At 32.2% G+C, this 61,318-nt stretch overlaps 2 protein-coding genes across 2 annotated transcripts; both read right to left on the bottom strand.

Moving 5' to 3' along the window:
- Window positions 1-33,731: 33,731 nt before the first annotated feature.
- On the bottom strand, window positions 33,732-36,421 carry LOC122579841 (abscisic acid 8'-hydroxylase CYP707A2-like). The gene is made up of 7 exons (XM_043752091.1): window positions 36,162-36,421; window positions 35,750-36,068; window positions 35,240-35,632; window positions 34,954-35,119; window positions 34,738-34,844; window positions 34,450-34,568; window positions 33,732-34,291 (listed from the first exon to the last, which is right to left on the bottom strand). Exons 1-7 carry the CDS (start codon window positions 36,353-36,355, stop codon window positions 34,192-34,194), a joined length of 1,398 nt encoding a protein of 465 aa, XP_043608026.1. The 5' UTR covers window positions 36,356-36,421; the 3' UTR covers window positions 33,732-34,191.
- Window positions 36,422-55,206: 18,785 nt separating this feature from the next.
- Window positions 55,207-56,962, bottom strand: LOC122610990 (cell division cycle-associated protein 7-like). Its single transcript, XM_043783942.1, has 6 exons — window positions 56,843-56,962; window positions 56,569-56,666; window positions 56,384-56,470; window positions 56,130-56,298; window positions 55,505-55,569; window positions 55,207-55,398 (listed from the first exon to the last, which is right to left on the bottom strand). Exons 1-5 carry the CDS (start codon window positions 56,960-56,962, stop codon window positions 55,564-55,566), a joined length of 480 nt encoding a protein of 159 aa, XP_043639877.1. The 3' UTR covers window positions 55,207-55,398; window positions 55,505-55,563.
- Window positions 56,963-61,318: the final 4,356 nt, after the last annotated feature.

Here is a 61,318-nt window from a genome sequence, read left to right as displayed (position 1 = left end):
TACAGAAACTTTATATGCATATAAAAACTGGCCAGCTATACGTGACCGAAAGAATTACGTACGTACTACTCTTCAGGCTTTACATGCATCTCCCAAGTCGGTCTTATTCGTATACTCTATATATCTCTTTTAATCCAGATCGAGTTTTAAAAAAATAATCTATCCACCATGAAGAACATTATGCTAAGTCTTTTTGTGCTTCTTTTACTAATTGTATCATCATACGAAATAGATGCATCATCGTCGTCATCAGTAAAAGCGGCATCAAGAGCGCGAAAGATCCTTCCTCCAGCCATGCCTATCAAGACAGCACCAACACCACCCACGCCTTCATTTGTACGCTGGCGGTTTAAGTATGGTCGTCGTTTCCGAAAGTATGAAAAGAAAGGTTTTAGGCCAACATGTCCAGGACCAAGCCCTGGTGTTGGCCACGATGAACCTCCAGGATCGTGCAAAGGCTGATTTCAAGGCGCATGCATCGTGTGCGTGGCTGGCCGCATGCAAATTTTATGTAGTGATGAAGAAAAAGAAGTGCTTTAATTATGATTTATTCAAAATTTTGCAAAATGTAAGTTACTAATAAACATTTTTTAAGTATGAATAAATTAAAAGGTATGAAGCTATCTTTAATTTACGAGGTCATGAAAAAAATAAGCATCAATATGAGGTATTCTTATTGTAGTGATTATATATTAATTAGTTAAGTTTTATTCAAGCTTCTATAAATCTAGCTACTATCCTCTCACTGCACACAAAATTATTACCCAGCTATTTAACTATATATATATATATATATATATATAGGGGTGAGATATTTTAAGATCACCTCTTATTTTAGGACCAATTAGGACCATTGATTTTTGTACACCGTCATCATCTACTACGATATACAAGACTTTTTTGTAAAAACACTAAGACTTTCCAGCTACGGGCCCACCAGAAAATCATGTGTAAGTTTCCGTGGGTCCGTCGCTGAAAATCTTAGTGTTTTTACAAAAAAGTCTTGTATATCGTAGCAGATGATGATGGTGGTGTGTAAGTTACGAAAATCAATGGTCCTTTTTTGGACTTTTTTTAGTTGGTCTCAAATTATCTTTCCCCTGTATATATATATATATATAATGTTTTATATACCGAGTCATATATATGCCTGCAAAAAACAAGGACGATGGTAGTATATAGTAGCACGAGGTGGTGGTGACGGAGGTGGCGGCGATGGGTGGTGGCGTTGGTGACGGATGGCGGGGGCGACAATGGTGGTGAATGTAAAAGTAATTGATATTAAAAAATGTAGTGTCGTTATTTTAAGGATTAATTATGTTGTAAATTATTCCATTAAAGAAATTCTAGGTATATTAGGTAGATTTGTTTAAATCAATAAATAAAGGATATGATGAGTATTTTAGATACTTTTATTCCTTAATTGAGATTTTATAAAAAGGGTCGCTCCTTTATTATGTAATTATAGATCGATAGTTGATGAGAATTATATATCAATAAAAATATATCTAAACTCGATCAGTTAACTGATAGTATAAATTTTATCAAAAATATTATGTAATACAAGCAAAATGTTATAAAACTGTAAAATAACAAACAATATAGAAGACAAGAGATAGAGGAGAGAATAGAGAAATTCTATTATTCATCTCATAAAGAGACTTATATTTATAATACAATAGTGGATTCATCTCCAAGTAATAAATCTCCTAACATAACAAAAAGATCTCCGAAAGATATGGACATCCATTCCATAATTATATATAACACTCCCCCTTGGATGTCCATTATTAAAAGATATTATGCCTCGTTAAAACCTTACTAAATAAAACCCAATGAGACAAAAATCTAGTGAAGGGAAAAGAGTACATAACTCTTTCGATACACTTGGGGATGTTGCCTCGTTAAAAACCTTGACAGGAAAACCCAGCGGGACAAAGCCTTGCTTAAGGGAAAAAGAGTGCAACACGTATCTTCTCCCCCTCATGATCACATCACTTGAAAATTCTCATTATTACCAAATGTTTTCAATGCCTAACATATGAAGTGTCTTAACAATATAACTTTCATTGAATCTCGTATAAATGAAATCCTCAAATATTATTTTATTCACATATATTCACATTCCATGTTTGAGGATTAGTAATACATCATGCATCTCATCTAAGTACATCCTTGTATTTCACAAGTTACACATTGCCAATAAACTCAAGGTAAATGATGTATAATTCATGTTTGAACTGCGAGAATAATTAATGTTTCAATGACACTTCCAAACCAATAATGTGATCATTATCTAAAAAGTCATAAGAGGGGCATTTTAAACTTCATGTTAACTCATAATCATGAGCATCATTTATTATTAATATCAAGTATATTTATTATTTTTCTCTCTTATTTGTCATGATGCACATTGATTCATTCTTAAGATATTAAATTCATACATCAAGACAAACCTTGTCTTTCATCTCTCATTTATTAATTCAATCACTATTGGACACTCCCTCAGAGTTCCATCGATATTTAAATCATCAAAATTGCATGAAATTTATAACATATTCAAATCCGGATAAATTTCAACCATAATAATTTCAACGACAAACAATATTCTCGAGAATTTTCACACGTGTTTCAATCATTTTTAATCAGGAGACAGGCTTCATGCATTTTATATCCTTCATGGAATCTCAATTTCAAATGAGCTCTATTTTTATATACTAGACGCGAATCAATACTTTCTCATTTTGCCAGACTTTTAATTTAGTTGCTTCCACCATATAATTTCTGCACTTTCAAGTGCTTGGACTTCATGTCCCAAACTACTAGCGTCTTTTCATCTTGGCCAATAATCTATATCATATCAAATTATGTGCATGCATGCTTTCAAGATCCTCACCATTATACATACTCTTAGCGCTTTCATATTCAATCAATCACGACGTCGTTTTTTATTTTTCGATTCCATAAGTCTCTAGACATGTCACAAATCATTGAGATCTCATTATTTCCAGGTACCCGGGGTTTCTCACAAACCTCCATGTCTAGGATCTTATCATCAATCTCTTTTGGGGTCTTTGTACCTCGACTTTGACCATCTTAATTTAATGCTCCTTTTCATTCGAGGCTTTTTATTTGGAATCGACTTTTTCTACCACTTTCAAATAGGAGCATTAGCAGCTTATTGGTCAGTTAACATTGCTGGCAATTACAACATACTAAATAAATTATCTCACAAAGTTTAAGCTTATATTCATTGATGTGAGGATCTTTGATAATTCATTCTTATTTCTTTAGCTGCTTTCCACTTTCCCTAATGTTGGGAACATCTCCCCCTAATGTTGGGAAAAATTAAATCATGTCAATGATAAACTTTAGCCATATACAAATCTACCAATGATGGCTTGATATACGTACACCTTTTCATGTTTTAACTCATACCCAAAACAGTCATACTAATGTCTATTTAAATCAGACTGTTTCAAACTGAATCAAAGCATGAGCCTACACACTTTCAAGGTACGCCTATTTTCCCAACATTATTTCTAACATTCTTTGAAGTCTCATCTTTGTGCATCGTGGTGGAGCAACTTAATTATATATTGTACATTCAAAACTCTTATTAGACATATGTGGTTTCTGACCATAAACCAATTTCAATGGGGAGGAACACTATTGGCATGATGCGAGTTCATATTATTACATGTTAAATAACATGGCCCCAAATTATATTCATTTTGCTCTAAATAATCATTACCAAATTAATCATTATTGCGCACTAATACAATATGGAACATGCTCTCAATCTCTCAATCTTACAAGATGAGCAATTAATTATGCAAACATCATGTTGCGACTTTAGTGATCCATTTAGACGATGCATCGATTTAAAACACTAAATGGTCAATATGGACGATGTGTAGGACTACTTACATCTCCTTTGTATATGTTCCATTAAATTAAAAGGATTCAATCCTTATCTTTCTTATAGAGCAAATGACCGCAATATAATAATCACTTTGAATAAGCTCTTCACTCTCAAATATATTTCGCATAATTATTGACCCGGGATGGTCCAACCGGTCATGCCAAGTAATCAAAGTCTATAAACCTTCATTAGACTCAGTGTGCTTCGTACAAGCTACATGTATTATCATATCTCAAAACATTTCTCATAATAAATTTATGGGAAAATGATCTGTACTGCAAACTTTACCTAAGCTTAGGTACTGCCACTTTAAAAAAAGTTACAAATTAAACCTTTGAATTTGATAAACATACATAGCCCCCCCTGAATTTTACATAACCTCCCCATGAATTTTACATAATCCCCCCCTGTTTTACCTAAGATAGGTACTGTATGTTTTACCTAACATTTCCCCTAAATTTATAGTAAGTTACTCAAGAGATTTCACATAATTTAATAAACTCAAAAGTACAATATAAAATGAACATACAATTCAAGTTCCATATATATTTATCATTGTTCAATTATCAAAGTATCTCAAATATAAACAAATAAATTATGTCTAAACCATGCTCATTACATTGATCATTATACTATAAACTTTAATTTGCATATGTATTCATCAACCACAAACCAAACAAGATGCTATATCATTAATTTACGATATATATACTTATTTATGATTTGCATACCAGCTTATTATATCGCATACACAATATTTATCAAGCTAAAAGTTATAGCCAAGTTGTAAAATATATATATATATATATATTAAATTAATCATGTGTACAAAGTGTTAGTACACGTACATAATAAGCATAGTAAATTTTTAATGCATTCATATATATAACAACTAATAAGCCAGAGCCAATTAAAGTTAAATAGTCTGTATAAATGTATAATTTTACCAGATTAAAATTTATCTATGGACCAAATATATGTACATAAGTCAATCACAATAGATTGCAAATTAGTTAGAATGGGCTATAATATACTTTAGTTACGCCAGTTAATTATAACTATAAGATTCCAAAATCAATTAATTCTTCATACACAAAAGATTAAAATATAATTTATAAGAACTATACATGCAGAGGATCGATACATATAATGCGCTTACCTAAGTTATCTATAATAATAATAATAATAATTTATTATTATTATTTTTTAATCAAAGTTTCGTCATTAATTAAACGCATAGATACAAAGTTAATAACTCTTTGATAATTAGAACATTGACTACCATCTAATACAATGTATTGTTTTATCTTAATTAGCATATGAATAACTAGTATCATATCAAATAAAAAATTTGATACATAGATTTCAAACTTTTCATAATGATAGTCCATATATCAAATAACCGACATTAAAGAAATCCAGGATTGAATATACACACTTATCAAGATTCGCATGATTTATAGAAAGTAAAAGTTAAAGATTTACCTCAAAGTTTGATAACCACATCTAAACATTCTTCAATTTGTAACCATAATCCTTGACCACAAATAGCTCGAAGTTGACAATAGATGGCAAGTAAAAAAAATAGCTAGATCTCTCTCAATACAATTAATGTCACTAAAATTGTAACAACCGCCTTAGAAATAATTTAAATAAATCCATAATATGTTCTAGTTTCGAACATGTGCTCACGTGAAGGTCTATTCACTCTTAAATCTTAAATTATAAGACGCGTCTATGGTCTATTGTGATAAGAATGTTAGGTTTCAAGACGTAAGCGATTGTGTTCAAGAAATTCTAGTCTGAAAATGTTTCATTTAGACCCTACAATTATTAGAATCATAAATTAAGGGAAAACTATAAAAGGGTTAGAAAACCCAATTTCTCCACTTCTTCTCCATTTTCATCTCATCTCACCTCTCTCTCTCTAAAAACACACACATACCTTCACCATCTTCACCCACAAAAATTCATCATTTGATTTTGAGTTGTTAAACCAAGATTTCTTGCATTTTTAGCTTCCTTGTGATAATCAAAACATATTTCTAGTATCGATTTTCAGGTAATGACAACAAGTTTTGAGATTTTCATCAAAATAAAAGCTTACTTTTCAAGTGTATGTTCTTGATGATTTGGTCCATTTTGGTGTAAAAATCGTGTTAAAAGTTAGTGGGTTTGTGTCTAAAAGTGTTTAGTAACCTTTTCGTGATCAAATTTGGGTCGTAAACATGTTTTAATCTTCAAAACCCTCGTTTTTGTTTGAACAGTCCCAAATTCGTCCTAAAAACACTTAAAACGAATTTAGTATCCTGGAAACGAATTTAAGTCTTCCAAAACGAAGTTAAGCTTCAAAACGAACTTAGCAAACTTAAGTCCTCAAACGAATTTAAGGTCTATCTTCGTTCAGATACACCTTACGAACTTAAGGTCTATCTTCGTTCAGATACACCTTACGAATTTAATCTTCGTTCAGATACACCTTACGAATTTAATCTTCGTTCAGCTACACCTTACGAATTTAAACCCTATTTTCGTTAGTTGTAGAAATCAGGTTTTATACTTAGTTGTAATCCAAGTCTATCATGTACAAGGAAACCCTAATTAAGGTAAAATCAAGACATATTCGATCTTGTTTATCAAAGTGCGAGTTCAAAGACGTTCATTACGAGTCTAGTGTATGAAAAACACTGTTGAGTCAAACGTTTAAAGATCTTTAGTGATCCAAATCATCAGTACATCAAGGACACTTAGTGAATAAATAATCACGAGAACTAATACATGTATCCATCTATACTCAATGGTTTGTGATTAGGTTGACATCAAGACATACTTGGATTCGAGTAGATATATTTTACTGTATCAGTGCTTATACCCTGTGCTTGTAGAAACTACGTTTGTAGCAGATCACTGTGAGTCTTCGTAGCCCCTTTTTCTTTACTTATTTCGGGGTGAAAGGAATACTACTTAAGCTTTTATACATGCCGTAACTACTTTTACTACTCTTTGGCTATTTGACTACTTGATACTATTAGCCGGTCCTATTGAGGATTGTGTGTGCTCTATTGATACTATTAGCCGGTCCTATTGAGGATTGTGTGTGCTCTATTGATACTATTAGCCGGTCCTATTGAGGATTGTGTGTGCTCTATTGATACTATTAGCCGGTCCTATCGAGGATTGTGTGTGCTCTATTGATACTATTAGCCGGTCCTATTGAGGATTGTGTGTGCTCTATTGATACTATTAGCCGGTCCTATTGAGGATTGTGTGTGCTCTATTGATACTATTAGCCGGTCCTATCGAGGATTGTGTGTGCTCGCTTACTTATGTGCAAGTTGGTCACTAGCCACTACATACTACTTAATACTTGAGATCTATTGGCGGTATAAAATGTTTTTATACTACTTGTTTATACTCAAACCTACGAACTCACCAACCTTTGTGTTGACTCTTTTAAGTATTCCTTTCAGGTAACCAGGCTAATCGTGGCTAGGAATGGTAGCATGGGACTATTAGCAGACTTCAGGATTTAGGGTTGGAGTTTGCATGCTTGTTATTTGGGGTTGGTGGCAATATGCCCAATCGTATCCCCTGCGTGGGACTTTTCATACTTGATTTGGTCACCTTTGTTGAACTTATGTGTAATAGCCACTACTATGCTTGTTTGGTTGTGAAATTGACTATTTATGTTTATTCTAAGCACTCATTTAGTATTCCTATGTAACATCCATGTGCGCGTGTGCTTTATCTTACATCCCGAGTTTTCCGCCGCTGTCGGGGTGTTACAGATTGGTATCAGAGCCGTGGTTATAGTGAATTAGGTGGTTTTGCCTAGACTATAACTTAGGAACCGCACGTAGCATGCATGATAGGAATTATGTGTGCATTCAAACTCTATGGATTTTATCTATATCTGCGATATTCATGTTATTATACTCATTCATGCGCAGATCCTAGAACCATGCTACCTTGCCACGTGTACTCATGCTATTGGTATTCGATCTATGAGATGTGTTAAATTTAAATAATAATAATAATAAGTTAGCGATATGAAGTGTTGTTAGCAAGGAAGTATGGCGATATATCATCACAGAAAAGCCTGATCAACTTTTCGCGTGTGGTATATTTACTATGGACTTGATGGCAACATGGATCGTGCCTTAGATGGTTAGAGTGTGGTAGCAACTCTGGCATGTTCAATAGGTATTGGTCGGGTGGAGGGTTAGCCGCTGGTACACCCTGTATACATACCTTTGCCAATATCTAGGGAGCATGTCAGTACCGTGAGCCGACCTTGCATTAGATGTACTAGAGGTGTGGAGGGTTAGCCGCTGGTACACCCTGTATACATACACCGCTAGTGCGACGGATGTAGGTGTTAGATCCGGACCACACTTTGGCTGTCGGAAAGTAATCGGAACTAAAAATTTTCATTTAAGTTGAAATGGTTGTAGTATCCATCTTGCAAACTATCTTTCATGAAACGAAGATTCTATTGTAATATTACTCTGTGCTGCATGATTGATATTGATGATAATGTTCACTTTTCAGACATAATGCTCAATCTTTTGAATTACATGCGATATTGAAAATAAAATGTTTAGGATTCTAGAAAACTAACACGAGTGTGTTGAGAGTGCGTAATTGACGTCACGAATGACTATTCCTTCATTCTAACGCCGAACCCGTCTTTTCCTAATATAGGGAAAATGGTGCGCACGAGAGCAAACCCGAATGTCGAAGCACAAGATAATGGTGTTGGTCGTGGTAACCCTGGAGGTGGTCGTGGCAACCCGAGAGGAGGTCGTGGAGGGCAGCAAGGAAGAGGCCGTGGTAGAGGCCGTGGTGGTCGTGGTGATGGCATGGGTCATGGCGAGAACCCTGATTTAGCTACTATCATTGCAGAGCAGTTGGCAGCTTCAATGCCCACTATCATCGAACAAGTGACTGCTGCATTGGGTGTTGTCCCGAACCAGAACCGAAGAGCACCTGAAGTTGAAGCTGAATCTGTAAGAGTTGCACCGCAACAAGTGAATCAAGCACCAGAGAACTCTGACCCTGAAGTGGAGTTTGTTGATGATGGTGTGTATGTGGGCCCTGGACCCAGAAGAATTCCTAGAAATGATGAGTATGCTATGGGGAGAAGAGGTTGCGGTTACCTCGAGTTTAAGAAGTGTGGTCCCCCAGATTATAACGGGAAAGGAGGAGCTGGTGTGTTTATGAAGTGGTTGGAGAAGTTGGAAGCAGTCATGGACATAAGTGAATGTCCATCTCATCAGAAGGTAAGATTCACAGGAGGTTCATTCACCGATGATGCACTGTCATGGTGGAATACTTTGTTAAGAACCCGTGGAAGAACTACTACTTTCGAGACACCATGGGATCAGTTTAAAGAGATGATGAAGGACCGATTTTGTCCACTAAATGAGATGCAGAAGATTGAGCAAGAGTTTTGGCACCACACCATGGTGGGATCTGGCCATGCAGAGTATACTAGCAAGTTTCAAGAGTTGGCTAGATTGGTACCACATTTGGTGACCCCTGAGTCAAAGTTGATTGAGAGATACATCTATGGTCTCATTCCTCAGATCCGTAACACCCTGACTGGCATTCCTCCTTACTCGATTGAAGAAGCAATTCGAAGAACCAGTGCCATGACTGATGACTTGGTTAGGGCTGGGACATTGACAAGGTCTACAGAGAAGAAGAGAGACTTTGGTGAACCCAGTAAAAGAAGGGACTTCAGAGCTGACAAGAGGGTCAGAGTTGGGAAGGTGTTTGCAGCAGTTGAGCCGGGGCAGAAGGCGTATGTTGGCCAATTTCCACAGTGTGCTACTTGTACTTATCATCATTCAACAGCAGTGCCATGCCGATTCTGTCAGAATTGTCAAAGTTTGGACATTTGGCTAGAGATTGCAGGATTGCCAGAGCTTCAGCAGCACCACCTCATGTAGCACCGTTGAACGCTAGAAACCCACCAGTCAATCGCGGAGGATGCTATGAGTGCGGTAGCACTGATCACTACCGGAATGTTTGCCCAAGAGTTGCTAGACGACCCATTCCAACCGCAGCTAAACAGAATCCATTGCAGATTGCAGCACCAAATCCTCCCAGAGTTAACCAAGCCCAGCAGGCCAGGGGCCGAGTCTTTGCCTTGAACGCAGTAGAAGCTGCTAACGATCCTAACGTTGTCACGGGTACATTTCTCTTAAATAATCATCTAGCTACTGTGTTATTTGATACGGGTGCCGACTATAGTTTTATCTCCACTAACTTCGTGTGTATTATTAACGTGAAACCCATCCGTACCCATGCTTGCTATGAAATAGAGGTAGCTAGTGGAGAAACCTCTAAACTTGACAAATTTGTGCCTAAATGTGTGTTAACACTAGATACTCATTCATACTATATAGATCTAATCCCGTTTGAAATGGGCAGCTTTGATGTAATAGTGGGGATGGATTGGTTATCTCGGGTAGATGCAACCATTGTATGTCATGCAAAAATTCTTAGAATCCCCTTGAGTGGGGGAGAGGTATTAGAAATTCAAGGCGAGAAACCCGAGTCACACAAACAGATCCTAATGAGCACTACAACTGAAGTAACCAAACTAGCTGATATACAAATAGTTCGTGAATTTCCCGATGTCTTTCCTGACGACATCCAGGGATTACCCCCGTCTCGCCAAGTCGAATTCCGAATCGATCTCATTCCTGACGCTATGCCGGTAGCAAAGACACCATATCGTTTAGCACCTTCTGAAATGCAAGAACTCGAGTCACAGTTGCAAGAGTTACAAGATAAGGGATTCATTCGACCAAGTTCATCGCCATGGGGCGCACCGATACTATTTGTAAAGAAGAAGGACGGATCTTTTCGCATGTGCATTGATTATCGTGGGCTCAACAAGTTAACCATTAAGAATCGATATCCTTTACCGCGCATCGATGATTTGTTTGATCAATTGCAAGGCGCAAAGTACTTCTCAAAAATCGATCTTCGATCGGGCTATCATCAGTTAAGAGTTCGTGAAGAAGACGTACCGAAAACGGCGTTTAGCACGAGATATGGGCACTTTGAGTTCTTAGTGATGCCTTTTGGTTTGACGAACGCGCCCGCCGTTTTCATGGATCTCATGAACCGTGTATGTAGACCCTACCTTGATAAATTCATCATCGTATTCATCGACGACATCCTCATTTATTCCAAGACGAAACAGGAGCATGAAGTGCACTTGAGGAAAGCATTAGAACTTCTGAGAGCTGAAAAGTTGTACGGGAAGTTTTCAAAATGTGAATTTTGGTTGGAGGAAGTAAAGTTTTTGGGCCATGTAGTTGACAAAGATGGAATCAAGGTCGACCCCAGTAAAATAGAAGCAGTAGAGAATTGGAGAAGGCCAGAGACACCGACAGAGATCAGACAGTTTCTCGGTTTAGCAGGCTACTACCGACGATTTATCGAGAACTTCTCAAAGATCGCACAACCTCTTACACTGTTGACGCATAAAGATAGGAGTTTCGAATGGGGAGAGAAACAAGAAGAAGCTTTCAGAATCTTGAAAGAGAAGTTATGTAATGCCCCAGTCTTAAGTCTTCCTGAAGGGACCGATGATTTTATCGTTTATTGCGACGCGTCGGGTCAAGGCTTAGGATGTGTGCTGATGCAGCGAGGCAAGGTCATCGCATATGCCTCACGTCAACTGAAGATTCACGAAAAGAACTATACGACACACGATTTGGAGTTGGGAGCTATCGTTTTTGCACTCAAGTGTTGGAGACATTATCTATACGGGACAAAGAGTGTGATCTACACTGACCATAAGAGCCTTCAGCATATCTTCACTCAGAAAGACCTTAATATGCGCCAGAGACGATGGCTAGAGTTGTTTAGCGACTACGATTGTGAGATTCGATATCATCCCGGAAAGGCAAATGTAGTAGCAGACGCCTTGAGTAGGAAGGAGAGAGTTAGACCAAGACGAATTAGAGCCATGAGCATTACTGTGCATAACAGTCTGAAGGATAGGGTTATTGGGGCACAAGTAGAAGCAAACAAGAAAGAGAACATTGATAAAGAAGGGCTTGGAGGTATGATAGAACGATTTACTCAAGGGAATGATGGAGGACTGTACTTTTGTGATCGGATGTGGATACCACTGTACGGAGGACTAAGGAAACTGATCATGGATGAAGCGCACAAGGCAGGATACTCTATACACCCGGGAATAGATAAGATGTATCAAGACTTGCGAGATTTATTTTGGTGGCCAGGGATGAAGAGCGATGTGGCAGTTTATGTGAGCAAGTGTCTAACGTGTTTGAGAGTTAAAGCGGAACATAAGAAGCCAGGAGGACTACTAACACAACCAGAGCTTCCCAGCTGGAAGTGGGAGAAGATCACTATGGATTTTGTCACGAAGTTACCAAGAACGAGTAGTGGTAAAGATGCTATATGGGTGGTGGTAGATCAACTGACCAAGTCAGCGCATTTCATACCTATACGTGAAGATTATTCTATGGAGCAGTATGCACGTCTGTATCTTAAAGAGATTGTAGCTAAACACGGTGTCCCTGTATCAATCATTAGTGATAGGGATAGTCGATTTACCTCAGGATTTTGGAGATCATTACAACGAGCTTTGGGAACGCGAATCGATATGAGCACAGCCTACCATCCGCAGTCAGACGGACAGAGTGAGAGAACGATTCAAACACTCGAAGACATGCTAAGAGCCTGTGTCATAGACTTTGGAGGAAGTTGGGACACTCATCTCCCATTAGTCGAATTCTCGTATAACAACAGTTATCATGCAAGTATCGGGTGTCCACCTTATGAGGTTTTGTACGGAAGGAAATGTCGATCTCCACTTGCATGGCACGAAGTTGGGGATATGCAACTAATAGGTCCAGAGATCATTCTCGAAACTACTGAAAGAGTCGCTCAAATTAAGGAGAATCTACTGAAAGCAAGAGACAGACAAAAGAAATATGCAGACAACCGAAGAAAACCCCTAGAGTTTCAGGTGGGTGATCGAGTAATGCTTAAAGTTTCGCCATGGAAGGGCGTGGTCAGATTCATAAAGAGGGGGAAACTAGCCCCAAGATATGTTGGACCGTTTGAGATCGTAGAGCGCATTGGTGCAGTAGCCTACCGTTTGAAACTTCCCCAAGAACTAAGTAACGTACACGATGTCTTCCACGTATCGAACCTCAAGAAGTGCCTAGCCGATGAAACAACATATGTTCCTTTGAACGAGATACGAGTAGACAGTAACCTAAGCTTCAAGGAAGAACCCGTAGAAATTCTAGAACGAATAGTCAAAAAGCTCAAGAGACATAAGTATACTATTGTGAAAGTTCGTTGGAACTCCCGTAGAGGTCCAGAATTCACTTGGGAACGAGAAGATCAGATGAAGCTTAAGTATCCGCATCTATTCGCTTAGCGTATTATCCTAGTCTAGCAAGTAAACTTAAGGACTTAATTCCTAACTTGATACTTGATGTTTATTATGCAATGTGATATTTAGAAAACTCAATGTGAAGCATGCTACTTGTTACTCTTGATGCAAATACACTTAGCACTAAACATGCAATCTAATACTTGTAAACTTAGTGTGCAAGCGAAGCATGAAACATGATGTGTAAATTCGAATTTCGGGACGCAATTCCTTTAAGTGGGGGAGAATGTAACAACCGCCTTAGAAATAATTTAAATAAATCCATAATATGTTCTAGTTTCGAACATGTGCTCACGTGAAGGTCTATTCACTCTTAAATCTTAAATTATAAGACGCGTCTATGGTCTATTGTGATAAGAATGTTAGGTTTCAAGACGTAAGCGATTGTGTTCAAGAAATTCTAGTCTGAAAATGTTTCATTTAGACCCTACAATTATTAGAATCATAAATTAAGGGAAAACTATAAAAGGGTTAGAAAACCCAATTTCTCCACTTCTTCTCCATTTTCATCTCATCTCACCTCTCTCTCTCTAAAAACACACACATACCTTCACCATCTTCACCCACAAAAATTCATCATTTGATTTTGAGTTGTTAAACCAAGATTTCTTGCATTTTTAGCTTCCTTGTGATAATCAAAACATATTTCTAGTATCGATTTTCAGGTAATGACAACAAGTTTTGAGATTTTCATCAAAATAAAAGCTTACTTTTCAAGTGTATGTTCTTGATGATTTGGTCCATTTTTGGTGTAAAAATCGTGTTAAAAGTTAGTGGGTTTGTGTCTAAAAGTGTTTAGTAACCTTTTCGTGATCAAATTTGGGTCGTAAACATGTTTTAATCTTCAAAACCCTCGTTTTTGTTTGAACAGTCCCAAATTCGTCCTAAAAACACTTAAAACGAATTTAGTATCCTGGAAACGAATTTAAGTCTTCCAAAACGAAGTTAAGCTTCAAAACGAACTTAGCAAACTTAAGTCCTCAAACGAATTTAAGGTCTATCTTCGTTCAGATACACCTTACGAACTTAAGGTCTATCTTCGTTCAGATACACCTTACGAATTTAATCTTCGTTCAGATACACCTTACGAATTTAATCTTCGTTCAGCTACACCTTACGAATTTAAACCCTATTTTCGTTAGTTGTAGAAATCAGGTTTTATACTTAGTTGTAATCCAAGTCTATCATGTACAAGGAAACCCTAATTAAGGTAAAATCAAGACATATTCGATCTTGTTTATCAAAGTGCGAGTTCAAAGACGTTCATTACGAGTCTAGTGTATGAAAAACACTGTTGAGTCAAACGTTTAAAGATCTTTAGTGATCCAAATCATCAGTACATCAAGGACACTTAGTGAATAAATAATCACGAGAACTAATACATGTATCCATCTATACTCAATGGTTTGTGATTAGGTTGACATCAAGACATACTTGGATTCGAGTAGATATATTTTACTGTATCAGTGCTTATACCCTGTGCTTGTAGAAACTACGTTTGTAGCAGATCACTGTGAGTCTTCGTAGCCCCTTTTTCTTTACTTATTTCGGGGTGAAAGGAATACTACTTAAGCTTTTATACATGCCGTAACTACTTTTACTACTCTTTGGCTATTTGACTACTTGATACTATTAGCCGGTCCTATTGAGGATTGTGTGTGCTCTATTGATACTATTAGCCGGTCCTATTGAGGATTGTGTGTGCTCTATTGATACTATTAGCCGGTCCTATTGAGGATTGTGTGTGCTCTATTGATACTATTAGCCGGTCCTATCGAGGATTGTGTGTGCTCTATTGATACTATTAGCCGGTCCTATTGAGGATTGTGTGTGCTCTATTGATACTATTAGCCGGTCCTATTGAGGATTGTGTGTGCTCTATTGATACTATTAGCCGGTCCTATCGAGGATTGTGTGTGCTCGCTTACTTATGTGCAAGTTGGTCACTAGCCACTACATACTACTTAATACTTGAGATCTATTGGCGGTATAAAATGTTTTTATACTACTTGTTTATACTCAAACCTACGAACTCACCAACCTTTGTGTTGACTCTTTTAAGTATTCCTTTCAGGTAACCAGGCTAATCGTGGCTAGGAATGGTAGCATGGGACTATTAGCAGACTTCAGGATTTAGGGTTGGAGTTTGCATGCTTGTTATTTGGGGTTGGTGGCAATATGCCCAATCGTATCCCCTGCGTGGGACTTTTCATACTTGATTTGGTTACCTTTGTTGAACTTATGTGTAATAGCCACTACTATGCTTGTTTGGTTGTGAAATTGACTATTTATGTTTATTCTAAGCACTCATTTAGTATTCCTATGTAACATCCATGTGCGCGTGTGCTTTATCTTACATCCCGAGTTTTCCGCCGCTGTCGGGGTGTTACAAAAATCTTTTGCAATCTAATAATACCCAGTAATATAAAACTTTGATCATATGGAACAGAAATAATCGACAACAAACTCCAATGGTTTTCTCAAGCAAATTGTTCAGAGGATTAATATTGAAGGATAATAAATGTTGAACAAAGACATTTTTTTTTTTAAAGTTATTATCAAATATAAGGATGTTTGCTCTTAAGACAATATTGTAAAACCTCAACAATATTCATTGACCAAATAATAAAACTTCAAGCCTATGAATAATTAATAAATATTCATGCAAATACTCCGATCAAATTAATAATTATAAACATCATACATATATAATGAAAGAATATATAATTGATTTCATACTTAAATTCTATAGTGGTTTGTTTCTTTAGTTTATTACCAGAATCAGATTTATAATATCCCATTAAATTAATTACTAATTATAACAAGATGTTAAATACTTGATTAATTTGTATTTAAATTCAACTTTAAATATATGATAATAAAGCAACAGCATATCATAAAAAATTTGTATGTATGACACAATATAAAAAAAACGTGTTAATATGTTAATTTGATTATAGTTGTGCATTGATTTACTAATGAAAGTGATATGGTTAAATATCAATGAACAAGTTAAAGTGAGAAAACATAATCGGTTGAAAGAAAATCATATTAAATACATACATTTTTAATAGATTGGAAACACGTAAGAAACACATGGAAGTTATTACCTCAACCGATGGTAACAATAGAAAACTTACTTGTCAATCGACGGCAATGGAAGATAGCTCGGATGGTTTAGAGAATTAGGGTTTTAGAGCGTGCTGATAACGTGTTATAAAACTGTAAAATAACAAACAATATAGAAGACAAGAGATAGAGGAGAGAATAGAAAAATTCTATTATTCATCTCATAAAGAGGCTTATATTTATAATACAATAGTGGATTCATCTCTAAGTAATAAATCTCCTAACATAACAAAAAGATCTCCGAAAGATATAGACATCCATTCCATAATTATATATAACACAAAATATTTAATTAAAGTTAAATTTGAAATATCAACAGAGGATACTTCTAATGTAAGGGAGCGTAATAGATATTTCAACATTACTAAACTAATTAACTATACTTTTAAAAAACCATTGGGTTAAACCCCAGTGGTCAGGGTGTTTCACTAAACCTGTTATGCGGGGGTTCGGGAAAGTTTACTCTAAAGTCTTGAGTTCGAGCCTTGATAGGTTCTCCTCGACGGTATTTTCCAATAAAGGAGATGGCTGTATGGTGAGAAAAGTTATTTAAAACCCGTTTAGTGCGGAACCCTTTCATTATGCGATTAACACACATCATACGCGTTTGAAGTAAAATTCACTTGTATAAAACAAAAAAAAACTATACTTTTAAAAAATAATCTAAGCGTCCCATAGTGTCGCCAAATACACATTCAAATGAGTATTATTTTAAGTCACTAGGAAGAAACTAGAGCATATATAGAAACAAGAAGTGTATGAATCGATTGCTAAATAAAATTCATTAATCTTTACTCTTAAATAAAATAAATTATCTACTTAAACTATTTTTTTTTTATTCATTATGAATCGATTGCTAAATAAAATTTTAACTGACCACATTAATCTTTACTCTTAAATAAAATAAATTATCTACTTAAACTACCTTTTTTTTTTATTCATTGATTTAACTATTTTCACCTAATAAATGTATAATACTCTTCAAATAACTATTTTACCCTTATTTAAATCAATTATTTTTACATTAATTAACCACATTGTCACCGCTCCCGCCGACACTACCACCCGTCACTTCTACCGCCACGACGCCACTGCCATCACCGCCATATTAATAACATTTCACGTTATTTTTAAGAAACCATTAAAGTTCATTAAACACATCTATATCCATAACCCTTATATGTAATGCAAACTGGATTTTCAATCTTTAAGCAATTAATAACTAAGAAAGACTATATTACCTCTTTTCCTTTGAAATCTTCTTTATAACACATAATTAATTAAACTAAAATACCCCTAAAATACTTATACTACCCTTAATTAAATTATTTACAACGTGAATCCCTCAATTTTTAAAAGATCACATTACCCCCATTAAATCATTTACTTTATATTAATAACACATTCTCTATCCCACCGTTGTCATCGTCATTAGCGTCACTCGTCGTCGCCATCGCGTTGCGCGGGTACTGTTTAATACATGCTAATATGTATCTCGAGTGAAGAAGTTAGAAAAACTCATAAATAAAAGGATAATCGTTTCATGGGATACCATGTCTAGTCGAAACCTACTATAAAGCTTTTCCCTGAATATATTAAAACTTAATTTAGTGTGAGGCTAAGTTCCCAATTTGGGGTGAGTCAAGAAAGCTACCTTTCCAAATATATAAAGACGCATGATTCGTAAGTAGTTTTCTCCAACATGTATTTTTATATTTTGTGGTTTAATTATAATCTACGTAAACCTTTTGCTTTTCCATCTGAAATTATTTCCAAAAATTGGATCTTGAAACTAAAAGACGATTATCACTAGTTGATGTTGGAGGTTTCCAATTCCTCCCCAATAATGTATAAGTTTGCAACTCGCAAGGACTCAGTCCAAGTTCACACCGCGACTCGTAAGAGTCGGAAGAAAAACAAGTCAACTCATTTTGGGTGTAAATCGGCTCGACTCGTAAGGGTCGACTTGTGATTCGTAAGAGTTTAACAACTATGTTTCAAAGATTTCCAGAGAAAACTTTTTATATATAAAAAAAACACATTGAAGATTTTTCATTATATATAAGTTCACAATTAAATTCATTTACATATAAAAGTCATATTAAGTCATGTGAGAGCACAAAATTATTAAGACATAAAATTACACATAACTTGATATTGAATGAAGTTTTGTTCATATATAACATCGATTTACATATTAACATATGAAGTTATATGTTATTTTATATTTCTTTTGACTATAACTTTTTTTCTCTTCACATGACTTTTTACGTACAAATAAAAATATATGCAAATCGATCATCATAGTTTATGTGTTTTTTTAATTTGAAGTAACTATATATGTAAATTTGTTATTTGCATATGTTCATTTATGTACGTAGAATGTAATCTAATCGATTAATTAACAAAGGAAATGAAAGTATGTTATCCTTACTCGAGGCATAAATTTGAAATTTAGTGTACCCTGCTACGACTCTTCAAATTGATTAGGTTTTTGTACTTTGCAATCTGTGTATATATTTTGTGTAGATTGTTAAATATATGAATGTGTAGGAGGATAATAATGTTTATAGCAAAGTTTTTAATCAAAATACAGAAATAGATATAGTTACAATTGGTATAGAGATGTAACACATTCTTTCAATAATCCGTATCTATGTTGGGTTTACCTGTATCAACCGAAAGGTACTGAAACCGAATTTATCCCAAATCAAGACCCAATACCAAAACCAAACCCCCAATCGATACCGTTTTTCAGTACTAGTATTTCGGTAGTCTTGCTTATGCCTAGGGAATCGCCACCCCTTCCCCATTTCCAATAACAAGGTAGTTAAAGAGACATTTTTGCCTTTCATCTCCTAACTATATTCTACCAGCACATTTACGATTCACCTAAACTATCCTTAATAAAATATGTTACAACATAGATCCCTCAAGTTTTATAATAACTAGAATACCCTAGTTTACATCAATTATTTTTACACTAATAATCATACCACCATTGTCGCCACCACCACCTATTTTTTGTAATAATCGTGAGAACTCCTAAATTATGCATTATATCAAATATTTATTTTGTTCATTCACATATGAAATATTATAAAATATATGTGGTAGAATAAATTGTATATCAAAACATTATATATTGTCATTTGTTCACATGTGAACAAAAATGTAAACAAATTTATATATTCACAAGTTGACAAAAAACTACTTTAAAGATTTCTTAAAAAAAGTTTCTTCTACAATATATATTTTTATATCATTCTACATGTGAATTGATAAAAAAAATGCGATCCAATATATAATTTAAAGTTTTTTATGATTTTTGTAAAAATATGAAATCTCAAAATAAGAAAAGTCTATATATAATATATGTATATATATTACGTCACTATATATGTGTCTTTATATACATATGTCGATGAGACGAAAAAGTTTATGATTCTTTTAGCCTTTTCACCTGTTTTAATTATGATTCTTTTAACAATATTTTAGTAACCCTTGTAGATATAACAATGAAGCAGAGAAAGAATAAGTACTTCCAAATCGTGATTTACTACAAATAAACATAAACAAGTTAATCTTACTAATACTAATCACACGGCCGGTCTGAGGTTTTAAGATGGAAAGCATTTTATTATTGATCTTTATTCGGATTTTTAAAAAGAGAATAAACACATCACTTTAAAAAATAAGGATTAGAAAAATGCAATAAAATAGATTATAATTCAAGAAGAACTTTGATTAAATAAAATCATGTTGTGGTAGCCTTTACACTGGATATAAATTACACCCCAATGTGACTCGAAGAATATATATTTTCAACCAGCTAGCATGACTAATTTAGTTAGTCTATGGATGCTAATTGTTTTGCTAATCATATCATCACTACATGATATACATTCAACAGTAGTAGAAGCATCATCATCAAGAGCGCGAAAGGTCATCCTTCCTCCAGCCATGCCGTTGATTCATCAATATTCACCACCGTCGCCTCCTCATCACCCTCCAACTAGTATTACACAAAATAAGCCTAAACTCAACCGTTTCAAGCGGTATGAGACACGAGCTTACAGGCCAACATGCCCTGGACCAAGCCCGGGTGTTGGCCACCAAAACCCTCCCGGATCATGCTAATTCACCTACGATAATCATATATACAAGGGCTAGCTATAGCTTGGTGCATGCATGGTGTGATTTGATTTAATTATATATATATCTCTTTTCTGACAGTTTTTCTTCTAAATCACACATTCGATAACTAAGTGAAATTAATTTGAAGTGCTGATGAATGCCTATGTGATCAATCTTTCTTTTAATTATATATATATAGATTGCCCGCACTTCTCATCTGGTTTGATCGAGGGGTTTAATTAATTTCCCTGTAATATTGAATGTACGTACGTGCTGCGAGCTAGCTAGCCCAAACGCTTTTTGGAGATTCATTTTTCTGTAATTTATTTTTGGACGAATATAATTAATCTTGGTTTGCTGATATTGTAATGATGTGTATCATTTTGGTTTTTAATTAATTAGCTCAAGAGTGATCGTGTCAAAATAGATATTCATGAGTATATATATATTACTACATGTACAGTTGCTAATTATTTAGTTAACCGTATTTTAATAAAAAAAAGTTATGAATTATTCGAAAATATTTAATTTATTAAAGTTATAAAAAAATGTTTATTTATTTTAATTAATAAAAAAAAGTTGTATTGACTTAGTCCAGATACATTACTTAGTAATTCAATCACTTTATTAATTTAGTCAAGAAACAAACAATAACTCTCATCGCATCATATATTGGAAAAAAAAAAACTAATTTAAAATATATAATGCATGTGTTAAATACAAAGAACTACATGTGACAAAGAATTTCATATCATGGGTTGGGAAAAAGTGCATTTTTTCACCACTTTGGACATCAATAAATATATGGTCGTGTGACATATATCATGAACCGTTTAGTGGGTTTTGTAATCTCTGGCCAAGGCTACGTAACAAACTAAGATGCGTCCAAATTGGGTTAAAGGTGAATGAGATATCGAGCCTCAAAGTTGCGTGTTTGATGCATAAGTTGGAGTTAGAAAACCTTGTCCCACATTGGTGTGGGATATAAACTTTTACTAGTTTATAAGTGGAAGTTTCTAAGCTATCTCAAGATCTTGTGTTGTATTTTACTCTGGCTCTTACACGCGCGCAGAGGGGGGGGGTGCAGAAAACGGATTTCTGGGTCAAAATACTCTGAACCAATGCGTGTACGCGCGACCTGCCGACACAAATGCAGCTGGATCTAGAATAAGCTTTTGGCATGCTTCTACCTTTGAAACTGATATCATAATTATCTGTAATACCCCGAGCTAGGGCTCGAAATATTACGGAAATCATATAGCACAAGGAGGGATTATCGTAGGCAACTAAATGAAAATAATGAATTCGGTGAATCCACAAGAAGTCAAATATTCATACAATGCACAAGGAGCAAATGACCATCAAAGTTTACAAAAGATAATTCTAGAGATGGCTATCGATCCTAAGCATTAGTCAAAAGTGGACGAATGAATCCTTGATCCATAAAGTCCATGCCTGAATCCAAAAGCTACACCAGATCATGCATCACATCCTTGAACCACCTGATTACCTGAAAAGTGTTCTACAAGTCAACACGAGGTTGGTGAGTTCGTAGTGGTGGTCCTAGAGGAGCCACCGACAATTACGAGTAGACTTACACGTCATCCAATCAATGCATCACAATATAATGAGCGTATAAAAATAACCAATGCAATGTCAATGCCAATGTCAATGTCATGATGCAAATGATATGTACGCCAAACCGAAATGCGAGTGATAAGTGTGGCCATCATGCCATCTATGCAACGATACTCACAGGTCATCACCATGACCAATGTGGCATCTCAAAAACATCGGCGAATATACGTCTATAAACCCGGATGACCAACACCAGTGTATACGTCTATTCCTGGATAAACACATTTGTCTCAACAGACAACCAAATCATCTCAAAGCAACCAACACAATACAAGCCCAACAATCCATCAATCCAACATCCAATAACCAACAATATGATCAAACTATACATTCATACACTTGAGAGGGCTTGCTTTCAAAGAGTCCTCGATGTTTGTATACAGGGTGTACCAGCGGCTAACCCTTCACATCTCAAACCTTTTGAAAACGAAGTCGACTTCCATGTATGTACATCTAACCTAAATATAACCTTTCTCAATACCAACATACACAAAACAATTCAATTCATCCATCAATCATCATTCAATCAACAAACAACTAATTCAAACAAATAAACACACAATATACACTTTTCAGCCAGAATCTCAATAGAGTAGGGAGATACGAACTCACCTTGATTGGCTAAGAGAGGTTAATACGAATTAAAACCAACTAAATTTGTCTTGCGTTCACTTCACGTCCACCACCTATCATTAGTATCATATTTGATTATCAACACGATTCATTCACGTCTTAACACATAACGAAAACAATCCTAGCTAGGTTATCAAGAAGGATTACAATTCTAAACGACTCCCGGAACTTGATAAAGTTGTTAGAAAGTCTAGGTGAGGTCTAAACCAAGTTTAAGTCGGCCACCACGTACCAAAGCGTTAGTAACTTCTCCCGTGTAAGGACTTAGACACAAAAGACTCGACCTTTTTAGAAATGGGGGAGGTTTCATCCCAAATGAGGGTTATTACAAGAAACTAGACTCTTTCACGAATCCAACGATAGGTCACACGTCTCGATTGGACTTACGGTTTGAGAGATACGACTATTTTAAGAAACAAGTGAGTTTGCGATGTTCAGGGGTCAGGTGCGGCGCACCAGAAGGGTGGTGCGACGCATTTTTTGTTCAGAAAACTCACTCAGACCCTGGTGCGACGCACCAAAGAGGTGGTGCGATGCACCTATGCCCAGTTCAGTTCCAGATCATCCAAACACGAACCAAACTTGACCCAAACTCAATTTTTGACCTAGAAATCGATTTAGGAGGCTTCGAGACTCATTTTGAAGCATAATTAAACATACCTTAACATAAATAAACATAACCCACCTTACAAATCCATTCCATAACTCAAATCAAACTCAAATTCTTGAATTAACTTCCTAAAACCCTAAATGACACTTGCAAGCTTTTCGACTCGATTCAAGAACCGAATCCACTCGACATCAACTAAAAACAAGTAAACCAAGATAAAATAAAGGTTATGGAACAAGTTTAGCTTACCAAATCTTCACCTAGCACTCAAACCCGAATCTTGACCCGTATGGGATGTTTTCTTGCACCTTGGAGCCCAAATCTTTGATATGGTGTTATTATGATGATAAGGTTTATTATTCTTGCAATTTCCAAGCTTGAATTACCATAAACTAAGAATTAATCTAGAGAGAGAGAGGAAAAAGAGTGTGTGGGTGTTCTTGTGAGTAAAGTAGAGAGAGATAAGAAAAATGAGGGAAAGGGAAAGAGATAAGATGGGTGGGGGAAAATGGGTTGACTTGCTTAAGTCTTGGGTCTTAGTTTTTACCCATGGATTGACCCATCAACATAAAACTAGTTAATTCATAACCCGCAACATACATCTAGCACACCGTTAATCGACCCAACGAGTATAAAGTTAGTCATTTAATCACAAGATAGACCTAAAGATATCATTAATTTCAATAATCCATTAAGTTACACTTAAAGTCAACGGGTCAAAATTCACGGATGTTACATTATCAGTCTTGTAACTGATTTTATGATCAGTTTCAATTAGCTTCTTTATGATATCTGGGAACAGACGGCGAATCTGTTTAAGGGAATTGTGTCAAACACAAGCCCAGATATATTTTGTTTTATTACGTTTCCTTTGTTTTGCAAGATTCTTCATGAGGCTGATTTTATATAATTTTGTTTTTCATTATGTTCATCTTTTAATTACTTCATAATAATCTATCATTTTGTAATATATATATATATATACTTAAGGAATTATGTTATTATACTGTTTTCCAACATCATGTTCATCACGTCGTTCCGTGAATAGAGGTGAATGCAATTCGTCGTCACCACAAGAGGTTTGACAATTCAAGTGAAAGTCATGATAATATATATATCTGATATCTCCCTTACTAAATTAATTAAAGTTTCTCATAAATTACGTACATCAAGTTGAATACATCTGCTGATTACCCAAAATTCGGGGAAGGCCTAGAGGGGGCAAACCCGATCCCGACCATGGCATAATACGGGGCATAAAATTATTATATATAATAATTGTAATATATATATATAATATGTTATATATACAAAAATAAATATGTATTTGTTATCATTCATAAAAAAATTTTGCTTACATATTTAAATCTCTTAAAATTAGGGACATTTTTTTTAGACTCGATCAATTTTCAAACAGTTCATTTAAACTTGGTTTATCTTCACTTGGATGTAATGCATCTATAAGAATTAATTATTACTAGCACGTTACCCACGCAATGCGGCGATGGTCGTGACAATGCCGTTGTAGTGGGGGGCCGAGTGTTGGTGGTGGAGACGGCGTCGAGTGATGTGGATAATTGATGTAAATGGTTAATGAAAATATATTAAAGAATAAAGGATTAATTGGTAGTGTAAATTAATCATTAATGTTATGGGGCAGTGTATGTGGAAATATTTTAAGAGGTGCTAAGTGAAAATATTACATATTTTCAACACTTCCATAAATAAAAAGGCTATTTCTTTTATAATATAGTATAGATAGATATATCGTGAGTCTTGACAGCATATATAACATTTTAAATTAAAATCATGTGATAATTTTGGGCTTTAATACACATTACATTTCCATGTATATAAGTATATAACCCAAAAAAACGAGTGGCTTGATTTAGTACCGACCCTATTCTTCGGGAGGCTATGTGTAAAGTACGTATAAAATGATGTAATACATATAAAAAGATGTAATAAATTAAATATATACTTTTATAATTCAAATTTTATAATATCAAATTTTAATATTCGTTTTATTTATATATTCTTTACACTCATTATTATCTTTAATAAACTACGCAATACTTTTAATTTCTTTCCATTTTTCAAATATAATAACCACTGCACAAAAAGATGTGTCAAACAAAAGTAAGACGTTAAAGTTCATCTATCATGATTTTTTTTACAATAATGCGAATAACTAATTTACATATATTGTCGACATACTGTTTGAAAAGAAATTAATATTAATATAAATGTATAAAGATAGACAATTAAGTTGTAAAATAAATTTTTACTTATTCAAGTGTACGTGATTTATAAATGACTAAAAGATTAACCAAATTAAAACTCATGTTATGAGAAACGAGAGTAACTATCCGCACGTTGCGGCGGTGAGATGGTGGTGGTGATAGGTCATAAAGTGTGATATCCAAATTCCTTAACCGTACGGGCTCCGCCCTTGGATTTAAAAATTCGTCGAAAGTGTATCGACTGACATCTCTAATGAAAGAGCATGAAATTTTAAAAATACTCATATAATTTTTATAATTGATCGATGTACGGTTTTTGAGATAAAAGATTTTGAATGAATTGACGAAATAAAAAATTTATGAAGTAGAGAGAAAAAACGATTAGCTTAGATTTAAGGAGATCAAAAGGGTATTATAGTTATTTTAGATAAATATAGAATAGATAAGAGGATATTTTGAGAAAGTAAATATTGAAATTTAAAATTTAGACATGGAGAATTTGCATAATGTTGCATATTGTACGAGAATTATGCTAGCTGGAGATTAAATAATAATGAATTTCGATTTTTTAGTCAAAACAACTCACCACGAGTAGAAATGCCGTTATATAAAGGAAAAGTTTTAGGTATGAAGGCCCTATTTATCAATACTATAACTATCTTTTTAAATCTCCGTACTGCACCTTAGATATAGTATTGTACAGGTAAAATTCTACTTAAATAGATTTCCCAGTGGACATCAAAATCTTGAAGCCAAATATATTAAGCATCCTTTGCAAATTGTTGAGTACTCCATTAGTCCATTTGCAATATTTAATCGAAATCATTTGCAGTCCATCATTGTGTCTAGGAATTCAATGGGTGGCTACGGACCCGAGCCCTATATGGAGAGTCAAGAAAACTAGAAAAGTGCTTTTGCTAAAAATGGAAACCATTCGCATGTACAACCTAGCTACAAACCACATGGCTAAAGCACCCGATGGTGACCAATCAAGATGTAATTTAAATAATTAACTAGATTTTAAACTCGTACGTGTTCAATACGAACTCACGACTTTATCAAATTTTACATCTAAATTTATTACTCATATGATTTAAAATTTAAGTTACTATTTTTAATAATAAATTGATTTATATATTAAAACTTTGAGATTTATATTGAAACATATTTATTAAAAATATATCAATTGAAGTTGTTTATTGTGACATGCTTAGCAATATATGAGTATTAGAAAAGTATGATATGGTTGTCATAGTTGTAAATTATGACATATTATCGATATTTGAATATTAAAAAGGAATAATAAGTCAATTGAAGTTGTTTATTGTGACATGCTTAGCGATATATGAGTGTTAGAAAATCATGATATGTTTATCAGACTTGTAGATTATGACATACTTAGCGATATTTGAATATTAAAAAGGAATAATGGGTCATTACTATTTTATTTGCTTTATTGTTACACATGGTGTGTTACATTGTTATTTTGCACTATTATGAATAATATCTTATTTTCAATTTAAAAAAAGAATACTCAAGTTAATAGTTAGAAGATATATAATTTATAAATTAAGTATCCAGTGAGGCTAAAAAATGTAAATTATCGATAAAAAACAAAAAAAAGAGTAAATTAATAAAACTTAATTATTCTATAAATACTAATATAAAAATTAATATATTAATAAATTTGGATAATGTTTGAATATGATTTTTAAAATTTTAATTTGTAACTAGGTTAGTAAATAATAATTACATTATCAATATTTATTTTTGAGCATCTTAGAGTTATAACTGTTCAATATAAAAATAAAGATAAAGATTGATGCACTATTGACGACCATGTACACTCGTTTCAAGTTATAGCAACTTAAACCGCCCATTATTTTAATTAATATTATTATTATTTCTACAACTATAACACAATGATAACATTTTTTCTTTATTTTAAAACTTATTTAATTGGTAAGGTACTTAAGCGAAACTTATTCATAAGCAAAACGATTAATAAGAACGAAAATGGGAATTCAGGCCCTAACGGCCGTTATTGATCCTGTGAATCTGACCACCAAATTGCATAACCATAAATCCATAATGCATCTCAATTCTCAATGTATTTTTTGTTCTTTCAATGGGCCTAATTATTTCAGCTTAAAGAATTTTGGCCCGCTTAACTTTTGTATCCTTGTTGGGCTCAAGCGATACATATAGCCGTTTTAAGTTTTAACTCCACATGTTGGTAATTTGGCATATATCGCGTGTCGGCGTGTTTTTATCAAGTGATTAACATGATATGAGATGTTTCAATTTACTGAAAATTGTGTCACTTGACGATTCATCGAATCTGTTGAATCATCCTTTGTGACGGAACTTGACAACTAATAATAAGGAGCGGAACTAAGTGCAACATAGAAGATAAAAAATAAAAATAAAAAAATGAAAATAGAGAGGCTATAATATGTGATATGCAAATTATTTAAAAGGTATATTAGAAAACAAGTATTAAAAAAAAAAAAAAATTTGGAAAGCCTGGAACCTCCTGGCTCCTTAAACGTTCCGTCCATGATCATCCTCTATGATAATGACTATGGTTCCCTGGTTATCTCGACAAGTTATTAACACTTTGGTCCAAATTAAAGCTAATTAATCTAACTTAAAAATCATATATATATATATACACAACTTGTTGGCTGGTGGACTATGTCGCATACTGGTAAGCAAAAATTTCTTTTAGTGAATTAGCATAAGTTATACTTATAGATATCATTTTCTTAATAAGTTAATATCCAGTAATATTAAGTGTAGTAGAGGAGATAATAACAATTTAATGTAGTATCAAACTAGATTTGATTATTAAGACACTGATGTACACTTTGATCTTTGTCGAGATGATGGACGAAATACCAGATTTTCAATTTTGATACAATGTGTACTTTTTAAAAAAAAAAATTTAAGATTATATTTGAAATTTTGCCCCTTTGGAAAAAGTGAATACATGAAATAAATACAAAACGTAAAATTATAAGTTTTCGGTTTCGTCCCATACTATGTGTGAAACTTGTAGTTTACATAACCTTAGCACGACTACACGAGAGTATGCTATGTTTGCAAATACCAAGTTATAAGTTCAAATTGATCTATACGTAAGTAATTACGCAGCACTATATGTTAATTCAAACTAGCTAGCTTAGAGAATATATAAGAAAATCTTTTGTGTGAAGTCAATGTATGATCATTTCATCCATGTTGAGGTGTCCAGTTTTTATTACACGGATTGTCTTAATTCAATCATATTTGAAGAGACCAAATCACATACGACTCCAGAAAATGTATAGAGAATAGTTATGAAGACAAGAATCGAGCACAGCGTATGTATCTTGAAAATATTATGACAATATAACAAAAAACGCGACACGTAAGGAAAGTAACGAATTAAAAAATTGAAGCGCGATTGAATCTTTGTCAAAGGTACTTATTTCGTATTAGACTATCTAATCACCTGTTATTTGGGATGACTAATCAAGTTGAATTCAGATTCACATATATATGTAAACATGGTTATTACTTATTACCATGGTTTTGTGTTAAACTTCAACCCAATAACTATGACGCAACACATCAAGAAAGTTCTTTTTCCTGGTCAATGTTCAAAACATGTTACATCAAAAAAAAAGTCAAGATTTCATTAAATTTCTTACGATATACGAGTAATATTTTAATTTTCAATTAATGGATGAGTTCCTTTGTTTAGACTCATGTATCTACAACTTTTGGTGATGGTGATCGTAATAACTATTCTAAGAAAAAATAAAGGGGGATCATGATATATGAAATGCTATTTACAAGTTTTGGATAGATCGAGGTTGCTTGTGCATGGCTTTATTCCTCGATATTTTTCTATAGAAGGTTTAGGAAAGAATTTAAAGAAAACTATATATATTAGAGTTACCTCTGGTGAGATATTAGCTCTCTACTATTATTAATTTCATTCATCCATTTCATTACACCTGGCCGTATGGAATTAGAGTCTACTCGTCACCAAAGACATATTTTCCAAGGATATATCACATCACTTTTTTTTTCTCCATGGACATGCCAAATTGCCAAGGATTAATCCCAAAAAAACACCTTCAATGTCAAGACTAGTCAAGGACATACCATTTATTTAATTATATACCTTATTTATATATATCATAAAAAACGGACCAAAGCTTCCATCCTTCGAGGGACGAACGAACCAATGATACATCAGGCCCAAAGGTGTTGCAGTGGTAGACGGACCAAGGATGGGTGAGAGACTGTATTTTTGTTGACCCATTATGATACATAATGTTCAAAATATCAAATTTTAATAATCAAATATAGTATGGGTTGTACTATTAATTCGTTTCGTGTTTATGAATGGACGGGACGATGAGCTTTTCCCGAATCGTGAAGTTAAGTGGGTTATGGTCTCCGTATGTCTTGAATAATGGTAAGGTTGTGCGTGCCTTTAGCCATTGAGATTCCATGTACGATGTATCTGACATTATCTTAGTTGGCCATTAAAAATAGTAAACCACATTTTCAAAAAAGAAATAAATATTAATTTCTTTTAACTCAAAATTATTCTGATTTATTGTACGCTCTAACAGGACTTCGTGTCCCCTTTTCGTCTCGTTTTTATTTTCTTATAGAAAGTGACACATATAGCTATGACATTAATGAAGATGATGTTTTGGATGCATTTGGACGTCTTAACAATTTGCAGCTATCCATTCTTGAAATAAATTCTGGATAGAGGAACTGTTTGTTGTGCCGACCGAAACATAGTGGAACATTTCATATTTACCCTTGTATGATGTTTAAAAAACAGGTGTTATTTATTGGGGTTTGCTAAATACAGTCCTTAGGGCCACTACAAATCATATTGCATTTGTTCACACTTTTAGGTGAATGTGAATAAATTAAAATTTTTGTCACGCTTTTTAGTGTATAGAAATATATTGAATTAAAGAGCGTGACAAAATTTTTAATTTGTTCACACTTACCTAAAAGTGTGAACAAATGCAATATTGTTTGTAGTGGGCTGTGTTTAAGGTGCATGGATTGTTTGTACATTTTACTATAAAAATCAGGAGGCGGACTTTTAATATGGAAGATACAAGTTATTTTATGCACGTTAAATACAGCCCTAAAAGCTATATTTAGCATTTCCCTTATTTATATATAGATAGATAATTTGTCGTTTTAAAAAAACAATTGAATTTTGCTAATGATTAGGATAATTTGTCGTTTTAAAAAAACAATTGAATTGTATTTAGCAACCTCTAAAAAAAATAGTTTTAAAAACAAAACAAAGAAGATTTTCCTTTCAAGATTGTCGGAATGGTGAGTTTTTTTTGTTGAGATATACTTGGCTAGCTTAACCGAGATATTACGTGACCGTCTTTGAACCTTTTCTTGATTTCTTGTAAAGAAGGTTAAAAAGGTTGACCACGAAATTGATAACCGGTGGGCCAGATGGCCCGTAATATGTAAACAAGATATCAATATAACGTTATAAGTTATAACTTACTTTTACTGTTGCCGTTAAAATATAACTTTTAAGAGAATTCCCTTAAGTGACTAGCTAGTTGGGTTGGGAATCTGGACACGAATTAATAAGTTTGCTTTTCAAGTGGCACCCCTTTCTGTTGTCTATTAAAAAAACCAAGTCCATGTCAACCATACTACCATAGGTATCATGAATTTTCTTCAAAATATAAAAGACTTAGTTAAGTGGAAGATTAAACAAAATATCAGTCATAAAAATAATGTTTAGCTAGCTACTTAATTACGTACATGATTCATTTTAAAACTCGCTAATTAGGCTGACTTGTAATTGACAATAAAAAAAAAAAGAAAAACATATATAGTACTTGATTATATTAAATCAACCCGGCCATTACTAATAACTTAATTAAGAACTCATTAAACAATCAAAGCATGCTCAATATTTGGTCAAACTTTAAAGTTGTGCGTCATGGGATGACATGTGTTATAATCTTGTAAATGAATGCTCAAAATAAAAGGGTGATTATATTATGTATATTCATAAATTGTCAACCATATATTTTAAATTTTATATTTAGACATTGTTATAAGTCAGGGCCTAGCTGGAGTTGACCAAGATGGCGATATGGTTAAACATACAACACCAGAAGTGTGATTTAATTATATTAAAAAACAATAATAAAACTAAAAACAATTAAAAAAAAAAAGAAGTTATACCATTTATAATCGTGCCTTTATTTTTGTTTTACATATCATGATTATCCTAAGCTATCTATTATCTCATTTCTTTGAAATAGACTCAAGTGACGAGCTCGTTGAAAACTCACCTCACCACGGTAAAAATGTTTGAACCTTCCTTGTAGGCTTGTAGCAAAAGATATATATAGAATATAGATCGAGCTATATATATAAGCTTGAATTGAAGCCCATACACCGAAAGAGTCTTGCATCATTAACAAAGCCCAAATCAGGCAAAAAGGAAAGCCTCTTATCACTAGATTGCACCTCAGACCCTCAGTTAGTATACAGCCTGCTAATTAAGTCCTAACGTCACTCAACATTTTCTCATTAGTTAAATCTAGTAGGAGAAGTTATAACGATATATAAACGAAACGCATATAGTTAGGTCTAATCAATATGAAAAAATTGTTATACATATAATAGTATTGAATAAGACCCAACTTAAAGTAGCAATTTGTTTTTATTGATGATGGTTTCAACTTCCAACTCCTTAATTTATGATTCGGATTTGTGAAGGACCACACGATATAAGGCAATCAATCATTTGGTACGAATTCAATCGACATTATTTCATGACAAGTGTAATCTTGTTAGCGAGTTGTTTGAATTCAACATTTTATTAAAATATGATTATAATTAAATTGTCAACCATATTTGCATATCCAATTTATTACAATGTCAAATGTGATAGATATATAATATAATGCCAACAGGGACTTGACCAAAATGGCATACGTGATGCATACAAATGGATCATTAATTGTAGTAGTTACGTTGACATTCTTTAAAAATTATTAGACCATTACATATATTGTGTATATATCTTGGATAAACTAATAGTGATTATGGTATCAATGTATCATCAACGATTGAAACAAAACTAGCTTCTTACCCAAAGATTGGTTGTATCCATCTCATTGATGTCCTTATCATGCGAATTAAAAAGTTTTAACGATGTAGTAGAGAGGTTTAATTGTTCTGATGTACTTCGGCTTGTTGATGTCAGACCCATATAAATAAATCACATGCTACAGGCAGGTTCAATAAGATGCTTTGTGAATAATTTTCAAAACCACATGCAAATAATGTATGAATAAGGGAAACTTAAGAAGTAGACCACGTGTCATTGTGTTGAGTTAATTGGAAAGGGAGTTCCTTTGGTCCATCCATCAATCATCTAATACATTCGTATGTTTTTGTGTACAATTTCAAATGAGGAAAACATCAATCATGACTTTTCAAAAAGTACTACTCGTACATAGTATCTGTGTTTATATAGATGGATGAGCCCGAAATTTAGAAGTTTTGGGTTTAAATTCTGGTATAAGCAAAATGTTTTTAGGAATGGGAAGACATAGGTTTTCTCATAATAGTTTTCCTCTAGAATTAAGATTGGGTATACGAAAAAATATACTACTATATATTACTAAGCCAAATTTATGGTTCAAAAGAAAGAAAAAAAAAATCAAATGTGAAAGTTAAATGATTAATGAATACTCTTAAGTTTCTTCATTTTGAGTTCTTTTAGCACGTGAGAAAATGGATCTCCCAAATATATATCATCACTAGATATAAGTTTCTTCATTGAATAAGTCACACGATAATTAATGATAATTGGTTGATTAAACAATGCCGATCGACTTTGTAATTCATGTAGAAAAAGTTCATGGTAGATCAAGGATAAAATAATCATCAGTAAATAAAAATTTATTAATATTTGCCTTGCGGACTTGATACATGAAATAATGAAAAGAAAGTTAGTAGCATCTCCTTATATGGTAGTTTTTTTTTTTACCTAAATATGTTAGAAAACTTATGACCTATGTCTGCTACAACTAATTGCGGTCCCCTCTAATAAATATTACAAAAATCACCAAGAATCTTTTTTCATTTCTACTCTTGTTTGGTTAAGGAAACTCTTTATGTACAATTTAGCGTCCTGTTGAGTCTTCCTATATGCAATTTTTGCCATCATTCCCTTCTCTTCATGATGATTCTTTTATCCTTTCCATTTTGTTGACAAATTTGTCGTCTACTCGGAGCACGATCAACATCCTGGCCGGAAAACGTTTAAACATCCAGTCTCAAGACTTTGGAGTGATCACCCCTTTGAATCGTGTAAGATGTCTTATATTGACCCTCCCTTTTAAGACTGTGTCTTGGAATAAAGTTTTATTGGCAGCCCATTTTGTGGAAGAGCAAATGGGGCATAATGGATTTCATTTTGTGGGCCTACCATTGACCACCTGCACATAATAAGAAACCCCTTGTCAGCATAATTTGATTTAATAGTAACAATTACATTATTAGTAACTACTATTACTAAATTTGTCCTTAAAATAAAGTCCTTTTAAGGTAATTATATAATAATAACAATAATGAGAATTGGGCAGCTTTCACCAACCTGTATTTTGTAGTCAAATGATGTATGAGCACTAATATCTCCAGCTTGGCTAGCTCATTCCCTGGGCATGAGTGGATCCCATTTCCAAATGGCATAAATGTATTGGGTTTTGGTGCCACCTGCCAAATCACATCAATACAATGAGTTTTGGACGCATTTTATATGATCAAATATATAAAAATATATATATATAAATATATTAAAATAATGCCCCATTTGTTTTTAGCAAATCTAACTTCATTATTATATTATATTTATGATCAAGAACAATAAATTTATGATTTGTACCTCGAATCTAGACGGGTCAAACACCTCTGGCTTGATAAAATTTTCAGGACTATGGTGGATGTTTCTAAAGAGTGGCAATACCTTCCATCCTTTTGGAATGAAGTATCCTGGAAAAATAAATATAAGTTAGAATAGAACAATATAAAAATACTAAATAAAGAAAGAAACATATATATATCTATATAATATACATATGAAATAAAAAAAATCACAAACCTTCGAATTCAACATCTTCAACAGCTTCTCTAAAGGTAAAAGACAAGATTGAAGCAACTCTCATGGTTTCTTGAATGACTCTTGAAGTTATTGGCATGTTCCTAGTATCTACCCAAGTCAAACTACTCTTGTCATCTTTCCCTTTCATTATCCCCTCTTGCTCTTCCTAAAAACGTCAAAACACTTCATCTTAATACCATATATATAAATAAAATAGTACTACCACTCTATAAATAAACAAAACATTAATATAGACCCCATAGAGATAACTGTATTAATTTCTTACCGTAACAGCTTCAAGAACTGACGGATTTTCAGCCAAATATTTGATGACCCATGTCATGACACTAGCTGTCGTGTCGCGGGCTGCAAAAATGACTCCAATTATATTATCCGCGATTTGTTCGTCAGAAAGTCCTTCTTTTTCTTCCATAAATGAACCCAATAAATCATTTTGTGTTTCTTGGTTATTGTTTTCCCTTCTTAAAGCAAGAATCTTGGCCAAGATCTGGGCTAATTCCTTTCGGGCCTTCATTGACTTGTTAAATAGTGTCCCCGGAAGATTAATTGGCATCGAATTGTATCCCTTTTCAAGAATGTAATAACATCTCTTGAGATCTTCTCTATATAACACCTCATCTTTTCCAAATATAGAAAGCAATGCAACATTGAATGCGAACTGCAAAGAAATCAAATGAAATCATTAGCAAACCAGAGCTAGGATAAAAACAGGGGAAAACAGAGCTCCCCTGTTTTTGTTTTTGTTTATCTAGAATTATTTCTTGATTTCACTTACTGTTTTCATTTCTTGGAAAGTATTGATGAGCCTGTCTTCCCATGATCCCAGAGAATCAACGGCGATTGATTCGATATCTGGGATCATTGTTTTGATGGATTCAGGGGTGAATGCCCGAAGAACAAGACGTCTTAACTTCAAATGATAATCACCTTGATGAAAGAAAATTGCTTGTTTACCCAACATTCTTTCTTTACTAGCTGGAAATGTGGGCTTAAATAGGTGTGATTTTGTAACAAGAACAAGTTTAGCAGCAGCTGGGCTAGAAATCATCACACACTTACAACCCAATATATGGGTTTTAAAGATCGAACCATACCTGCAAAGAAAGATTCAAACTTTTTCAAATTAGTAAACTAAATCCATCAAGAAAATGATTTGGGTCAAGTTAAAAAGAGTAAAAATTACTAACTTTTTTACTTTGGAAGCGAAAAAGACATTTGGGTTTTGAGAGTAAAGTTGAAAGGTTTCACCGATGTACGGCCAACCAAGTGTACCCGGAGGCAAGGGGAGGTTTTTCCGGCCACCATGGATGGAAGAAGTGAAGTAAAAGATAGTTGAAATAAGAAGAATAGAAAAGGAAAAACAGATGGTAATGAATTCCATGATGGTGGGTGTGTGTGTGTGTTGGTTTGTTAATTTAGGTAAAATGGGGTTTGGATGGAAATTGGGAGGGAACAAGTGAAGGTATATATAAGTAAGCTTGGGGGTGTACCATTACAGCTAGATACACACACACAGAATCTTGTCTCCAGCTCAAAGGAAAGATGGGATGGGGATGGGGATGGGGATGGGGATGGGAATGGGTTGAGAGAAGAAGGAGCTAGGCAAGTGTTTTGCTTATGTGTCATTTGTGTATATTTATTTACTTTTGCACCTTTTTGTTTTTTCCCCTTGGATCACTCTTCCTTTGAGTAATATAATAATACAAGATTATATTTATATTGACTTTGTTATGCTTAAAATAGTAACTTGTGTTGATCAAACATTTTAATGCTAAGTTCAACTAAATGGGTTAAAATATATATTATCAAGAGTCCAAAAATGTATGTTAACTGTTAAACACCAACTTTGTATCACCCAATATTGATGTTTTCAAGTCTAATATGGAAAGCAATTATTAAATTAACAAGATAGTTGAACAAAGTAGATGGCACCAATAATTTTTTAACTTCGTATGGCATGATATAAGTTAAGAATAAGCTAAGATAAAAAGTCGCAAATAAAATTACTTTTGATTGTAAACTATATTGTATTATACTATTCATGATTAGTAGGAGAGTTTTAAAACATTTGAAGTTTGAAAATATAAACACAAACAACTCGAAGTAAAATAATTTATATTTAGAAGAAATCAATTGATCATAGATGAATTGGTACCGCCATCATGACCAATGAACAAGGCTGCAACTGCAAATTACAGGTTCATATTTTGCCAAAGGCAAGTGAAAAAATTATATCTGATGAACCATGTGTGAGAATAGTGAGTCACCAAGCATAAGTCATATGCGATGGGCTCTAGGTACCAAAACGATATATGAGATCAAATGGTTTTCCACACATTTACCTTTTTATTTTGTTTAAAAGAAAAAATAATTATAAACTATATATATAAAATTATTATCTTCTCTTTAACCAAAAATCGTGCATCTCGAAATTTTTTTGTACATCAATATACAAACTTCATATAACATGTTTTTATGTAAATAAGTTTTATAAACTAGTTCAATCTGGTTTTCTTTTGAATGGCTTGATTTTTAGGCATGGTCTTTAACTCAAAACTGTTTCTGCACGTTTTTCCTTTTTATTTTAATTTTTCATTATTGATAAAATAATGAAAGACATGGTAAATATATCTCTTAATTTAACTTAGGAAAATAAAAAGGAAAATGATAAATTCTTCTAACTAAATAGCCTAAAAATCCTTCTAACACCTTAAGAAGATGACATGTGTTATCCACTAATTTTTTTTCCTAATCTTGTCTCCTGATTTTTCCACATGACATCATCTAATAGTTAGGAGGATTTTTAGTCTTAGGAAAGAGAATTAGTGGATAACACATGTCATCTTCTTAAGATGTTAAGAGGATTTTTAGGCTATTTAGTTAGAAGGATTAATCGTTTCCAAAATAAAAAATATAAAAAAACAAAACAAAAACAGGAGTAGCGCAAGTGTAATGAGTGAGGGGTGGGGGCATGACAGTTAGAATGCAGAAAGGGCGTGTGGGAAGCGAGGAAGGGAGGGTGAGAGTGAGAATTTGGTTGACCATCCAATTCATTAAACTGGCAAGACTAAACCGGCCCCTATTCTACCCAATACCTACTCCGTACCACTCTTATCACTACTGCACCTTCTATTTTCAATGCTTTACATTTCCACCCCCTTTAACTTTACTTTTTCTTAGATATTCTCGATACCCCCTAGCCACGGGTTCAGTTGTTAGAGCCGCCAGTTTATCAATTAAAAATGTTTTTTAAAAAAAATATCTATAAGGCTAATGGGTGGTTCATAAACATACTATATAATTAGTCTTCATACATTGCTGATTGCTCCATCCCAGCTTCCACATTTTCGATTTTCATTTTGTTTCACACTTTCACATATAACAAATAATCAATTGGATTTGAAGATATGCTAGTAATACGTTTTGCTGTCTCGTCTTGCATTAGTATATAGGCATATATATATATATAGCCTATATCTGGCTTGATTATATTGCATTTAGTTCGCAATCATCATATTCAGATGCGTCCATCATGCAAGGCAAAACTAAACCATAGGCAGCCAAAAGTTTTTTTCCTTTCACTGTAAAAAGCCTAAGACATTTTTTAGATCGACTTGCAGCTTCTACCAAATATTCTTATAGGAAACGTGTGGAATAAATTTGTCCCGAAGAAGGTGAACGTATTTGCTTGGCGTTTATTAAAGGATCGACTCCCAACACATTTTAATCTTAGCTCTCGTGGCGTTGATATTCACTCTCATGGCTGCCCTTTTTGCTAGGAGGGTGTGGATATTGTGTTATATGTCTTTGCATACTACCCCTTTTTTGGTGACGTTAGATCCCTATTGGCCTCTTGGTTGAGACTACAAATACGCGGTGGTTGCCCCAATGAAATCATATCGTGGATTCTATCCTTGCAAAAACCGAGCCGTGAAAAAGACATGATCCAAGCTATTTGTTTTGTCTGGTGGTGGGTGCTTTGGAAACATCGAAATTGTGTTGTCTTCAAAGAATCGCGCCCAAGTACTTTTGAAGTTTTTAGTTCGATAGGCTCGCTTTCCTTTATTTGGTTATCAAAACGTTGTAAACTTTTTAGTTGCTGACACCGCCACCGCCGCCGCCGCCACCCTGTGTCGTTATTACCATCGTTTCCGTATTGCGTGAACATATGACTAGTTTTTATAAAATTTCTTAGTCCACATAACCCGGCCGAGCCATTAATCATTAATACATTATGATCGCATTGCAGGGTCTATATATGTAATTAGATGTTTAAACATGTCAACCTTCCCAAGAATTTAGAAATTATACATTTCAAGAAATTATCACCATACATATTATCTTTTTTGAATAAGAAACTTTTATCCGGATAAAGCTAGCAATAGTTAGGCGACTTTAAGCAAAATCGCATGTGAACGTAAAGGGACCCGTGAAAAATGAAGTATAAACTACACATGTAATTGATCATATTGATTTGAAGATTGCTTAGTTTGGCCATGTAATTATTTATTATTTCGCGCACATATATATATAATATGAAGTGATCAAGTTATAACAAAAAAATAATAAAAACCGTGAGAACTATTAAAAAAAACATCTCTAAGAGATTGGCCCTTAAAGTTAAGGGTTACGCCCGTGCCGTATCAAACCCTTACCATCTCTTGGAACGTCGCCCATCAAATTCATATCATTCTCATATACGTCCGGTGACAACCCCTTTAGAACAGATGAGGGCAACGCACGTACCGTATCCACAAATAATGTTATGATCACATGGATGCAAGTCAATTATCATATGTATGCAAATATTTTGTAATTTAATGTTTTCACGAGATGATCAAATGTGTATAGATAGTTATATGAATGTTTGTAAGCATATATATATTTATATAAACATGTGTAAGCAATCATACTGTAAATAATTTTAATTTAAAGAATATTCTTATATTTTTTTGGGTTCCTAATATAATCTTTCCATATATATATCAAATAAGAACAATCTTAAAATAAGAACACTTAAAAACTACATTTTGATGCATTAAAAGTCCATAAAACTAACATAGTGTATAATTAATTATCATTATTTAAGTGTTTAACAACACATTGGTGTATCAAAATCGAGAAAATCATGTTTTTTGTTTTATGCGTCCATCTTGGATGTATATTCATCAAAATGATGCATCCAACAAAAAACATAATTTTTTTTATTTTGACGAATCAATGTGTTGTTAAACACTTAAATAATGACAATTAGTTATGCACTATGTTAGTTTTATGGACTTTTAATGCAACAAAATGATGTTTTTAAATGTACTCACCGTTCTTATTTTAAGATTGTTCTCACCGGAGTGTTACTATATATATATATATATGGGGGATGGGAATATAAAGCTGTCAGGTCTAAGCTTAGGTGTGAAACACTCACATATTGTTTTTTTAATCCATAAAAATCATGGGGGCATATGCATTTATTTATTAAACAAAAAATAATAAAATATTAGTATGTGAGGGGTTCCAGTCAGACAACCTTATATTTCTTTTTCCCTATATATATATATATATAATTTTTAAAGATCCTCTTAAAAATACTTAAAATCTTCATATCATGACATGTGGGTCCTACCAACTATATAACCTAATCTTAACTCTTAAGTTTACTACATGTCATAATTTTGTAGTTAAAATTTTATTTAGAAAGATTATTTTTGGTATGGGAAATGATTAATCCATTTAACTAAATAGTCTAATAATTTTTTTAACCATATATGACATGATGACATGATAAAAATCAGATGGTAAAATTAAAAAAGAAAATTAATAGATACCATATATCATTTTCTAATAATTTTAAAAAGATTTTTAAACTAAATTTTAGAAAGATTTATGGTATATATATAGCTATACAGGGAGAAGAAAACTGACCCGTACGTAAGTACATGTACATCCTCCCCTGGCCTGCTGTTGTGGGCAGTGGAAGTAAAGCAAAAGGTACAGACAGGCTGGACTTTAAATGATTAAAGAGAGTATCATGCATCATTACTATTAATAGAACGGTTGTCTTCCATAATAAATGTTTTTAACAAAAAGTTACTCTTGTCTTGTGCAGGATTTTAAGTTCCATCTCTCCATCATTTTCCTTTCTTTTGTATTTTTCCTCATTTCTTTAGATTTTATGACGAGGTATTTTTTTCCAAAACCGTCGGGACTTTTTCAATGCAATGTCAGTATTTCATTACTCAGAATTCCTCCGTAGTCTATAAGACAAGTTTCTTAAAACATCTTCGTCACATTATCAAAAAAAAAATTTTTATTAACAAAACACCATTTAAATAAATACTTTTATTATGAATAAAACATTACAACACTTATTAAAAAAAAGTTACGATCCTAATAATAGAAAATAAATATTACGAAACTAGATATAATTAAAAAATCAACATTAACGGTAATTTTCCGGAAAGTGACAAACATGTCTCACTGGGCATTGCGAAGTCGATGGTGCGTCTTTCTATCACGTAACTCCGTGAAGACTCCGGATTAAATAGTGTGTTCATTTGCGTAACGGTGTTGTTTAAGAAATTAAATTCGTCACTTGATGATGAAGTAGACATAATTTTGGTGGTGTTTGATGAATGAAATGGTGTGTGATAAAATCATAAAATGCTTGTGTGTTAAAATGAGAATAAGGTGAGTGTTTAAATAGAAAAAAAAAAAAAATTGGTCCCACCTCTCGTGCGTCTTTGATCTTCTTGCGAATGACTTTTCACTGAAAACGCAGCCCAAAGGACTCCTGCTGCTTATAGCGTTCTTCGTCCTTGTGGTTGAAGACGCTCCTGCAGGACGTCTATAAGCCAAGCCTTAGTTTGTCAATGCTACATTCGCTCGCCCATAGTCGGCACAACAACGATAATATTGTTTTCTAAATTTATCTAATTTTTACATCATTTATGAGGGTGGTGAATCTTTCAATTGTTTAAAAAGGACTTAAATGCAAAAAACATATTTAATGTAGTTACAAATGGAAAGAAATACGGCAATTCCGTATTTAGCAGGAATGCAACATATTTAAAAACGTGTACATGTTTTCTTCTGTTTCTGCTACTTGTTTTTTACGCGGTTTACGTAATTAATTCCATGTTGAGAGAGGGCCATATATATATGACCCACGTTGACCGTTATCTACTTGATAATGTCTAACTCCTTTTTTTTTTTTTTGAAATTTTGGGTTGGTTATATTACGTATAAATATAATGATCTGATAAGCAGGGTATCTAATCTGTTTGCATGATTGCATCACAAATTTATATCATTTTAATGTACGTGAAAGAAAAAAATAAAAATAAAAATATGTCGAACTTCGTTTTCAATATATTGCTCCATCTCAATGAATTTGTTTTAATATATAATTAACTTTTATATATAATTTAATTTTATAAAATCTAGTATTGTGGATAATACCGAATCAAAAGTTTGCACTGATGACTTGTTTAAAGATGATTTGATTTGTATTGAATTTTTTTTTTGATGAATTACTATATATAAGACAATAAACTTATTTTAGTTTAAAGTTTTTACTCTTTCTCATCACGATAACCTCAAGGATATACTTTGGGCTTGGTAACGAATATAGCATGAGTTCAAGAGCCGTATATTGTCTATTTGGATTGGATGCCATATACATATATACATATTTGTTAAACTTATACGGGTCGAGTTAAAACAAAGTATAAACAAGCCGACTCGGTGAATGACTCGGATTTGCTCCAAACTCGTAACATGACTCGTTTTTTTGTGTGTGAGTCAGTCCGAGTCGTGTTTCGAGTCACGAGTCACAATAATTTATTAGTTTTTTAATTTATTTTATAAAAAAATTTATTTTTAACTTAATATATAAATAAAATACTATATTTCTACAAAAAAAAATACTTATATACAATTATAAAAATATATATTATCAAATATCATGAGTCCTGACTCTTACGATTCTGAGTTACGTTTCGAGTCAAAAATCAAGATTTCGAGTCTAGTTGTCTAGTCAAAAATAACGATTCCAGAGCTATGGCCATATATACAAACACATATACATAATTGTTTGCATATATAGATGATCAAACACCATACCAACATGGCAATATACATACATCCATATTCCCATATACATGATATACAGTTGACAACAGGTAGAAATGAAGGGAAAAAAAATAATATAATAAATAATCATTCATTCCAAGCAACTTCATTGCGAAGCGGTTAGCGTCCTTCTTTCTGCGCGGACCTTTAATGGTTTCATGTCGGCCATAATCACAATTGGCCTTCCACGGCGTTTTCACGATGGTCGTTAAAGATGGCCGAAATTTGTACATATGGGTTAAAAGCTATTTTATACTTTCATTTAAATTTTATTGCTAGCTAGCTAGCTAGTTTATCTTGATACGAGGGAAAGTGTTCGCGCATTGCAGCGGTGAGACTGTAAGGATGATAGGTCATAGAGTGTGATAAGCCATTTAAGTCATAGAGTGTGATATCCAAATGCTTTATCCATACGGACTCCGTCCTCACATTTAAAAAATTGTCGAAAGTATATTGAATGACATCTCTAATGAAATAGCATGAAATTTTAAGAACACCCATACAATTTTTATAATTTATCGATATACGATTTTTGAGATAAAATATTTTGAATGAATTAGATGAATAAATGATTTATGGAGAAAAGTGAAAAAAAATTAGTGGTTAAGATTTGAAGAGATGGGAGAAAAAATGAGTGGTTAAGATTTAAGGGTATTGTAGCTATATTAGCTAATGATGTTTAAAGTTATGAATAGAGAATATGGGTATTTTAGGTAATTCAAATCATGAATTGAGATTTTCAAAAAGACAAAATGCTTTATAAGATAATATAGATATAGATAAATATGTTTTCCTTCATAGAAGTGAATACTAGGGATCCGTACATATCCTTATACCAGTTTTGAAAACCAAATGAAGATTGGGACTATACCTCGGAAACCAATTCAAAACCTGGACAAGCGGAACCATTTAAGGATGACAAAAATTCCGTATCCGATGAGAAATTCGATATCAGTAATCAATTTGACCGAGGAATCCCCGAATTGACCGGGGATAGGAACGGGTAAGGAGATATAATTCTATTCCCCGATAGGAATGGAGATTGGGATGAGAAATCGTAAATTCTCAATCCCCATATTTGAACCCGAAAACACTATATAATTTATTAAAATTACTTTAAGTTTTTTTTATATATTAGAATTATTTTATGTTAACAAGTTCTTGTTTAATACCTTTTATGTGTTATATTTAATTTCTCATTTATTTAACAAATATGTTAGTTTGTATATAGAATAAAAAAGTCAAATTATACATTCTATTACTTATCTTATGCTACAATAAATTTATATGTGTATTCGAAAAAAGATCTCTCCGATACTGGGAATGGGGATGGGGATTATAAGTAAAAACCGGGGATGGGGATGAGGATCACCGACAATACCTGTCCCATTGTCATCCTAGAACCAGGCAAGGACGCACACAGGATAGATACATCAAACTTGAGAGCCCATATAGCTTCGTAGGTTAAGACTCTTTTGCATTTTAACTTTTCAGTGTATACGATCGAATTAAATGCTTATTCATTTAATAATCTTATACTATTACAGTAAATAATAATAATTTGAAATATTTAACTTAAGATAAGAAACAAAGAAGCATTTGATGACACATTTTTATACTACAACAAATTTCCATTTGTTCACATAAATTACTTCACATCTTTATAATGTGTCAAGAGTTCATACTTATAAATATGTGAGAAGTACTCCTTTAAAACCGTGCACATATTTAAGAAATTAAAATCTTTTCACACTTACATATATAAATACAAATAATTCATATTTTCGAGTGTGTAATTCATAATAACCCATATACCGCCTTTGCTGTATTTAAACTTTTCAATGTATATGAATTGATTATACTAAAATAGTAGTTATCTAACATACACTATTATTTAATACTCGTATATAGTTGTCCTACTTTTTAACTTTAATTAAATATAGGGTTATTTACTAAAATGGTACCTGGATTATTCATCATATTACTGGTTTCATACCTATAACTTTTAAATTACTCTCATCATACCCCAACTTATCAATTTTTCACTCGGACGATACCTGACTTGACGGGCGTCAGTTTGACCGTTAAGTTGGGGTATGACTACCGTAAATTTTAAAGTTTTAGGTATGAAACTAGTAATATGGTGGATAGTCCAGATATCATTTATGTAATTATTATTATTATTATTATTATTATTATTATTATTATTATTATTATTATTATTATTATTATTATTATTATTATATTATGGCTGTTGTTGTTGTTGTTTTTTTAATTACACAAAGTACATCGATATTTTTTTTGTAAATAATTATATTTATTTCATAAAAGAATACTTTATTTTTATAAAAAATTATTGTAAATATTTAATTTTTTATTAAAAACTATTAATACTTCAAAAACTATTATTTATAAAATTTATTTTTTAATAAAATAATATTTTCTTTTATAAAAGATCATTTTTAGTACAAAGTTTTTATTTTATAAAAATATTTTTCAATCTTCTTTTTAAAGGGGTGAACCGGAAAGAATATCATAATTTCTTGTATTGCATTAGTACCTGTACAACTACTATGTAAGGTTTGAATCAGCTCAAAACAGATTTAATCAACTCCATGTGGTGGTATCCATTCAAGACTTCACGTTCATTTATCAATGTTTTACATGAAATTAATGTACTGTTTCCGATTTACTTATTTTTTTTAAATAAAAAATAAATAAATATGAAATAAATAAAATCATCATAGATCTATAATTTGATTGATTAATAGTTTTTAATAAAAAAAACTAAATATTTACAATATTTTTTTATAAAAATAAAGTATTCTTTTATAAAATAAAAGTAAATATTTACAAAAAATATCAATGTACTTTTTAAAATTATTTATTCCTAAATAATACTTTGTGTAATTAAAACAACAACAACAACCACCATAATAATAATAATAATAATAATAATAATAATAATAATAATAATAATAATAATAATAATAGTAAAACATCACCTGCATTAGAAATTAATAGGATTTACAAGAAATTATAGTAATAATATAATAATAATAATAATAATAATAATAATAATAATAATAATAATAATAATAATGGTTAATTACATAAATGACACCTGGACTTTCCACTATATTACTGGTTTCATACCTAAAACTTTAAAATTTACCATAGTCATACCCCAACTTAACGGCCAAACTGACGCCCGTCAGGTCAGGTATCATCCGTGTGGAGAATTGATAAGTTGGGGTATGATGAGAGTAATTTTAAAGTTATAAGTATGAAATCAGTAATATGGTAGATAGTCCAGGTACCAATTCAACTAACCAAATCATTAACTAAATATAGGAATAACTTATTCAGTCCAATATAAAAAAATTTCTAAAGTTTTTTTTTATGTGTGTATCTAACGATATAAGTTTTTTATAACCTCTTTTACTCAAAAAAAGGCCTTTCATTAACCTTTGTTGAGGTGCTCTAATACAACCAATTAATCAACTGCATTTTCTTAGAGTATGTCATCATTTAACAAAAATATCATATAATATATATTCAGAAGGCTTTGTGATATTTTTTAAAGGTGCATTATTGCTATATTTAAAAGATCAATTGTATCTTTTGTCTTGTTCAAATCTAATGAATTGCTATTAGTGGCCACCCTACGAGTAGAAAGATCCTTGATGCCTTTCTTTTTTTTTTCAATTTTATTAAATAAGAACATTTTGAACCGCTAGCATTGGTCGAAGTGTGCATCATTTTTAGCTTTTCGGATACATATTGTAAAAAATAGACATTTGTATGTTATTTCGATATCACATGTTACATATTTTACTTTTGAGACCTTAGAAGACCCAAAAGTTTAGAATATACACTATTTGCGTACAAAACTAGCATTTGGTTCATCAAATATATATAGACCATTTTATTATTATTATCAAGAACCTGGTTTTAATATGTATATATACAATAGATGAGTTTTGTTTAGAATAATGGTCTGGATACATATCTTATGAGTTATGAATTATGATATAGTATAACATATTCCAGTAGCATTTTCAGAAAAGAAGATTTTGATCGACGAAATGCAAAATTGGTACATGATCTAGTAATAGTTCTTTTGTTTATTGCAAGAAGACAAACTAAGTTAGAGATAAAAAGATATGCATGTATAAATAAAGTCTATGTGAACGGAGGTGGTTGTCCTAATCGGTAAGAACAAGAAAACACTCTAGATAAACTTACGATCAATGTATTCGATCTTAGTTTGATAATTGACAGAAGAAATTAAATCAGCTGGGATAGGAAAATGAGTGGTTGGTGATGAATTCCTTGGCTTTGGATGCGTGCGAGCGAAAAGCAAAACTTACTATACAATCTAGATACAGTTCAATGACAGATATTTAAAAGTTCAAAAGAGAAAAAAGATATCTAACATATAATGATTGTTACTGGGAAGTAGTTTTTTTTTTTAAGGTTGAGAATGGTATGTTGTAAATAATTTTATTAAGTATTTTAAGGGCAAATCTAGTATTCCATCCGTCCCATTTTAGTTGTCATGCTGAATAACTTTGACCGTAAATAACTTTGTTTGTACTATATAGTAGTTAATGAAACTTATATGAACGAAAAGTATATTAAAAAGCCAATCCATTTATATATTTTATATCAAGTGTTACATGACACAAACAAAGTTATCTACGGTCAAAGTTAGTTAACATGACAACTAAAATGGGACGGAGGGAGTATTTCAAAGACGGAATAGTTTATTTTAAAAATGGAGCATTTGCCTTTTGCTTTATAAGGGTGTAAAGATAAAAAAAAATTAAATATATATATATATAATATATAATATAAACATAATGAATGTTGGCACGACACACCTCTTTTCCGGCCATGTATATTGTTTTGAATTGAATTTTTGAGGGGTGTTTTTTGATTTTATGCAAGTACAATACATGAATTCTTATAACATGTGACAAATGTAAGATCAATTAATACCAAAATAATTCTATTGGGATTTGCAATTATAATACATGAATTCAATCTGTTTTTTTGTTTTACGGTTTTATTTTTGTTCACTCCTGATTTATATAGTAGTTTAAACAAAGTTACTCTTTTTCATTGGACAAATATATAGAATTGATTTGTGTAAATAAGTCTAATATCAAAGATGAAGATAAAGTTAACAATTGGATGCCAAACTGTTGGAACTTTCTTTATTTGTATATAACACAACTTGTCTCACACTGGAAAAAGAAACAATTATTTCCCAATTTATAAACACAATACAAGTTTTCTTAAACTAGAGCGGTGCCCGCGCGTTGCAGCGGCGACGATCTATAACGCTTTAGACACTGTAACGGTTTATAACGTTTAGTTTTCATGAGATGCATCAATGCAAGATCTAACCACATATATCATTCTAAAAATAAGTCGCATATTAGGTGCAAAAAATAATGAAGTGCAAACACTAATCATGAAAAATAATCACTTACAATTGTATGAGAGGAGACTAAGGCAATTAAAAAAATAAATAGTCAAAGATTAAAATATAATACGAATATACAAATGACATAATTGGTTCGTAATTTCGTGAGTTATAAAAAAGGTAATTATTGTTTAAACATTTTGTAATATAATCTATGACAATTAAGATGTTTTTTCTTATCTGTAACAATACCTTCAGCAATAATTGTAGAGTTAATGGTGATTTTATAACAATAGGGGTTTTAGATAATTGTGGAGTTTTTTTTTATTAAGGGTAATTTTGGAATTTTAAGGATAAGGTGTGTAAAGGTAGTTTAAGTGTAGAGGGTATATTAGGTAATTTAAAGGTAGAAAGTTGAATGGAAGAGAGGGTAGTTTATTTATATAGGTAGTATAGACAAATGGTTTAAGCCATTTATTGCTGTTGGATTGGACTGGGCTGATAGTCAATATGTGTGTGTGTCGAAGATAATATTCGGCTTTATTAATTTATCAAATTAAAATTCATATTGTTATAAACTTTATTATTGAATCAACAAAATTCATATTGTTATACAATGATGATATGAAGAACTAAAAAATAAAGACTAAAGAGAAGGAGACTGAGAGTAGAAAATGTTCGTCACTACTGTATACAATTACAAGGTATGTTCCAATATAGAGAATATGAAGCCTAAATATAGGAGCATGATTTTGCGTAGTTAATTACATACCATATATATTTGGTATATAACACATATAACATTTGTTGTGTCTTAAATTTTGAATATTTTAGATATTATTATATTTAAATGATTATTTAGTGTCAAAATATCATATAAGAAATGGGAATCCTTCACATCTTAATATTTAAATCCATAAAATATGGGCTCAATTTTTTATTCATTATTTAATAAAAAAATTAAAAAATTAGTATACGAAAAGTTTTATATCTAAACTTGTGTACATATAAGCCACTACATATCCACTTTTATCGTATTACTAGTTAATCAACCCGGGTTTAACCCGGGCATGTAAATTAAAATTTTAAAATATAAAATAAATTATATATTTTTATGTAATATATGTTTTTAAAATATTATAACTTGATATAAATCTAATAATTTAATTAAAACAATAATTATATAGTTAATAAATCAACTAAATAAAAAACATACATTTTATTTGTAATAATATTATATAAGAGAGATTTTTTATTCTTTAAATAAATGATTGATATTTTAATTAAACATGTAAAGACCTATTGCTATTTTATTTATATATATATATGACATCATAATTAAATAAAAAGAATTTTTAAGTGAAATATGGATTTGTCATATCAAAATCTTTTTAATAATACCTATAAAAAACAATCTTGTTTTATTATATATAGAGATATGTATTCGTATTATATGTATTGGTTTACCAAGTTTTTAATTATAAACATTCTATTAATAACAACAAATACAATTTCTATATACATATGTTTAATAATTCAAAACCAGCAATTGGTGAAGTCGACTGTCGTATCGCCATCAGCTTTTGATTTCAATCATCGTGCAATGCGTGTATTATTTCGAATTATATATAATATGTATGTACGAATTATAGCATTTCAGCAAGTTACTTATATCTATTATTTCAAAACCGCATACTCAGATATTTAATTATTAACACACACATAAGGCATCATGAGAAAAAACTGTGATTTGAGGAAATAATCTTGATGTGACATTAAGCAGCATAGTTGGATTAGTAGTAAATACCCTTATCTTTGGAGACAAAGGTCATGGGTTCAATCCTCATCCCATACAAAGGTTGGAGGGCCTTTTCTATCATTTAGGTAGAAACTGGAAGCAGCCTCTCTACTTTGGTAGAGGTAAGGTCTGCCTACATCTTAACCCCCCTCATACACCGTCGAGGTATTGGGGTTCAAAACCCGCGGAAAGCGGCACTGAACAGTTACTTACTAATCTTGATGTGACATTATTATGATGCTCGCGGGTGCTCTAACAACTTAAAAAGACAACCGAATTGAGATCTTAAATGGCATAGTCTTTAATTTGAGGGGAACAACTGATAATGGAAAATTATTGGATAAAACTTGAAACCTAATTTTTGCTTACGAAATGTGCGTGCGTGGAAAATCTCCCCACACCAACAAATTCCACTCTATGTGCATGGCTATACGCGACCCACTTCAAGTATCAAGAAACACCCTTTTATAAATTAGAATATTATTCCAAACTTTTCATCAACTTGCTATTATCTTTATCTTAGAAATTAATCTGTAATTATAATAATGAATATATTATACATATTCAAATAGAATCTGTGGGTAGTAATGCAAAACCATGGTCTTGTGTATTTTTATAAAAAACCAAGTATCTAGAAAATTAGTAATTTAGTATACAAACATTAGTATATGAGAAATGACAAATCTAGCTTGTTAATATCGGATGACATTTGATTCCAATATATCTCTTTACAATTTCATCTTGTGAGTTTTCTTTATGATCATTATTTTATGATTAATGAATACGTTGTTATAAGCAAGTCTAGGCGGAGCTAGCGCTGGGTTTTTCAGTTGCTGCAATTGGGTAGGAGGTTTTTGAGGTTGTTAAGTCATTTCAGGCTGAGCATTTATTTCTCGTATATCACTCCACACCGAGAAGAGGGATGTGTGTACCTCCAGCAAAACAAGATGGAACCATAGTCTTATAATTAAGTAAATGAGATGTTAAAAATGACTTAATCTATACTTCTTCTTTATAATAGTAATTATCATCCCCCTATTTTTAGAAAGTATTAGAAAATGGTTAGATACAAAAGTACTAAATTACTCTTAATAAACATCCCCTATAAAAAGGGTTATTGGAGACTACCAAATTTGTCCTTAAAGAATTAATTTACAATTTAAACTCTTATCTTGCTAATTTACACTATCAGTCTTTATCTTCTAAGATGTTTCCACTATCATCATTACATCAACTTACACGGTTACACCACTCGACACCAATTGTCGATTTCATCACCACCAGTCACCCTCACTGACACCACTAAACCGCCATCGCCGTCACCGCCGTTGCATTGCGCGGGTACCATGCTAGTTGTCCTTAATAAACTTTTTATATGAACTAATTTACCACATAAGTCTTTATCTTACTAATTTGCATTCGAAACTTTTAACTTTCATAATATTTTCACTATTACATTTACATCGGTTACATTTACATCAACCTACACTACTCACTGCTACCACCAACACCAATAATCGCCACAATCACTACCCAATCAACGTCACAACGCAATCGTTGCCACCATTGTCGCATTGTAAGGGTGTTGTAATAGTACTTTATTAACGGAAAGAATTGTGAATGGTGCCTTTCCATTAAGATTGTGAAATATAATTGATCCTTTTTTTTTAATGCTCCAACGAGAGAGTAGATCGAATACCTAGCAAGATTTTTTACAAATATCTAAAATAGTGTGTATATTTAACTAATTAATGCCATTCCAATAATAAATAAATAAATAAATAACAATTAATCTTTTGCTACAACTATATATAGAATGTAGAAACTAGAAAATTGAAACTACCGGCCGGGGGTTTATCTATTTACTAATGGAGTGGAATGTCAATGACACAAACGAAGTGACAAGATCGAGAGGAGTTGAAATTAGTGGAGTGGAGTGGAGTAGTGAGATAAGGAAAAGGAATTGTAGTCACGGAAAGGATTTTTCAAAAACCCCACACAAAATATATGATGATATTTTTTGGTGGCTACAAAGTTGTGGGCTGTAAGCCACTCCATAAATTAATTCCTATATATATAATATATCATATAATATATATATATATATATATAGGAGGGGTTATTTGAGAACTCTTAAAAAAAAAGAACTCAAGAACTCTTATACACCTTTTGATCAAAGAAAATGGATGAACAAGATTAAAAATAAAAAAACTCCTTTCAACACTAGAGGTGTATTTTCGCTAGCTCCTTTTTTTTTTCTCTCTTACTTTAATAGAATTCTATCTAATTCACTAAAAAACTTTTATCTCACAAACCGTAAATCGTTAGACGAAAAGAAAAACATGAGTAGTCTTAGAATTTCATCCTCTTTCATTAGAGATGCGATTCGATATACTTTTGACGACTTTTTAAATTTCGTTTTTTTTTCCATCACGTTCATCTTGCACATGTGTAAGTTGTACTTACTTATGGGCAAGTTGTACTTACCCCTAATACATCCCGCTCTAGGGTCTAGGGTTTGAAGGTCGAGGGTTAGCCGTAACCCTCGGGCTTCAAACCCTAAACCCTAGAGTGTGAACCCTCATCCTTTTTAGGTTTTTAGGGTTTAGCATTTAGGGTTTAGATTTTCCAGGGTTTTTAGAATGTAGCGTCCCTCTCGGATTAGCAATTAAGCTTTAGGGTTTAGGGTTTGAAGTCAGCTAACCCTACAACTTCAAACCCTAAACCCTATAGCGGGAACCCTCATCCGTTTTAGGTTTTTAGGGTTTATCATTTAAGGTTTAGAATTTTTAGGGTTTTTAGAAAGTAGCTTCCCCATCGGATTAGAAATTAAGCTTTAGGGTTTAGCATTTAGGGTTTTACAATGCGTCCGCATCATTTTTGAACTTTATAAGTAACTTACACATGTGTAGGTTGTACTTACCCATGGGCAGGTTGTACTTACGCATGGGCAGGTTATACAACTCACTACTTTCAGGTCTTTCCTACACATGTGTAGGTTGTACTTACACATGTGTAGGATGAACGTGATGAAAAAAAAAGCTAAATTTAAAAAGTCGTCAAAAGTATATCGAATCGCATCTCTAATGAAGGAGGACGAAATTTCAAGACTCCTCATGCTTTTTTTTCCGTCAAACGATGTATGGTTTGTGAGATAAAAGTTTTTTAATGATTTAGATAATTTTTGATTTAATAAGAGGAGAGAGAAAAAGAGTGTTGGACAACTTTTTTAATAATGACAAACATGCCCTTCCTGATCTTGATGAATGTAGGGCTGAGATTGGTTCTCGCGTTTTTTTTTTAGTGGTTCTCAAAATAACTCACCCCTATATATATATATGTATATATAGAGTTAAGTTATTGTGAGAACTAATAAAATGTCGAGAACTGCGAGAACTAATCAAGACTATCAGATTAAATAAATCAATGGTTAAAATGAGTCGATGGCATTTATGTAATAATGTTGAATACAAATTAATTTAATAATAGATAACAATTAGTTAAGGGCATAATAGGAATATGAAAGAGTAAAAAAATGAAAACGAAACACACGTTTAGTTAGTTCGAAAATCATGGAACTCACATTTTAAAAGTTTGTCTAACTTCTTCTTAACTTCATATTATATTAATTAATATTAATAATTATTGATGCATATATTTTTTTCAAAATTTTTTTTGTTTTACAATTTATTTATTATATTAATCAAGAAAAATATAAATAATATTTTTATTGAAAAAAATTTTATTTTTTAGTTGGTACACATGTGAGTGTTAGCTTGTACACTTGTGAATGGCGAATTTCACAAGTATTGTACACATATGAATTACCTTATTCAGTTAAATTTTTTTTATTATAACAAAGTATATCTTTTATTTCGTACACATGTGAATAATCCAATTTATAAGCGTATAAGTATTCTTTTTATTGTAAAAAAATATACATTTTAGTTGCTACACATGCAAACGTTAGCGTGTACACATGTGAATAACCAAATTCACAAGTGTTACACATGTAAATGACCCTATTTACAAGTGGTACACATGTGAATATAACAAAAAAAATATCTTAAAAATCATAAAAAGTTCATTTGTTTCGTTATTTATTTTAAAAAACCATCTATTATTTATGCATATTAATTATTATTATTATTATTTGAACAGTATAATATATGCTAGTTATTAACTATTATTTATTTAAATTAAATCATTTATGAACTACTCTGTATATTGTATTCCATGTATATTTACTTTAAAGGCAATTTGTATCTTACACTTGCCATGAACCATAATGTATATGAAATATGCATAAGAATACTTAATTTACGGATGTTTTGAATTAGAAACCGTTAGATCCATAATTCTAGGACTTGTTTTTAGGATTATTTTAAATATTAATTGTTAAAGTACAATTATACCCTTATTCACAATTAATAAAATATGGTTCTCGTAATTCTCGACATTTCTTTAGTTCTCATTTTATCTTTTTACTATATATATATATATATATGTTTTAGGTAAAAACAAATATTAAAGTAAAACAAATAAAACAATATATTTATTTTCACTGAAAATCATCATACATCATGAAAATTATCGTGCATCCATTACTAGAGAAAATATCTTTAATGACACCGATTGCATGTCATAAAAGAGATCAGATGACACGCTTTTTTGTGTCATAAATCAACCCGTCATAAAGTTTTGACACGCTTTTATGACACCCTTTTACGACATACTTTTATAACACTATTTTATGACACTTTTTTTTGCATGTCATGGTTCAAATTTCTTTTTTTTAAAATAATATTTTTTATAAAATTACTAATATTAACACATTAAATTACAGTTAATCTCATAATACAAATAAATATACAAATAGCAAAAAAGCGCATTTTATATATATCAAAATAATGTGTTTCATACAACCACAAGTTATTTAAAAACCGAACACAAATTGCAGTAAATCAAACATGTCTAAGCTACGTTGTGCAGGAACCTCAAAATCAGCCGGAAGCCTGGGAAATTGCTCATTATATCTAAGTGCTAATACTGCACCTCTAACCTGCAAATCATATTAAGAAATTAAGCATGTCACAAGAAGACGATGCCTCAAAGATCATCACAAAAATACTATGTATTGCAAGTTCCATAATAGAGAGCATACCCACCCATATCCACACTGAAAGTTTCAGAATCGGGCATTTTCTGTTTTTCTCTTTGGATTTCATCAACTCTGCGTAAATAACAAATAAAGGGTGTTTAAAAAACCTTAACTTTACAAAATATCTAGCTATCAAACTCCAAAGTAGCAAAATAACAAGCCAAGGAGCTACTAAACAAAAGATTTCACAAATAAATTCAACATATGATCAGAAAGGTCAAATGAGCTTAAGATATTGGTGAAAACAAAACAGGGTATTGAAATATTGGTGAAAACAAAACAGGGTATTGATATACCATAGGGACAAAAGTTGCTAATTACTCTAAAAAGGTTACTTAAAAAGGAGTTACTCTAAACGTACCGAGTAATTCTAATACATAAACTTCTTAAACCTTTCCTCTTAAGAAAAGGCAACACTGTCATTGTAATTATTCAAGTTTTGGCATTCTAATAAATTATTAAAAATAATGTTAATCTCATATAAAAAGTGCTTCAACACAACCTGATGTTTCAACCCATAAAAGATTACCCTAGTTGACCCAAAAACACCTTGAACATTTAAAGTGACAAGTACAACCCACATCTGGTATACTCTTGTAAATAGAAAAGTAAAAAAGGGAACAGAGTCACACCTCTGCTACAACATCTAGCTTTCTTGGTGAAGCGGTTGTTCCTTTTGCTCTCTTGTAATTACTAACATTTTGAACACCTTTTGCATCAATCAAGTCCAACACAGAAGAAAATCCACCTGCCTTTCCCATTTTGGCAAGCTGACCAGTGGGCTGTTGACCACGTTTCTTCCTATGGTTTATAAAAAAAACTCTCAAATTTCATTATAATCTCAAAAAAAGCAGAAAGTAAATATGGTATAAGTTCACAAACATACATGCACGTGCTGCAATTGCATATACCCTTACACTTGGGACAATCCCATTGATCCAATAACTCCACATCTTCAGCTTTTTCCCCGTACCTAACTCAAGATGAAGCATATGCATCAACAAAAAAATAATTTCAAGATATATACTTCTATGAAAACATAAACATGACATAACAAAGTAACAATCTGACCTGTTTAACAGGCATTTTTTGCAGTACTTTATGGGGCATGGCTTAGTCTTTTCCAGATTTTTGAAGGCAACATATGCCGTATAGGTCTTTTGCTGGCACTTTAAAACACGCAAACAATTAGATAAAGTTTACTACTTTTTTTTGGCAAATATCAAAAACGAAAACTTGGATATTCATGTGATTGCACAGAATTAATTCCAAACTGAAACGATGATCATCAACTAGAAATTAACACACGAAGAAAGGCTCACAACTATAACCCCATACAAACTACCATAGTAAAAAAGGAACCAGTTAGTGTTTCTTTAATGTGGTCCATTTCAACTAGACGTTGCAATGTGATACCATATGTGTGACTATTGCTCGTGCTCGTGCTCATGCGTTCATCCGCCATCGAATTGTTAAATCTGAAAATGGGAACATATAACAACACTTTCAGGAAACTAAGCAAATAATTACAAGAAGAAGAAGAAATTCAAAATAACCCCTAAAACGAAATTAATATATATCTATATAAACTTTCAAGATTTAAAAAAAAAAAAAAACAGAAACTCGACATTAATTAGTAGGGCTGTAAATGGTTCGGTTCGGTTCGGTTAGCTAGAAATTTCGAACCGTTTTTCGGGTTTCGGTTAGTTTAGGTTAGTTAGAAATTTTGAACCGTTAATTTCGGTTACCCGCAAATCGGTTACCCGAAAAAGTCGGTTAATTCCGGTTTTATTTTCGGTTAACCATTTATTAAAGTTATGCTAATATAAAGTTTAAGTTTTCAATTATAATAGTCATATTATATTGTATTAATTAATTTTTCAATGTATAATAGTTATTTAACTACATTAATAATTTGTTTTATAAATAAATATACATTACATCTAATTTTGAATTACTTTTTTCTAACGTTATTTTTATGCAATCCAAGTTTCTGTTTAAAAGTATCATAAGTATATATATATATATATATAAAAGAAAGTTACTTAGAATATCCAAAGTTAATCATAGATTGTGAAAAAAAAGTTAGTAAAATTGTTAATATTTAGACAACATATATATACAAAAAACTAACTAAATAGATATGCAAATTATGTATTAATGTAATACATATATGTGTAAATATACATATATATGATTATATGTAGGTATATATCAAAATTCGGTTCAGTTCTGTTAACCGCGGGTAATGAATATTGAAAACCGTAACCGAACCGTTACACATCGGTTTTTTTGTTTTCATTTTTTTCGGGTTTCGGATCACGCGGTTCAATTCGGACCGGTTTTCTCAGTTTTCCAGTTGATTTCTTACACCCCTATTAATTAGGTTTTAAGAAAAGGCTATAAGTAAAAGCATCAGTGTATGGGAACCTATCTTTCTGCTGGACAGTATGGAAGATTAGGAATGACTGTGTCTTCTCAAACAAAACACCATCTCTCTGCTTTGCCGTTAACGAAATTAAAAGTACAAGCTTCCTATGGCTCTCGAATCGATCAAACAAATCCGACGTCAAGTGGCCTCATTGGAATAATTTCAGTCTCTAAGCTTTTGCACTCTGTTTTACTTCAAATCTCTGTACTTGGTTGTATTTACTTTCTTGATTGTATTCTTTGTCTAGCTTCTCGCTAGTTTTGCTATAATAAAACATCTAATGTTCGGAAAAAAAAAATATAAAAAAATCAATGTATGGGTAACTAGTATTGAGGTATTGGTTTCAGATATCTAACAAAAATTTGAAATTAATTAAGCCCTAATTACATAACTAACAATTATTTAATAATTAGGATTAATTGAAGCATAAAGGAAAATTATGCACCTATTTGCAAAATTTCTATCAGCCATCTTTTTTGCTACGATCAATCAATCATTCAAATCGTTGATTCAATCGATCTAAACCCAAAATAAACAAAACAAAAAAAAATGTGTAAACAAAAAACATTTACACTTAGGGTTTCGATTTTGGGGCTTCGATTTTGTTTAGACGATGTTGTTCGATTTTGGGGCTTCGAATTTGGAGCTCCTCTTCGTTGCCAAAATTATAGGGTTTTGGGGCTTCGTTCTGGATCTGATTGGAAAAAAAAGCATAGGCTTCGATCTGATTGAAAAAAAAAATAAGCTTTTATATGGGGAACAAAATTATAAGACGACATTTGAGGATGACACGCAAATGTAAGTGTACTCCGCGTTACACTACATTTTTTTTATGACACCAAAAATTGCGTGTCATAACCCTTCATATTTTACAAGTTATGACAGTTTTTTTATGACACCAAAAGTTGCGTGTAATCGTATATGCGTGTGTCATAATTTTGGTATCATTAAAGGCTATTTTTCTAGTATTGATCAATTGTTTCGTGAATATTCGTGCATCAAATTATCCATAATCTAAGGCTTGAGATATTGTTTTATTTGTTTTATTTTAATACTTGTTTTACCATACACTTCTATAATATATTATAATAATTATTACATTCTCTCTCATATAAATGTTAGATATAAAATTACCTTTCTACTCTTAATAAATTAATTTAGATCATCAATCTCTTATCTTCTAAATTATCTCCACTACCTCTTGCATAAATAAATTTGTATAAATAAATTTGGATCCACTGCTAACTTGAATATTGTATCCACTTTAATTTTTTTGTTCCACAATGTACTTTCTAACATATATCATCCTGTTTACTGAATAAGAAACCATGAGGGGTGGGGAGTCACTTTGCCCGTCGTCTCCCTCCTTTCATCCAACACATCGCTACGAGGGGTGGCAAAGCTAAAAAAAAGCCTCCCGACAAGAATTCGTCGCCCTTGTGTGTGTGACTTTCAAGGAAAAAAGAGTCGTTGGCTCTTTTATACATACATATATATATATTTCTGTTACTGTTGTTGTATATATATATATAATAAATATATATAATTTCCGGCGAGAGAGGGGAAGAAGATGAAATCTGGAAATGGGAAGAAGAAGAGCGGTGGTGGGTGGTCAGGCAGTGGTTGGGGTTGTGGAGAGGAAGGAAGAAGAATAGTCAAGACGAGGAGAGAGAGAGATGGTGGGTAGTATGTGGTGAAACCGGTGGTTGTGGTATATATATATATATATATATATATATAATGATTTAAAAGTAAAATAAAAAATAGAGGAGTGTCCCCAAAGAGGAGTTTCACTTCAAGAAAAAAGAGGGGCAACTCTTTGGGGAAGCATCCGCCACATGAAAGAAGTCGCCCCCATGGGGAGCCCCAAAGTTCCCCATTCCTTATAGTCTGATATGTTTTTATAAAAAAATAATGTAATAATCTTCATAATAACTTGATTATATTGGTCACAACACTTAATAAAACCAAATGATGAAAAATAGCATATAAGGCTATGAAAATTATCATATAATTAAATTGCTAGAAAATTATTACGTTAAACTTTAAAAAGTATATTTTATTAATTACTTTTAAATCTTCTACAGTATAAACATATATATATATATATATATTTTTTTGTCAACGATGCCTTGATATCTCCAGTACTGGTGTATAAAAAATTGAATGTTGTCATCTTGAACTTCTCTAGTCTCTAGTTAATATAGCCTTTGAGAGTTTCAGACAGTTCCATAAACACTTGTCCTTTTCAGTAACATATAGTATGTTATATACTCGTATAAGGTTATAGGATAGAGATTTTCTAAAATTGTTTTCAACTTCATAGGTTAAGTTGAGTAAATCTTGACCTTTGGACTAAAATTAAAGGTCAAGATTTAAATATGATTTTTGAATCTCAACCTTTAATTTTAATCCAACGGTCCAAATGCCAACTTTATCTATAAAGTTGGGTTTTAATTTTAGAGGATCTCAATCCGTCAATATATAAAGTCAAAAGGGCAAATAGTTAGATAGCCAGTTGGAATTGTTCCCTAACATGCATCTACTAATCCTTGTTCAATGTATAATTATTTAATTAATTAATGTTAATCGACCTTTCACCATTTTTTTTTCTTATAATATATAGTTATTTTAATTAGTATTCAATATAAACTATTCTAACTAATTAATGGAGAGTGATAAATTTACAATAATTTTTAGTCATCCATAACAATGCACGTTTTATACAAATTACACCGTGGGTTATAACATGTACAATTGTTGTAGATGGCTAAAAAATATATCGTAGATTTATCATTATCCCCACCTTTCAACCTTTCTCTTTGTTCTTTAATAAATAATGAACATTAGAGTTTTAAGTGATGATCGCTTATTTTACATGTGGTTTAGCTAGTTTACATAGCTTATAAAGTGAATCAAGTAGTTAAGCTTCTTATAGGTTGTCATGTTAGCCAAATCTTGACCCTTCAATTAAAATTAAGGGTCAAAATTCAAACTTTATTTTGAATCTTAAACCTTAATTTTAATCCAAATGGCAAGATTTTTCCAACTTGACATCTCAAGTTAAAAACAACTCGAGGGGATCTCCATCCTTTATTTAAAGGAAAGAGATTCCCTCAATTTGTTTTTAACTTGATTGATCAAGTTATAAGCATCTTGACCATGATCAATTGTCAAGATTCATAAAACAAATTTATATCTTGACCATTGATTATAATTCAATAGTCTAGATGTCCCAAATTTAAGGTTGAGGAACTTAAAGAAATCCTCACCCTTATATAAAACCTTTTTTAAGGACAATACAGGCTGTACATCACTAAACCATCTGTCTAAACAAGACTTCATTTGACTATGTTACACATAAATACATAACACACGTTTTAATTAAAA

This window comes from Erigeron canadensis, chromosome 8, assembly GCF_010389155.1.
Source record: "Erigeron canadensis isolate Cc75 chromosome 8, C_canadensis_v1, whole genome shotgun sequence".
Classification (NCBI taxonomy): domain Eukaryota; kingdom Viridiplantae; phylum Streptophyta; class Magnoliopsida; order Asterales; family Asteraceae; genus Erigeron; species Erigeron canadensis.
This window is presented reverse-complemented; position numbering and strand designations above follow the sequence as displayed.

Excerpts from the sequence above, each read along its gene's own strand:
- LOC122579841 (XM_043752091.1), bottom strand. The coding sequence starts at position 36,355 with ATGGAATTCATTACCATCTGTTTTTCCTTTTCTATTCTTCTTATTTCA. Across the intron at positions 34,845-34,953 it reads TGAAGATGTTGAATTCGAAG|GATACTTCATTCCAAAAGGA; the intron begins GTTTGTGATTTT and ends TTATTTTTCCAG. Across the intron at positions 34,569-34,737 it reads TTGACCCGTCTAGATTCGAG|GTGGCACCAAAACCCAATAC; the intron begins GTACAAATCATA and ends GTGATTTGGCAG.
- LOC122610990 (XM_043783942.1), bottom strand. The coding sequence starts at position 56,962 with ATGGCGGATGAACGCATGAGCACGAGCACGAGCAATAGTCACACATAT. Across the intron at positions 56,471-56,568 it reads AAAAAATGCCTGTTAAACAG|GTACGGGGAAAAAGCTGAAG; the intron begins GTCAGATTGTTA and ends ATCTTGAGTTAG. Across the intron at positions 56,299-56,383 it reads TGCAATTGCAGCACGTGCAT|GAAGAAACGTGGTCAACAGC; the intron begins GTATGTTTGTGA and ends TATAAACCATAG.